Below are 60948 nucleotides of genomic sequence, written 5' to 3'. Positions count from 1 at the left end.
GAAGAGAAAATAGCACAGTAGTTCTTTATTGCTTATAATATTAGTATGCTATTCAACTTAGTTTGAAATTATAGTAATTAATCTTAACAAATTTTAACTTATAGGAAATTATTTCAACGCTAATTGAATATCTTTTTCTCCTGAAAAAGTTCAGTTAGACACACGACAATAGTCGCGTTCTTTTGGACTGAGAGTAACTGAACTGAAGTTGGAGAAACTTAATTGCAGAGAAGAGAGTAATTGAACTAAAACTAAACATAAAATAAGTCCAAAAGAATAGGGCCAATAGTATTAACATTAGAGCTTAATAGAAGTAGATGAAACAATCACAATTTGTTAGTACATGGAAATATGCGCATCTAAAAATTTGTAACCTAAACATTCTTGTCCGCATTTGATTCCACGAAACAAACATGAATTAAAAATTTATACCAAAAATTCAAATGTTAAGTTTATAACGTGTAATTTATCCCTAAAAAATACAATCCGTAGAAGGTGCACATTCACAAGGTATGAAATTTCTCATGAAAAATCGCAACAAAAGATCGTTTAAACAAGTAGATTCATCTAAAGGGAAAAAAAACCTGAAGCGAGCTTCAATTCGTGCACTGCCTCAGAATTACATACGAGTGAGGGAAGCTGAGAGGTTTATAAAGTTAATGTTTGGACAGTATATACTTGGATTTTTCGCCAATTACAGCCTTTTATAATAGGGAGTTTGTTAATTGCAGCCTATTCATTTCAAACTCTCTAATTGCAGCCTTATAAAATCAAGGTACCTTTAAGTTGCAGCCCAATTTCATTTTCAGGCCAAATTAGCTTGATTACGTATATATATATATATATATATATATATATATATACACATATATATATATATACACATATATATATATATACACATATATATAATATACACATATATATATATATAAACACATATATATATATATCACATATATTATATATACACATATATATATATAATACACATATATATATATATATAACATATATATATATATATTTAATTACACATATATATATATATATATATATATATATATATATATATATATATATATATATATATTATATATTATATATATATATACACATATATATATATATATACACATATATATATATATGTGTGTATATATATATATATATATATATATATATATATATATATATATATATATATATATATATATATATATATATGTGTATATATATATATATATACACACATATATATATATATGTGTATATATATAATATATATATATATATATATATATATATATAATATATATATATATATAATATATATATATATATACACATATATATATACACATATATATACATATATATATACATATATATATACATATATATATATATATACATATACATATATATATACATATACATATATATATACATTATATATATACATATATATATATATACATATATATATATATACATATATATATATATACATATATATATATATACATATATATATATATATATATATATATATATATACATACACACATACATACACAAGGATGAAGAGCTAGCTCATGTGGTAGAGCACTCCCCTCTGATCCTTGAGGTCAGGGGTTCGATCCTACAAGGCTAGTAGCCTTGATAGGGGTTAGCCCTTGGGCTGACTTAATTTCCTAATCAAAAAAAAAATCTATATATATATATATATATATATCGGGTCAGACCGTCTGACCATAAGTTATGATCAGACGAGCCCAACCCAATACTAAAATTCTGCAGTAGTGTCGTTCATTCACACGGATGTTTGTGGGTTCATCTTGCTGCATTAACAGATTCATCATTTTACACCATTCTCAACTTTTCTTCAACCAACCCATCATCATCACCCCTCTAACAAAGTTGAGAATGGTCGTATGATGATGATGATGTTTCAACCTGAAAGTGCCATTCTACTAGTAGAAGATCAAGATGAAACACATCAATTTGAAAATAAAAAAAATCCAAATTAGGATAAATAATCATAGGGATTTAACAACAACAAAAAAGAATCACTTGCAGATCGAATTTCAAATTACAAAAAAAAAAATAACCAGATGAAGATGAAGAGGATAGAGAAAAGGACCTTGCGGTGCCTGGCGTTGAGATCCTTAGTAACGTTATCCTTCTCGTTCATCATTGGGAGAAGATTTCAAAATGCAGAATTGTTTTTAAACTTTGAATTTGAATAAATTGAGGGGTTTTTTTTAGATGATTTATGTGAAAGCCTTTTTTCAGAAATATTTAGAGGTAAGTTACTTTCATTTAGAGGTAAGTTACTTTCATTTAGAAGTAAGTTGCTTCCATTTAGAACTTATTTTATTTCACTTAGAATTTTATTTCATTTAGAATTTTTTTTTTCAGTTAGTCGAATTATTCTTTCAGTTCGTTGGTCTATTCTTTCAGTTGGTTGGTTTATTCTTTCGGTTGGTTGGTTTATTCTTTCAGTTGGTTACCTTATTCTTTCAGTTAGTTATTTTATTCTTTCAGTTGGTTCCTTTATTCTTTCAGTTGGTTCCTTTATTCCATTGTGTCAGACCAACTAAACAAAAATTGAAACCAACTGAACAAAAATTGAAACCAACTGAACAAAAATTGAAACCAACTGAACAAAATTGATACCAACTGAAAAAAATTGAATTTAACTGAAACAAAATTGAAACCAACTGAAAAAAATTTGAGCCCCATTAACTAAAACTCTAATGCTATTAACTAAAACTAATAGTCTATTAACTGAAACCCCAATCCTATTAGATGAAACACTAATGTTATTAACTGAAAGAGTATTTTAATTACCTCAAGTACAAACTAAAAGCTGAAACACTTACCATGTTGCCACACTAACCTAATATCTTTTTCATTCAATTATATGCATTAGTATTTTACTTGCAAAACCATTAACTAGTATGAAGCAGCATCTAAGATGTTGGAAGTCAGCCAAGAACGAGGAGCCAAACTCAGGAGATCACACTTTGCAAGCTGTACAAAAGCAATTCAGTTCCATCTCCTTCATAAATCATAATAGACAAGAATGATGTGCTCAAGCTCATTTTGCAGAGAAAGATTTCTTTCTTGCACGGCAGCATCATTTACATCGACAACATACACACAGTCCTCACGATAGGAAGAGAAGAATAGAAAATCAACCAAACAATGTCATTCTGCCTTCAAATTGTCCAAGTAGTTGTGTGGCTTTGCTTCAAGACTCCAGGAAAGAATAATATCATTACTGATGACAGGAAGGTCAGTAAGCTTAGTATATGATCTATATGAATCAGAAGAATTTGAAGTAGAAACATCTCGTTGAACACTACTATTCAACTCATTGTTAACAGATCCCTGCTCGTCCATCTTCTTCTTCTTCTTCTTCTCTTTCCTCTCAAGAACTAATTTGTTGATCATGTTGATTACTTCTTCTATCTTTTGCTTTTCATGCAATACGAATGCGAGTATATACCCATCATCTTCTCTCTCGGAATTTGCATCCCTGGGAAGAAAAAGGGGTTCCGTATGTTCCATCACCATACTCTAACTGAAAAAAAATGAAGACTAACTGAAAAAAATTAGAAACTAACTGGAAAAAAATAAAGACCAACTGAAACCCAAGTGCTTCTAACTGAAGTGGTCCGACCAATTGTATTGTGTCAGACGAGTCTGACACAATACCTTCTCATATATATATATATATATATATATATATATATATATATATATAATATATATATATATATATATATATATCACCTCCACTAATAGGAATTTGCAGGAAGTAACAAAGGCAGAATATAAAACACCTCAAAACTAAGGTTAGCAATGTTAATGCTTTCTTTGATTTTGTCATTTGAAATAGTGTGGGTGATGTGCTTCTTGCTGGTGGTAAAACTCTAGACTCTCATGTGTTTATAATTCAAGTCGAGGCTTGGGCCCTTAGGGAAGGGGTTAAGGCAACCCTCTCCTTGGATATCTCTTATCTCATCATAATCATTGAAAGAGATAATCTAGGAGTCATTAATTCTATGAAAAAGTCTTGGCAAACTCTGTGGGAAATTTCTAACATTGTTTCAGATGCTGGTGCTAATGTGTCTCGTTTTCTTGAGTGCAGGTTCATTCATTGTTTTCGTGAAGCTAATCGTGCAGCGGACTTTATGGTGAGGAAGGCGCACGACTCCCTCCCTATTGTATTGATTTCTCTCTTATCATCCGTAAAGATGTTTTAGGTTGGTCTTCGGATTAGGGGTCAAGTCTAAGTTTCTTATCCTTATAAAAAAAAATTAAAAAATAAAAAAATAAAACACGTCAAAACGTAACAGATGAAGTAACAACTCTTATGTCATAAAGCAACATATTAACACTAACAGCCACTTCTATATAATTACTTAAAGATAGCAAGACAAACAATAAAGGAAAAAGAAAACGACGTAAGTCTCAACTCTTACTATACAAATAACAAATGTACATTACTCATGGAATCCTTCACCTCATCACCTCAACACCTTGCAAATGCTGTGCAACACGTACACGTGAAGGGACCTCTCCAATCTCCAACCCCCTCTTCTATATAGTATACATATGCATGCATATCCTTATTATTATTACATACATATATATGATTGTATAACTTATATATTAGTCTCTTTGATTGAATTTGTCTCAAAAACTATAGAAGACAAGAAGATGAACGGCAGAGATGAATGGAAATACATGATCATACGGCCAGAAAAAGCTGGAGTTGGGGATTTATGGAGGTTTTGGAGAAAAGGAGATATAGAAAGTGGTTCCAAATTTATTAAGAGTAATTATGAAGAAGATTATTATGGGATATTAGATATAGAAAAGTGGAGTTTAATGTTTGAAGGGAAGGATAATAGATGGGTAATTGTGGTTTCAGTCATTGCAAGAAAGTTGATTAAAGGTGTTGCAAAACCTATGGAATTCATTGGTTATTTTGTGGATTTTTTGCTTAATCTTCTTGCGCTTAATGGCAACCTCTTTGGCCTTTTCATCAACTTTCTACGAGGTATATATTATACTCTTTTTTTTTCTCCTGATTTTTAAGGTATTTATACTAGGATTTTTTAACAAGTACAAATTTTTGTCCGTTCTCTTGCAATAATACAAACTTTAGATTATTATTTAATAATACAAACAGTTGATCAAAATTCCTCCAATAGGATAATACTGGTTGTTAATTTGTTATATGAGGTAACAAGATGAGGTGGTTCAGGTGGGTGGGGGTTGGGGAAAGAGGAGGGAGAAAGAAGAAACATCATTTTGTAATTTTTTTGACTTGTTTTACTGGTTACAAGTCAATTTGACCTGTTAGAGAAATATTAAGGTAAAGTTTATATTAGTAAAAAATAATCAAATTTTGTATTATTACGAGAGAACGGACAAAAAAATTTATATTATTGTAGTTAAAAAATCCTTCATACTATATAAATGGTGGGAAAAACTAAAATGTGGGTTATTTTAAACAGTTTATCAAGTACTAGCTCTTACAGGTTAATTAAATTATAATGCATGTACATTGGATTGATGAAATCTCTATATTCTTTGCTTTGTTTTTTTTATCACATATTCAAATGTTTAATTTAGTATAATGCATGTACATTGGATTGATGAAATCTCTCTATTCTTTGCTTTGTTTTTTTATCACATATTTAAATATTTAATCGAGAATAATGCATGTACATTGGATTGATGAAATCTCTCTATTCTTTGCTTTGTTTTTTTATCACATATTTAAAATTTTAATTTAGTATAATGCATGTACATTGCATTGATGAAATCTCTCTATTCTTTGCTTTGTTTTTTTTATCACATATTCAAATATTTAATTTAGTATAATGCATGTACATTGGATTGATGAAATCTCTTTATTCTTTGTTTTGCTTTTTTTTTATCACATTTAAATATTTAATTTAGATCTTTGAACCAATACTTTTTGTGATTCTTTTTAGCTGATAAAAATTGATCAAAGTTGGCCTGACCTTACTAACTTTCTTTTGGCCAAGTCTGTCATTTTTTTGGTCTTTTAGCTTACAACCTCCCCAATGTCAAGTCATTTGCGAACAGTTTTTAAAAGAGAACTTAAGATAGTGTTCGACGTTTTCTGTATTCTTTTATAAGTATAGATTTACATGTTTTTTAATTTTAAATCGTGGTTTTTTTATAAATATAGATTTACATGTTTTTAAATTTTAAATCGTGGGTTTTTAAAGAAGAAAAGTTAGTTGAAAAAAGTTTGTGTTCTTTTATATAAATGGTATGTTTTTTTTTGGTGCACAATGAACATTGTGCACCCTAGAGCTGTCAATTCATTTACTCGAGTCAGGTTCTGGTTGGGTCATCTTAGGTTTCATCGGTAAGGTCGTGTCAGGTCATTAAATCAAACAAGTCGGGTGCAGGTCGGGAACGATCGTAATTCGGTCAAGTTTGCCTCGATTCATTTCTTCTTTCAGGTTCGGTCGGGTTCAACGCGGTCGGATACTTATCAGGTCAGGACAATAGCGGTTTGGATCAGGTTCGAGTCGAGTTCATGTTGGTAGTTATCGAGTGTCACTTTCGGGCCGCTTCGAGCATGGAACATGATATGAATTTTGGGTGGCGCTGCTTCAAATTTGTATCATTATTTAAGATTTCATTCAAAATCAATGCTTGAATAGTTCATCTAGTTACATGTCTTTTTATAGTACTAGTGTTAGTTTATGATTTGTGTTACTATGTGGTGAAATCAATGACAAGTCGAGTTATTAACAAATCAACAAATCGGGTAAGATCGGGTAACATATATCAACAAGTCGGGCAAAAAAATGTGACGGCTCGCAACATGTCTAGTAAAATTAGATAATGGGTCGCAATATGTCGGGTTAATGATAAATAACGTCAAGTTATGATCGATTTCAGGTCCTAATTAGGACAGATGTCGAATCGGGTTCAAATCATTGTTAGGTAAGATCATTTCAGTGATCGGTCTTTTTTGGGCGGGTATTGGTTCAGGTCATATAGTATCGGGTCAAGAGCAGTTATCAGTTATTATCAGGTCGGGTACAGGCTAGGTTACAGGTGATTTGTTTTGCCAAAATTTCAAGTGCAAGTCCGTTACAAGTCATTACACGTTCAGGTCAAGTCATTTTTTGACGGCTCTATGCATAAACCACGCTTTGCCTTTATGAGGTTATGTCTTGTCAACTTATTTTTTTTGAACTTATTTCTACCGGAAATGAGCGTATATTTGCAAATAAGCTGAACATTATTCATTTTATAATGGTTTATAATTACTTACATCCCTAATCACATACTTTCTGAAACTTTACGGATCTTATGATTGTATTACTGATTACATGGGTGCGAGTTCTATCATCATAATTAATAATTGTTAGTTGCTGAATTGAAATTGATAGTACACTAAAACGAAATTGACTTATTGGAGGATCATTATTCAGGAAAGGTGGTGATACCACAAAGAGACACAATAACGTTCATAAGCTCAATCGGACATTTGGACGGCCGTATCGACTTGTCTAAGACTGATAATCTTGGAGTAGGATCAATTGATTCCGGCATAGAGATCGAAAACAACAGGTCTCTTATGGATCTTTGCATAATGGCTTCCAAATTAGCATATGAAAATGCTAGAGTGGTCGAAGAGATTGTGGTTAATCATTGGAAGGCAAGTATACTACTGTTATTCTTCTCTCCTAAAGAATAAAGATAGATAGATAGATTCTCACCCTACCAAAATCAAAGTTCATATTAGATGTTGCTTAAAGTGGCTTCTATGTATATGCTAAAACAATAATATTACATGAGGCATTGCAGAGTAAGGCATAAGGTTGTAGATGTTAGGATTCAGAATTCGGATCAACTTACCTTGTTAGCTGCTAGGATTCAGATAAACAAGTGTAAAGTGGTTACTAAAATCAATAATTTGGTAACTAATGAACATTTGATAGTTCCCTGTCCTAGTCCACACTTAAAAATATGGTTGAAAGGATCATCATTCATGAATTGCTTTACTGTTCCCTATAGACGGAAAAACTACTCCATCTTAATTAGTTCACCTTATATTAAGACTTTGCTGATTTCATATCATCGAGCTAAGACTAGATTAGACCAAACTTAACTAGAGCTAATTAGATCAGATCAGATTACCGAAAAAAAATTATAACAAACCAAAGTAGAAAAACTTGTAATGAATCAACTAAAAGTTCATGTATGAAAACAACACTAGTAGAGAACTTTTGTAATATGTTGCTTGCTAATCTATGCCTTTAAACTAATGCAGATGCATTTTGTCGGATTCTACAATGGTTGGAATGGTAAGCATAGATTCACAGTTTCACACCAAAATTTATAACTTTCTGTTCAGTATTTTGAATTTGGGTTTCAATAGTGTCACACCAAGTGAGTAAACTAAAGCGTAGAATGTTGATCATCAGCCTATGGACTCTTCTTACCCCAATGTTTGTCTCTATAAACAGATTACCAGCAGGAGATGTCCACCCAAGTGTTCATCCTCTGTGACAAACCTGTAAATGCTGATTGTATACTAATCAGCTTCAGAGGTACTGAACCTTACGATGCAGATGATTGGAGTACAGATTTCGACTACTCATGGTACGAGATCCCGGAACTAGGAAAACTTCACATGGGATTCTTAGAAGCCTTAGGTTTAGGAAACCGAGCTGATACCCAAACTTTTCGGCATAATCTCCAACAGAAGAACATCAGAGTTGCTTCTGCCCCAGAAATGGCAGAACTAACAGCCTACATTGAGGTGAAAACCAAGCTTAAGGACTTGTTGGAAGAGCATAAGAATGCCAAATTTGTTGTTACAGGACATAGCCTGGGTGGGGCACTTGCAATCTTGTTCCCGACTGTGTTGATCTTGCACGAGGAGAGTGAAATGATCAAGAGATTGCTGGGTGTGTACACTTTTGGACAGCCAAGAATCGGAGATGCGAAACTAGGGAGGTTCATTGAAGAGCAACTTAATAAGCCTGAGCTTAGGTACTTTAGGGTTGTTTATTGCAATGATGTTGTGCCCAGGCTACCTTATGATGATAAAACTTTCTTGTATAAGCATTTTGGGATTTGCCTTTACTACAACAGCTTTTACACTCAGCAGGTACTTTATCTAAATTTCCCTTCCATTTTTGAGTTCATTTTTAAGATTGTTTGGTTTGTGTAATGGTATCTGATATAAGAATTTGCCATCTAGTATAGATATTAATGTGATTTAAGGTAGAATTATCATTTGTATGCAAAAGTCTTTGAATATCTGTTGTTTTCTCTTCTTGTACACATGAATCTGAAGAAAGTGGAAGAAGAGCCGAACAAAAACTTTTACGGGATTAGATACTTGATTCCAGCACACGTAAACGCTGCATGGGAGTTGATCAGGGCGTTAATGATGGGTTATCTGTATGGTGTGGATTATCAAGAGGACTGGTATTCCATTTTTGTGAGGGTAGTAGGACTAGTGCTCCCAGGTATATCTGCTCATAGCCCGCGGGATTATGTCAATTCAGTGAGGCTAGGAAGAGAATACGCGGTTCAGATGTCCTCTTTTGATTGAGCCTCTAGCAATAGCTCAAATGATCAGTAAATGGATATTGTACATTTACCTTATCTAAGTTAAGTTGTGCTTGAACTTTTTCTTTGTATATTGATCTTTAAGTGCAGAGAAAATAGAGCATCAAATGTGCTTCTGTGAAGTATCTGTTTTACAGGATCAGAGCTAACGGGAGAATGAGAAATGTCGGTCTCAGAGCTTGCATTCTTATAAATCTATTAAGATCCGACCGCGGAATTAGCCAATCAGAACAGGAAAATTTCAGTCATATGTCCAGAAAAATTTCAGACCATATTTGGCAGTTTACTGGCTTGTACAACAATAAATACTAGTGTAAAGGATATCTGCAGAACAAGAGTTTGTGGATTAAGTGAGGCTAAATCGAAATCTGTTCGTTGGTGAACATGTGATGGGAAAAATGGCAAACTTTGGATGTTGTCCTAACTCTTACATGGCTTCAGTCTACCACCTTTCACAAACAAATTTGATTCAAGTTGGTTAATCTCAACTTGCTAATTTTATTTTTGGTGTATAACAAGCCACATAGAGCACTAATGTAGACATAATTTCAACCCATTTGCAACACCACAACTATAAAATTTTACCAACTAAGTTAATTAGATGCTATTCATTTCATCTAATTCAGTAATTCACTAATGTACTATGGTACAAAGTCCGTCATATTAGGAGGAAGCCATGCAATTTCTTTTAACAAAAATTATTAAAAAAGACTGTCTAATTTTAATATAAAATTAGACCTAGTCACTAAATGAATTAAGCTAGTCACCGAAAGAAATTAACTTAGTTATTATTAGGCTAATTCTCTTTTTAATATTGAGCTTACTATTGCCTAATTTTAATTTAAAAGTAAGCGAATCTTCTTCCAGAATATAAAAAGAGAAGGATACTAATCCCTGGTTTTTTAAATCATAATTTCAAAAATTCGAGTAACTCTGTTTTTTAATCCATAGTACAAAGAAGAAGAGGGAACTTCGAATATATGACCAAATGTTCACAGAACTTCGAATATATGACCAAATGTTCACATCCTTGGTTATTCAAGTATCTCTTTTGATAGTAAAACAGCTACTTGCAAAAAACACCACCAAATTTACTCCTCTTTTCTCTTATCTCCTTCGTCGTCGCCGGCGCCGAAAAAGCAAAGCTGCGACCACCTATTCGTCGCCGGAAAAGCGAACCTAGGTCAGTTTTTTTATTTTGTTTTAATTTTTTCATAATTATCAACCCTAAATGAAGTTTAATTGTTAAAAATAATTGAAGAATGTTGGTATTCTATTGCTAGTTGGAATTTGTGAATTATGTAGAATTTTAGAGCTGAATTAGTAGTATGTTTTGTATTAGTAACAAGTTTCCACTCTTCTTCTCAACTTTCTTTTTTCTTTTAAAGCTTCAATTTTTAGTTGCTTTGTTGTAAATTTCAATTCTTATTCCCATATAAGAGACATGAAACATAACTACCTAGTTGGGTTTTTCGTAAAATGAACAGAAAAAGTAGTTGAGATGATTTTTTTGTTGTTGTTCATGGTTCGGATAAGTGGGAAAAGATTGCGGGATGTTATTTTTTTAGAGAGAAAGTTAGAAAGAGAGTGTGATGATCTTTGTTTAAGATCATGAATAATGGTGCTCTTAAGGGGTAATCTTAAAAGAACCTCATCTATCTTTGCTGCAGTTTCTTGAAATGCTGGACACCTGAGCAATCGACTATCCGAAACAGTATAGAAGAAGCTTAAATATGAATCTTTCAACAAAGTTTACTGAGAGGTTACCCTTTCTTGAAGTTCTATGCAATCCTGCTGCATTCACTTGTAGAGGTACGCATTTAACATTAGTGTTCCTTACAGCATAAGCAAGTATGTATGATTGTGTCTTATAGTTTGGAAGCTGATACGGAACCAGGTCTTTTGACTTCCAGGAGTGTCTAGAGTAGGATACATACATTTGAAGCAGCGTTATCGGAGCTTTGCTGGGGTTTGTGCGAAAGTAGCTCCAAGTTCAAATGGCTGTGATGGCAGTTTGAGGAATGGGGCAGGGGTGGTTCTCCCTGCAACGAAAGAGTTCGCAGAGGAGGCTATTCAGTCACTAAAATTGGGGAAAGTTATTGCCGTGCCTACTGATACATTGTATGGGTTTGCTTGTGATGCTTGGTATGCTCTCTTGAACACCTTTATTGCAATATGCTGTCTTGTAATTTCTTGAACTCTTGCTAGGATTTGTTCGCAGTATTCCTTTTTGGTTTGAGGTTCTGTGTAATAAGGTATGTGCCTTTTGATGCAACTTAAGGATGTCATTACTAATTGAACCTTTTTAAGTACGCATGTGATAAAGATTTCTATGAGCAGAGGATATATATGGTCAAATGACCTTGATGTTCTAAGTCAAGTTGAAATGATCAGTGGGAAATCTATGGTGGGATAAATCCCACTGTGCTCCATCTATTTTCCCTTTGTGTATGGATAAGAGGATAGAAGGAAGATCTCCTAAATTGGACTGTGCAGTTATATGCCCTTGGAAATTAGTTTAGTTTATAGAGGTTGTGTCTTGTAAATTTGTAAGGTTGGCAGGAAAACTTCAATTGTTAAATTTCATCCTTAATATTTGAGTCAGGTTTCAAACTCTTTCTTCGATGGCGAAAAGGCCATCTTTAGTTGATCAAATCCCTTCCGTTGCTATCTTATGCATTCTCTCATTTATGGTAGATAGCAGGACTCTTTGATTGCATTTGGAAGATGAATTTTCTTAATGTCAAGAACACAAACATGTGAATGACCATTGTCCTATCCTTTCTAGTTGCTGCAAAGCCATGTATATCTACATGTTTTACCATGTCTAATGGTATTAGAAGGTTTAGAAAATATAAATGTGAGGACTTCGATAGAATTTGGAGAGGGCAGTTCTGGTTGTGAAAAATGGAAGGTTCAAGGCGAGGTGAGGCATTCCGCATTAGATATAGCTGTTGAAGATCTCATATGCTTATAAGCATATTGACTTTGCTATTGGTAGAAAAGATTGAATTTTACACTAAGATGACTGAATTGTTTCGTCTGATGACCAAGATGCTTAATATAAAATGATTGGAGTTCTGCTAAAGAGGGGAGTCAGAAATGTTGTTCCCTTTGGAAGATTAATTTAGCAATTGTGAAATAAGAGTCCCACTGACTATTGAGAGGTTTGTGCTGGAATTTAAAAATATATTGCGATCTTGGACAATGTTTAAAGAACAGTTTGGAACCTTTTTAGACAATTTTGAACATCCAAAATAGCATATGTAGCAGGTATCTTGTACATAAACAATAAATACTGAGGTGCTTAGTTATTGGTTTTGTCTAGGTTCATAGGTTGAACATGACAAACTTCAGCAATATCTATTACTTCATTTTTAATTAAATTGAGCCGGCTTTGTCTGGTCTTTTTTTTTTGGACCAGTTGGTCTGGTCTTTACATGAGGTGAGTTTCACAATTTGGAATAATAAAAGCGGGTTACATTGAATATATTTTTGTTATGGGAGTATTGAATAAACTTGATCTACTTGTATTCTATTATTTCATAATGTTAAAACTTAAGACACCTTCACTTCAACTAAAACTTCTCGTTTCTATGATAGCCACCCTGAAGTTCTCGTCTTCGTAATCTATCATCTCTCTCTCTCTCTCCTCTTCTTAGGGTTCCTTACTTTGGGTAACCCACCCCCTTTTTCGTATTAACGTTAAGGTCAAGACACTCACGCTCATTTGGTTAGTGGTCATAAATGGTGGTACTGGTAACGTTATTTAGTGTAAATTTGTGAAGAAATTCTAATATCAATACCCATGGTAATGAAATTTCGTCACAGAACAAGAGTTTTCCTTTATACATTTCCATTACCAGCTAATACCACCTTTACAAGTGATAAAATGGATGGTAATGAAATTTTAGGAAGAAGATGGATAATTGTGGATAAGATAGCATTACCATGGGTAATGACGTGGAATTTTCTTTACAAATTTATACTACAACGCTTTACCATAACTACCATTTAGGACCTTCTCCGTCAGTGTGACTTAGTTGAAGGTGAATACTTTCATCGAGCCTTGAATACAAAGGATATCACTTAATTAATTGCTCTCATGTTATGTTGAGGATAATTCAATAGAAATTTGTTGTGTAGAAAACTGCGGTTAGCTTTTCTTCTTGGAATTGTAGATAAAAAGGCCTTGCATTGAAATCTCATCTATAAGCTTTTAGTCTCAAATGTTAATATGTCATTCCTAAAACTGCCGTTTATGATATTCTTTATTCCACAGTTCTAGAGAAGCTGTCCATCGAATATATGAGATCAAAGGACGCAAACTTACAAGTCCTCTTGCAATTTGTGTTGGGGATGTTGCAGACATAAAGCGCTTTGCATTTACAGATCATTTACCAGAAACTCTGCTTGACAGTCTCCTTCCTGGTCCTGTAACTTTAGTATTGAGGCGAGGTTTGTGGTTCATTTTTTTGATTTTGTATAAGCAAAACAAGAAAATGTGAAAGTTGGAGGTCTGATTCTTATGGTTATAGAACAAGTAATATTTTATATTCAATATTGTTATAAAAGATGTTTGTGTGTATCATGCTTTTTACTATCAAAGAAAACCTGATTAATCAATAACAACTTATTTCAGGGGAGTCAAGTATTCTTGAGAAGTCCCTTAATCCAGGATTAGATAGTATTGGTGTTCGAGTGCCTGATAGCGACTTTATAAGGCTGATTGCTCGAGGTTCTGGAAGTGCACTGGCCCTTACTAGTGCAAATTTGACTGGGCATCGTAGCAGTGTCTGCATTAAAGATTTCGAGAATTTGTGGGGGCACTGTGCATATGTATATGATGGTGGTGACCTTCCCATGGGTCGTGCAGGATCTACTATTGTGGATTTGACGAGTCCTGGAAAATATACGATACTAAGACCTGGCAGGTTAGAAATCAATTTGGAATTTACATGTTGCTTTTTATGATTTCTGTGCGGACTTGTGTTGAAAAACTTTGCCTTATATTGAATATGTGCAGTGCGAGGGAGAACACTATTGAAAGTTTAGAGAGGCATTTTCTTGTAGAAGACAAGACTGAGAATTCATGAATGTTCATCTGAATTATATGAAGCAGCATGAGATACAAGTTCACTTGTTGGGAAGTGAATGGTCTTGCAATGCTCTGAATTAAGAGTAACCTTTGAATGCTTCTAGGCTCTAGCCTTGTATTTTACTACAATTTTGTTCACTTTCGTGTTACTAGAATCCGTTTTAATATTAACTGATGTGTTCACTTCAGACTAGAAGTAGCGAAAAGTGGATAGCAGTTAAAATGAAAAATTTGAGATCTTCTCATCTTTTGACTTGGAAGGCTATAAGACAAGATATTGGCGAAACGAGTTTTTGGGCCCTAGAGGCCATGATAATGAGTCAAATTTAAACAATGACAACAATAGCATGTAATACACTGGAATTTATTGTTATTAAGAATGGTAGCATACATTTCTTGAATTTGGACTACTAACCTTCAAAATCTAAAGAATGGTAAACGTTGTACATGGAAACAATAATCAGGCATTTCATAGGAAAGTGTTTGTGATCATCATGCAAGTGAATATAGCAAGCATAACCTTTCAACCAAAATTTGTATGCATTCGTTTTTCATGTCACTTGTGTCAGATTGTGTGCGCTGATGAGATCGCATCAAGATCCAAGTTCTTCAATCGCTTAACTGATTCCCCATGACCTTGCAATGTGTAAATCTCCTGTAACCTGCAAATTTCAGCACGTCGTTTGGCCTGCTCGGCAATCAGAGAATAACTCCGTCTTCGAGTTATTGGTTGCTCGTTACCTTCATATTCCCTATCTTCCGTTCCATAATCTTTCTTAGAACTGAAGGCAGTCTAACGAAAAAAACACAAAAATGCATGATCAAGAATCAGTTATAAAAGGGGGGGGGGGTGTTGGGGGAAGATTCAGAAAGTCAAGCTATTAGAAATTTTGATCCTGACCTTTTTGTCAAATAGAAGATTCCAAGCTTCTCCGCTCAGAGCATAATGAACCATGAACTTGATAATATCAAGAGGGAAGTAGAAAACCAGACAATATAACCAGATAACACCAGCCCAACCCCATCCAATGCCATGGATTGAAGCAAAATCAATATTTGCATAAACTGCTATCAGGGAGGCAACCTGCAACCATGAAGACATATTAGAGCAAAATCAATATTAATGCTTGGAGTCTTTAGTTGTATAAATTTAGGTCATATATTGTTAGGAAATCGGTGTTGTAGTTTGATTAATGCGGAACAAAAAATCAATGAAATAATGAAGGTGAGAAAACTATAAAGATGAACAAACAAATAACACAAGGATTTACGTGGTTCAGTCAAATTTGACCTACATCCACAGGTGGGGGTTTAGAGCTTCTTCACTATAATGGAGAAAATCATATAATGGAGAAAATCAGAGAGAATAATACAAGGAGTCCTAAATCTAGAGGCTAAAAGTGTTTCATAAGTTGTGTTAATAATAATGAACACTAAGAGCCCTTTTATAATCATAAGGAACCCGTACAAACCCTAAAAGATAACCTAAAAACGAAAAAGTCGGAAAAACGCGTTCAGCGCCCAAAATCACGCACCGCCCGATTGGGTCGGGCCAAAACCGCCCGATCGGGCCCGGGACAAAACTGCTTCGTCAGTTTTTCGTAAAACAGCCATAACTTTCTCGTTTCTTATCGAAATTGGGCATATGACCTATCGTTGGAAAGCTCTTTGAACAAGCTATCACCTCCAATTTGAATCACATCAAAATCATTTATAGTTTGAGAGATATGTGCATTCAAAGTTAGCCTTATGCCATTCACAAGATTTCAAGTCATATTTAACATATATGATGATACATATTAGAGCTTTTACTTATAAGCTATTTTATACAGGTTCTTCTATTCGAGAAGACACATGTCCAAGTATCGACTCGCCTATTTATTAAGGAATTTTCCATGATGTTGGCCCAAAATGAAGCGTCGAAGTGTTCATATCTATGTCGATGTCTCGGGGACACAACATGGGTGTTGGAGTAAAACTGAAGAGTCTGAGTAATATAGCCTGGACGAGTTCTATGAAGCAACAACCTCCTCTCTCGGGCTCCAGATTTTATCTTTCAGAGATAGCTTAGCTGATCTCATGGAAGTAATGGCATTCTTTCTTGGGTATCTTTATACAATGAAAATTTAATCTAAAGTATGGTATTGCATTGAGCAGAAATATAAAACAAGAAGATGATGATCTTTGATTGATAATAATGGAAATAATAGAAAATAAAGATAGATTATCAAGTTTTCGAGTGACTTGACACACTCCCAAAGCTAACAACTAAAATGAACTGTCCAATATTTTCTTGATGATCTTCCTAACACTAATCCCCTATATTTATAGAGCTATTTACTTACTTACTTACTCCCCCAAGCCAACCAAATTATATTGCACTACCCATATTACCCCTTCCCCTGAACTAATCTATTACATAAATTTTCATTGGGTCGAAAAGGGTATGTCTAACATCAGTTATAAGATGCAAGCAATAGAAGGAAAACTGATGAATTTGGATAAGCGTCCCATAGTGAAATTTTTGACATATCGCGCAAAAAGACAAAAAAATGGCCATGAACTTTGGTACCAACTTATACCAAAGTTCAGTAAAATTGGTACCAATACCAAAATAACTCTTACTTTATTACCCAAGTGTAAGTGAACTTTGGTATCAACTTTGAGTTTTGTACCAATTATACTTACTTTGGTACCAACTCTGAGCTTTGGTACCAGTAATACCAAAGTAACTCTTACTTTGGTACCTCCAAATAACAAAATTTTGGCCTCACGAGCTTTGGTATCAGAGGTACCAGAGGTACCAAGAAACTTCTACTTTGGTACCTCCTGTGAGAGGCCTTTTTGGCCTCTCACAATGAGACGCCAACACTTCCTCAAAACTGATATTGGTAAAATGGAAGATTTGGAGTTTCCCTTACCAGTTGGGCCACCACGAATGCAGACATGAGAAGAACTCCTGGCCTCTCCAGATAAGACCAGCTCTGACTGCGAGTAACAAAGATGAGGGCTTGACTGATGATGCTAACTTGGAGATATATAGCAGATGAAATTTTCTCAGTGCTTCCAGATAGAGAGCTCACACCAAAATGCTTCTGTTATGGTTGTTACATGAATCTAAATATAAATGAGGAACAAAAGGTAACCAGAAATTTAAAACTTGTAATAACTGTGTTACTTGATTTCCCTTTTTACTACCTCGAAGAAATCTGTGTCATTAGCGATCCAGTAAAATAACACAGTGACTAGAGCGAGATAGGTCCCAATGACAATGCCAGTTACAAAAATCTCACTCAGTTTCCAGCTGTCAGGAATCGGAGATGGTCTGACACGATCTTTAGAGATGGTCATGATGGTTCCTGCATTGAAGTTTAGTGCACAAGAATCATGCAGCTGCTTCACTAATGGAAGAACCTTCTCCTATAAAAGCATGGAGAAGTCTCTTTCTATTTTTGCCAAAAAGGTAATTATGGTGCTAAACAGATTGAAGTAATTGAACAAATTGAAACAAAATATTCTACGAACTAAACAGTGAACCGATAACTAGAGAATACATTATAAAACAAAGGAAGACACTGTATAATTTCAGAAGGCATTACCATCATTTAATATTGCTATAACGAGAACCATGAAGGGTGGAAAGTCATACTCCCATATTAGGGCCAAGAGCATGAATCCGAGCTGAGATAGGAAGAACATTGAAAGTTAGCTATGTCTGGTTGGACGATATATTTTCAATACAATTGTAGATTAGTTTTCCTTTGTTTGGATCCTTGCAAGTAAAGTTAGAGAGAAAAGAAAGATGGAATTTAGGGGGAGAGCATGGATTTGAGGGAAGAAAGAGGAAGGCACAGAAAAGGGATGAAAATGTGGCATTGCTTCCTTTGTAAAGGTAAAATGGTTTTCATCCTTGAAAGAAGTATTTTCCATTCTTAGGAACACCATTTTCCACCTGTTCCAATCCAAACAAAGAAAATTCGGAAAACCAGTTTTATTGGAAATAATATCTTCCCAACCAAACACTCTCTCAAGCTCTTTAAAATGTAGTGGGGAAATCTAACATACCACAATACGGATGGTTATAGAGACCGCATATATCTGAAATGAAGATTGAATTATTAGTGAGATATAAACAGAAAAAACATGGAAAAATACAAGAGGAGTTTGACATAGTAATAACTGTATAGTTTTTCATCCTCTGGAATATAGCCCGGCTAGTCAGGACAGCACTGATAATAACACTTAAGCCAGGCTCTGTTAGTACAATATCAGCTGCACTCCTTGCTGCATCAGTAGCATCTGCCACAGCTATTCCAATATCTGCTTTCTTCAAAGCCGGTGCATCATTAACACCATCCCCTGTCATTCCCACAATATGCTTCTTTTCTTGCAGGATTTTCACTATCTCGTACTTGTGTTCTGTGAGCCATTCAGCAAACACAACATTAGCCACAAAGCCAGAGATGAGCAAACATATACTCATATCATCATAGGGGGCCTAGGGGTTATTATTGGTAGATGAGGCTTCATCTATGATATGATTTAGAGAAATCAGTTGGACTCAGGTACAGAACTACAAATACAGGAAAAACATGATCACTGTTTGTTTAACAGTGCAATTGTTAAGAAATTATTCTGAACAGATTTTGCTCTTTACATGCTTTGGTTTTGTTACTTAGACTTGTGATTCCTTGAGTAAATTATCTCTAGTAAGAGAGGAGATAAATATGCTATGCTGGAGAAAATTTTACGGTGTCCCTTCTCATACTTCCCAGTTCCCACATATTTAATGCCAGAAAGAAACACTTTAATCTTGTTCAAGGTTTATATTACATAAAAATACCAACTCCAGCTTGATAATTTCATTGATATATTGCTTGTAGCTGCTAATTAGATTCAGAGAGCAGTCACAAAACAGAGATAAAGATCCACCTGATAATCGCTTTATTGAACTCGAACTTAAGTATGAATAAATTCACTGAAGAACATCTTGAAGAGCTTAAGTGCTTTCATTATTGAAAAATTATGACAAGTTTGCCCAAAAAATATAAACAAGACTAACCTGGGAAAACACCAGCAAAGCCGTCAGCTTTTTCGATGAGCTCATCTACTGGAAGGGCTACATGTTCATCCTTTTCATGCCCAAATAGTGATGATGATGGATACATATTGGTACCCATACCAAGTCGTCGACCAGTCTCCTTCGCGATTGCCAGTTGGTCACCTGTTGCCAGAATAAAGTGATAAAAATAAGCTCTTGGATACTAACCCCGAACAAATGCAGTTCCACAGACAAAATTATGATATTGGTTGACTTCAGAAGCTAATTTCATTCAGCGACTAAAATTGAGAATTTATCCAAGAGAAACATTAGTGGGTTGACGGAATACAAAAGATACCTGTAATCATCTTTACAAAAACTCCAAGGTTAAGGGCCCTTTGAATGGTCTCAGCACTATCATGCCTTGGGGGATCAAATAGAGGTAGTAGTCCACAAAATGTCCAAGGGCCTCCTGTGCTTGACTTTGTTTCCTCTGGGATTTCCTATAAAAAAAAAACTTGCAATAAGCTACTCTAATCGTCCACATTTATGAGCCTATAACAACAGTTTAGACCAGAAGATGTCAATAAAATTTTTACGCAACAATAACGGAAGAAAATATCCGATATGGATTCTGCCATGGACATTTTCTTGGGAAGTCAAGATGTATGCAGCAAAATTCCTTACTAGTCTGAGGGTACTAGTATAATTACATCTTCTCCCTTCAAATTTGATATTTTTCTATAATCTCAACCATACTCCAACATTAACATCAACATCACTCCAAGCCTCTTAACGTGTAAAGACTCCTAGCCATGGTATATGCAACCTTTTTCTCCACTATAATTTCTAAATAGATAGCGCATCAATCATATTCACCTCTATCATTATGTGGTTATCTGCGGTTAGAAACTAGAATTATGACGTATTGATCAAACAACCTGGCACAGTGGTAATAACTCGTCAACTAACCAATCAGCACTGAAAAATAATTCTAAAAACAATGCAGAAAGAATGATCAGAGACTTTTATGTCAGAAACAGAAAAAACGAAAGGATACCAGGGATTTTTTGTACCTGCAAAGCAACTGCAAGAGACCTCAGCCCCCTTTCAGCAAATTTGTCAATCATGTCATGTACTTTTCCAGCAATCTCATATTTCTCTTGGCAGAGATCTAAAATCTGGAAAGAAAAAGGACGGGCAGCAGGTCATATAGTAACAAAGATCATTATCGCACAATAGATCACCATTACAAAATAAACATTCGCTATTCGTTGACAAGCATAAAAGTAATATTTTAAATTAAATATCAGTAGGATTACAAGAAATTCAGGCTTCTTCATTAAGAAAGTGATTTGATCAACAAATGTATGCAAATCTTTTCTCTGACTGAGCTGTGCATGAACATATAACAGAAAAAATAAAAGATAAAAAATAGCAATATTATCCATTTATGTGAAGGTGAGAATAAATGATGGTAGTCACTTTGGAAATACTCGCATCGAACCACTAACCACACATTTATCAACTCTGACTTATCCTTATGGGATCTAAACATCATAAGTTTGAACAGATCCTTTTTGTTTTATGGGAAAATTAGGGACTGTAATCCATGTTTTTAGCTATATAGAACACCTACAACGGAATTACAGGGATATAGAACTTATTTCAATTACATACCTGTTCAGGGGCACCTTTGCTGGCCCTGTACCATTTACCATCACTATTGATGTAAGTTATAGCTGTGCGTTTATCAACAGGATTGAAAGGTAAGAAGTGAACTTCTTGAATGTTTGCCCGCGCCTAAAAGAATATGTAAACATGCTTAGCTATGTTATCCTTTTTCTGGCAGATTAACTGATTGAGATAAAGGCAGCACAATGGGTTACAAGGTCTCAGATTGCAGCATGTCATCTCTTACCTCCATAGGATCACTAAGCATGTTAATAATGGCAGTATCAATGGCATCTTGATTTTCCACTCTTGATGCTCTGGCTGCAAGTAAGACAACTGTATTTTTGTCCATGTCTTTATATAGAACCTAACAGGAATAGCAAAAACAATCTTTGAACTCAAAAAGTGAATGACTTTAGTTGTTCTATGCAACAGATATATATGGAGCATTCATGATAAGTTGTCCATGTCTTTATTTAGAAGCTAAAAGGAATAGCAAGAAAATTCTTGAACTCAAGAAGCAAATGACTTTAGTTCTTCTACGCAACAGATATATATGGAGAATTTCATGCTAAGTTTTACATGAAGTCCCGGTGTACAAAGAAGTATCCCCTCTGACATAGAACTCACTTACTGAAACTAACTATAGTGTACATGTGACTGAAAGTTGTCAACACATTTATGTTGCATTAATATAATCTAAATGTATTTAGAAGCCATGACATATAAAAAAGCCTAAAATAATTTAACTTCTGATCCCGTCAGGTTATGAATTCCTGGCTTGACATATAAAGATGCCAATGAAACCAATTTTTCATTCTTACTTTAAGCATCGGTATAAACAAGATTTACATATGCCAGTTAACTTTCTGATCTTTCTCATCAGGCAGTGTACTAGCACCATGAAGTCAACCAATGATCTACAGTTACACTGACTTTTAAATACAGAGAACAATATATGGAATTTATGATGTAATAGTGCTAGAACCTCAATGAGGCTCCGATCAACTGTGAGACGATTTAGTGTTAGAGTCCCTGTTTTGTCACTGCACAAAACATCCATTCCAGCCATTTCTTCAATTGCTGTCATCCTTTTTGTAATGGCACCCTGAAATATATTTTTTGTAACATAAGACCTGGGCACCTTAAGAAAGCAAATAGAAAAATCAAAACAACAAATAAGATATGCCCTCCTTTCTTGAATTAGCATCCTCTATCTTGCCATTACTGGTCTGTTGGTTATCATTTTGAGAGCGCACCTGTTGAGATAGACGATGTGAACCGATTGCAAGTGTAACAGATAGAACTGTTGGCATAGCTATGGGTATTCCTCCAATCAAGAGAACAAGAAGATTGTTTATCCCACTTCTGTATGCACGGTGTTGTATAGGGAACATGACAATGATTTCTATAATCATTCCAACTGCTATGGAGCATATACAAAAATTCCCAATAGAAGTAAGGACCTGCAGGCAGGACATGAGTAAGAATCACAAAGAGCATCACTGACAAAGTAGTTGGATACTAGTGCGATAACACATTATAACTGCAATGGACTTTTAGTGTGGTAAGCAGCCAATAACAGTAATTTGGACTCTCTTTTTTTCCCCGGGGGTGGGGGGTGGGGGGGATAAATCTTAAGTCTTGAAATTTGAAACTCCAAAGATATTAGTATAGAGACAGAGGGAGTAAGCATCATCAACTATGCAACTTTCTGTTGGAATTTTCAACAGAATATAGTTGAAGAGTGATCATCTACCTGCTGGAAGTGTCCAACCACTTCAGTGCTATCCACTAAGTATGCTGCTTTTCCAAGAAATGAGTGCACCCCAGTTGCTATTACTACCGCTTCAATTTCTCCATGCTTGCATATAGATCCTGAAAACACTTCATCGCCGCTTCTCTTTGTGACAGGCAAAGATTCCCCAGTTAGAGCAGACTGTGAAGGAGATGCAATTAGATTCACCATAACCAGAAAAGTTGAAGATAAATGATAGCCTCAGTAAATATTATGAATTATCAGATAAGTACGGAAAAGAGTCGTTGGCCATGTAACAAGAGCAAAGAATTTATCAGCAAAGGTACTTACCTGGTCAATTTTTAGTGGATCTCCTTCAAGCAAACGAGCATCTGCAGGGATGATGTCACCGAGCTTAATGCTAATAATATCTCCAGGAACTAGAATAGCTGCATCTTGCTCTTGCCATTGTCCATCTCTCAGGACCTGTGTAACTAAATAGTGAGAAAAAATTCATACTCCTGAGATGATTCAGCCACAGAAAGGAAGAGATTATGCAAAATGGGAAGGAAACGTAACATTCATTGACTGAAAAAGTCGCCACAAAAGTTGATTCCTTAATACAAGCTCAATTATGCAGAAAGATTAAAGAGGTTGCAGTTGAATTTCCCAAGTAATAGAAGCCTAACCTTAGGAGCCAAAACCTATACAAGTCCCACACTCCTTTTACAATTACTATCAGATGCACCTAAGACATCATAATGAATTAGGTTCTCCAACAAGAAGCATAGAATGATAGAACAGGTATATAGAAACCGTATTGACTTGTGTTCAAGGACACACTAGCAGCAAAAATGATATACCTTGTTACATCAAGCATCACACAAGCTTGGAGATGATACCTAAAGAGAGAATGACACATATAAAAACAACCCTAAAAAATCCCTTGGGAAACTAAGTTTGATCATGCATTAGTCCATCAAAAGCTTGTGTAGTGTCCCAAAGGTTACTAGATGAAGTATACGTCATTATCTGTAACTGCTTTGTCTAATCCTATAGTTGTAGGCTAGTTATGCAACAATAGTTGTTATCCAGGCAGTGATTTCTACAAAAAGAAGTGCTTAGATTAACCGCTGTTTTTTTGTTTAGTATTCCACTTCACCTTTGTTACACAAGGGAAATTCAAAACTATACATGGTCTGAGGTTCAAAAGACAGGAACATTAGGCACCTTCATTTTTGGAGCTAAACGTGCCATAAGTGCCGCTGCAGCGTTCCCTGCATTATTTTCCTCTATAAAGCTGATTGCTGAGTTTATGAGCAGTAGACATGTAATGCCGACAAAGTCCTGCCAATCTGTTCCTTGGCTCTGAAGTACATACACATCAGACTGATGGTTAAATTGATGGAACAATTGTAATTACTCAATATCTCAGATACAATCTGCAAAATAAGAAGCATTAGCGATTAGATTAACTTACTCCGCCGTTAGCAAGAATAAGTGCCATCAAAGCAGCAGCTTCCATAACCCAAGACAAAGGATTCCACATAAAACCAAGAAATTTCAAAAATTTATTTTCCTGGATCAAGGCAAAAAAAAACATTACAAATATAATAGAATAAAGACTTCTTTTCATCTGATACTGAAGTCTACAGTGTATCTAGAATTTAGAAGCACCATGCACTTTAAGATTGATCAAATGTTTAGCTGCTCATTTTCTGATGCACTTGTTCCCCCCTTCAATGCTTAATTTTCATAAGTATACACGGTTTAAGGCCAATGTAGAAGAAGACTAAAAATTGGATGTAGCACAAATACTCATGCCTAAAGGCTAAGCAGTTACATTCCAAGTCGGCATGTGAAAATTTCTGCTTTACTGGATTCAAATGGATCACTTAATTTTTCAAGCCACAACCATCACTACATTTCGTTATTTACTAGTTGTAGCTCTGAATTTCTTTCGTATCCGAAAGATCTTAGAATTGGTATTCCAAGAAGGATAACAAAGACTACTAGAGTGTAACCTGTACTAGCCATATGAACATACCGGCTTTTCTTCAAGCTTATTGGGTCCAAAAATCATCAAGCGAATTTCAGCATCCAAAGTTGAAAGTCCATTTTGAGAAGTTTTCAATAGTTCAAAGACTTCTTCCATAGGTAAACGTTCCTGCTCAATCAAAATATCTTAAGTTGACATGGGATCAGAATAAGAACACTAGAAACTTCTGCAACTATACCAGCCTTCACAAAAATATTACCAAATCAATTCCATCTCTCTTGAATTCCTGTGGATTTAGAAATGGCTCCTTTAGGTCTTCGGCCATGAGTCACAATACAGCCTGTGGACCAAAAATACCATTTACTCAACAAAATTAACTACAGAAGTGGAAGCTACACCATAACTAAGCCAATGTATATATTCTTGGAGGAGAAGTTTTGAATTTGTGTTTCGATATTTCTTCTAATCCACCTCTCTTTTGCACAATAGTCACTAGAATTTACTCATGTTGGAAATTGCATTAAGTAATGCCGGTAAAAGGGAGCATAACTGCAGTCAAATACTCAAATGATTATTTTGCTGATGTGATTACAATCACAATATCTTGCGATAAGCTAAATATGAAAACTTTAACCACTTGTTAACCAATAACAAGAATCCACTAATTGTGGTTGATAAGCTAGTTGCAGCAATCGAGTCGTATAAATCACATCTATGTTCAAGAATGCACTTAATTATCAAAATTTCATACTCCAAGAACATGATTACTTCTCAATAATTTGCCTACACATCTCAACTACCACACAATCGACTCGGTTTACGAGCATGCATTGACTTCAAACACCATAATTAACACTCATAAACACAATTAGAAACTAGCAGCAGCATAAATTGTTTCATAACCAACCCATTTACAAAACAAAACACACAAAGATTATGACCCACAATCTGAAACTTAAAACAATGATTAGAGAAACCCAAAATGGGGAATTCAAACTTACTTGCGTTTGCACTTGAATAACCCCCAAAATTTTGATCTTGGAGCAAAAAACCAAATTGAAGTGAGCTTGATTATTGTAGAGAAAAGTGGGATTTTGAGATGAAATTGGATTATGGCATAACTTTTAAAGGGTTTTGAAAGTGAGTAATGTTTGACTGATGGGTGGAAGATCATTATGAACTAAAAGTCGAATACTTGTAATTCCTGGTCTCTCTCTTACAGACAGATGCACAGCTTTTCCCAGGAAATAGGAGAGAAACAGAAAATGGTGGGAAAAGTTTGGTAAAGAGATAACTAACCTTCAAACTAGCAAAGCTCCCAACTTTCAAAACCTAACGGTCTATTATGTTGCAGGATTCCCCCCTATTATTAAGGTTTTAAGGAGAGGGTAGTTATGTTTATTTAATCAAGATTTGCTATCGTTTTTTTTTAGCTTTCATCAACCTGTTTAGTTACCTTGTTATGTTTTAGCTATCAACTCATCTATATTTTCAATATTATAGCGAAAAGATGTTGCTAGATATTCATCAATAATAATAGTTGTCCGAATAATTATAAGATATGTGATGTTTGACAGTTTTTGATGTACCTATCTATAAGAGGTGGGTAGCTATTAAACAAAAGAGTCTGACGTTGATTTTATGATATGAAAATCATGTAATGTTCTTCTAAACAGTACTTTTATAGAAGTATAGCATTGATAATATGCACTAAGTACATTTGGTCAAAAACATTGGTCATAGTTTTAACTTTCCTTTATCACAAAATGTCCAATAGTGCCTATTGCTTAGGAACAGAGAAAGTATCAGGAGGTCGAGATCATATGTCTCATTCAAAGTCTCATTTTGTGTCTTTGTCTCTTCTAAGTTTGTCACTTCATCAATCTAAAATTTAGTAGATCAAATTATTTACATAATGTGAGTAAAGTAGTAACACAAAAGTTAGTCGTGATACTACATGAGACACCATATGGGATTATAAAAGATCTCTAGTAGTAACAGAGTGTGCTATCTTCAACTAAATTCAATCTACATAAGATTATCTTTATTCATCTAAAATTATGCGAATTTATTGAAACTTATAGCTTATTAAAATTTATCAAAATTAATCAACTCTTTTTTTCTTAAATAAGTTGAAAGAGAATATTATAATTTTTGCAGACATGTCTTGAGAAACTTGGTGACTAGATTGTACTACTTCAATGTCAACCAAAAAATTAAGAATTTGGTGCAAATTAGGGTTTCCCTATTGCAATCCCACTCAAAATGTATAACACTGATGATTTGATGACTTCACATTACAATTTTGTATTGCTTATCCTTCAAAAAGAATTTGTATAGCCTACAGTTGAGCTTCGTTGAACTGATGCCGATTGCCGATTGCCGATAGCACTTAGCAGACACGGTAAATTTTATGATGAAACAAAATTCATCAATTACAAAAACTTGGCATTATTACATTTCCATTACATACATAGTGATTCAAGAACAACATGTTTAGCCAACAAGAAAACTAAAATTTGGGGAAAAGAACCAAAACTTGGGATGGGATAGCATGCTTGCTGCTGCTGATTCCTAAAAATGGCAATCGAAGACCTCATCTGGCAGACTTGCCTTCATCAGGCCGAGGGATTCTCTTGTAATCATAGCTATTTATGTCCACTTTCTCTTGCAACGCCTACGAAGAACGCATCCAATGATATAGTAAGCACTAAGCATTTATTGATATCTACAGAGTATGGTAAATTGAATAACATAAACAAGATTATATACCTTTAGCTCCTCTTCCAATGAGAGATTTTTTGGTTGATATGCATTAACAGGTCCTGTTCTGGAAAGAGCTTTTCTTTCCTCAATAATCTCCCACTCTTGATCATCTTTCACTTTGGCAATATCCTTACTGAACTCCCAATAGAAATACAAGTAAAAGATCAAATCAATATCAGATGACTAAAGAATCACAACATATTGCATGCACCCACCCCTCCCAAAACGAAACTAAACAAAAGAAGAAAAGATTGAAACTTTTTGTCCCAGTAAAATATATCTCACTTTTAAATGGGGGTGATATTCAGAAATTAGAATCAAGAAAAGTCATACATGAAGTGTCACTTGAGAGAGAGGGAAGTAAACAAGAAAGTCAATTATGGTCCAGATGGAGCATTATGAAGCACCCTTCTCCTACAAACCAGTATAGTGAAGTTTGACTCTACAAAATACTTTTTTTTTTTTGGGGGGGGGGGGGGGGGGGGGGGGGGGGGGGGCGGGGGGGGGGGGGGTCCAAGGGGGTAAACTGTTCAGCAAATAAATTCAAAAGAACAAACAATACTGCTTTTCGATGTAAGAACAGATACGATAGAGATGGAAGCAAATTATTCCAGTATCAAACAGAATCCCCACTAGCCTCCAGAAAAAAAAAAAAACAGATTCATATTGTACTCCCTTACAAGCCCCCTTCATTTTAAAGTATAGAGCAGCAAAAGCCTAACTGACTCAAATCAAGCATCAAAACATAGGTAGGTTGGGTTTTGGTATAGCAGCGGCTCCAAACTCCATTACAAAAGAGAAAGAACAAGGGAAAAGGAGGGGGATGGCGGATACCGAGCTTTTACATTAATGACACTACACAGTCCTTTTTATTGTGAATCGAAATTTTCTCGAACAGAAAACAAAGATAATGCTACTATTAAAAACCATTCCAAGCAAAGTGGCTTGGAATACCCTGCTTTCAAAAACCTATGAAAGCAAAAGTTGCTTATTTGAGTTGAGAGACAGTGATCAAACTTTACCTTCCTTGCAAGAGCTGAGCAAGGCCAACAGACCCAAACACAGTGAGGGAAATGAGAGGAAGCCCGTATCTTAGAAATGGGTTCCTCCTCCCCAATCTTTTCAAACCCGAGTATTGAAAGCTTGAAAAGGATGCAGATTTTTTAGGAGTTTCAGCTGTTGCTCTCTCAATGGCTGTCATTTTTGTCTCATGCGGTCATGCCCTGAATACAACAAATCTGAAATTTAAATTTTCAATCAGAAATTCAGAGATAGAAGTAATTTATTTGCCTAAACAATGAAACAAACTCAAAAAACCTAGAGCCTCCAAATTCAATGGATGAACAATCCCACATCAAGTTTGTAAAACAAAAGCTTCACAATAGACGGAAATTCCAAGAAAACAAGCCCAAATGATGTTTACAACCAAAAGAAGAAGAAAAGGCCCAGGACTCCAAGGCTCCTTCAAGTACCTGAACATTTTCTGTAGTCAGAGAATTGAACCCTCACTGGGAAACTTACCTAGATGTCAGAATACAATCAGTGAATACTGGCAAATGCTCCACCTTAGAAAATTTGGGAAAGGGGTTTATGCATTGTTCCTTTCCACCTTAGAAAAAATTACTTCTGCCTTTTATTAAGAAAAGATATGGTGGAAAATGATAGAATTACTTTTTTTTTCGGAGATGCTTTAAAACATATTATCGAAATCAAGGAAACAACCACGTTTAGTCTTTAGGAACACCTCCCCTCTAGTCAAGGCAATATCTTAGCTTGTCTAAGACTCTAAGTTTACAAGACAACTAACTAAATCTACATAAACTGTGCTTGATTCCAGTGGTGGAGCAAGGCTTTTGAATTTGGGGTATGGAAAATAATCAAATAATCACACATAATTTTACCCAATATTAGAACTTAGAAGTCACACAACCCCAAAATTGTACAGTATCTGATTTTACACAACCCAAAATATGGGAGGAAAAAAAATCTCTACTATCTTGATTTAGTTGATTTGTAGGACAAATATATATTCTATTACCCATATCTTGAGGAAGAAGCTCAACATCACAAACCAACTCTTCTTCCTCCAACGGTAGACTACTAGCAATTGAACCCCTAATCCCATATCATTTTGTTGATTTCCGGAGAAATCAATGACGAAGATGAGGAGGACACACTATCATTAGAGCAAGGACTCACATTATCTATCATTGAAGAGCATGAAGTCCCTTGAAATTTCACTTTTTTCAATGTACAATTAAATTATTATTTTCACTTAAGTGTATCATTAATCATTTGCTAATAAACAATAAGAATCAGTCACATAACCATCACAAGATTGGAAATTGCAATCAATACACAACTAATTGAACGAAAAATCAATCATTAAAAACCAATTATGACACAAACCCACCAATTCAATCATTTCATAACTAACAAACATATAAATTGGACAATTATACAAACCCTAGTTTCATACTTTTCATTTCCAATTTCCAATAAATTACCAACCCAAAAAAAATTACACAAGATCATGATTCGACCAAATTATAAACTTCTAAGTAAACAATATGACAACTAATTACTAACATATTGTATATCAATTTCGCGAAAAAAAAAATTTACCTGAGTTGATGCGACACGTGGTGATTGGTGGTGCAGCTGCAGCCGGCCTCTGATTCACGGTGCTGACTGGTGGTGTTGATTGGCTCCCCCGCCGACGCAACGTCGTGTCTGGTGGTGATAATGGCGGAAGCAGAGCAGTCCGGCTAGAGAGGTAGAGACGAGAGAGTCGAGACAAATAAAGACAGAAGAGAGTAAATTTTTAGTAATTACGAATAAAATAACATGGTAATATTAAATACTACCTCTGTTTTTATTTAGTTGCAACATTTTGACTTTCACGCTTGCCAATGTAGAATTTCAAATCGTTTTATCTCTAATTGTATGTAAGTAAAAATTATAAAAATTTGATATTATGAAAGCTTACATCGAAACGAATCAAACAAGACCCCACATGACTATATTTTGTTTAACATATAAATCAATAAATGTGGTCAAATAAGAGAACATGAATAGTGCAATTTGTCAAACGTTGCAACTAAAAAAGAACGGAGGTAGTATAATATCTATTTTTATTTTTTTGGCAACTTTAGAATAAACAATGGAAGAAGTTATAAAAAAAACTATAGGAATATAGGAATTTTATAAAGAGGATACAACATGCATTTTGTGATTTAAGCTCAGAATTTATAAGAATTCTTTTGAGGGGGGGGCGTTTGGTTCATATTATGGTATGGGTTTGGAATCAGGAATGAAACCAAGATGGTATGGGTTTGGAACTTGATATTTAATACCTTGTGTTTGGTTTCTTTTAGGAATGAAAAATCTTCTTTTATTTGATACCTAGAGGTAAGGTATGAGCCATACCCACCTCCCCCCATGAGTTTCTAAACCCCATACCTTATGGGTTTGAGGTCAGTGGCGGATCCAGGATTTAGAGATAGGGGTAGCGTAATATCATGATTATATCTAACACCCAAAAAAATCAACATTTTTACTAGCTGCCCCTCTAGAACAAAAAATGTGAAATATTACTATCTTGTGTCCTCTTCATAATTTTGAAATATCTTTACACAAAACAAAAATACACAAAATTCACAAATCATCAACTCATTTAGTATTTTCATACCTAATAGCAAGTCACAAATTCACAACATCACAAGTTATCTATTATTATACAAATGTTCACACTTCACATTAGAGATTCACTATAAAGTCAAAAATCTGTAATTATCAATTCCTTATTCATAAAAGAAATTATATATCCCTAACTACTGTGACCGGTTGAAGAACTATACGACAGTGGAGGTGGGTCGGGCTTTGCTAGGCAACCTTGGTATAAAACAATGGTGTATTGGTGTAAAAAAAACTTTAAATATTTGTTAGGTATTGTGAATTCCACCGATAAAAGAGAAGGGGCCGGGGAGTGGCACACAAACACTAGAAGAAAAAATAAGCAGTGGATTCATATTTCAAGATTGAACCGAAGAAAAATAAATAAAAGAAGACTGATGTGCCTATACTTATGGGAAGTTACTTGTGAAGTGAGGTCTAGAGAAATGAAGATAATAACAATAAAAAAAAAAGAATTCAACTTGGTTGAGTTTTTGGGGTGGTTGACGTAAAATTATTTTGTTTGATGGTGGATTATAATGATGGATCATCTTTAACATCCCAGGATTTAAGTTGCCATAAATGACATAGTTATAGTTTTCTGCAACAGGATTGTTATCAAGATTGAAAAAACAGTTTGCGACCAACAAATTGGTCGCTAAGACCGTTTGCGACCGGTTTTATTGGTCGCTAAGACCGTTTGCGACCGTTTTATTGGTCGCTAAGACCGTTTGCGACCACTTTAGCGGTAGCTAAACTGATTTTTTTTTCAAGATCTTTTAGGGGTAGCACTTGCTACCCCTTGTTACCAAGTGGCTCCGCCACTGTTTGAGGTATGGGTTTAAAATTTAGAAATAAGTTAAACAAACACTAGGTATGGGTTTTGTTCATTCCAAACCCATACCTCATACCTAAAACTAGTGAACCAAACACCCCCTGATAAACATATTAATGGTTAAATTTATGTATTAACAAACGTGCTAAATGAAAAATAACATAAGTAAAAAAATGAAGAAATATATCACATAGATATCAGGACTCTATTGGAAAGCAAAATTTTAAAGTCACATAAAAATATATCTATAGTACAATTCTAGTTTCTTCAAAGTTCGGATCCTGGAAGAGTGCCCCTTTTGCGGTTTTGCCAGCCCCCCAGGCCGAGCCTAGAAATCGCTACCTCTAATCGCGGTTTACAAGGGCCATGGGTGTATGGGTTTCCTTATGCGTTAGCCGTTAAGTGCCTTTGTTGTGGTTGGAGGGTTGACTATAAAGCGCTACTAAGAGTAGCAGTTATATTGAATAAACAGTTATTTTGCGTAGCGGTTTTCTATTCCCTTACTCATTGTGCTTAATTGTTAAATCTGAGTAGCATTTTACTTAAGTATAATAAAAAAAAACCAAATTTCTAGCGTGTTGTACTATGTGGACCCTGATATAAAAGTGACTCTTTTAATATAAAAGTTACTTATCATACAAAATGTGTTACTTTAACTCATATAGAAGTAACTCATGTCCGATAAAAAAAAAAAGTAACTCATCTAAGGTAGAAACTTACATTTTATTTTGAAGTGGCCACTATTGACTTAAAAAGTGACCCATTTTGGCTTAAAATGAACTAGTCTAACAATTAATATACAGTTTTTTCAACATATACCCCTTACAAATTTTTGTGCACCATATACCTTCACTTTTAAAAAAATACATCAACTTACCCTTATGACTAATGGAAAGCTAACGTCGTTAGTTATTAACCCCTAATCCCCCCTCTAACCGTAATTAATAACTAACATAAACCTAAGCCAAACCCTAACCCTAACCCTAATCCCCAATCTAATACCCTATGTAACATCCTGGCCCATACAGAGTTGAGTATATCATTACTAATGTGCATCCATAGCCAACAATTATTCTCAATAGCCAACACGAGTTCTTCTGGCACATTTTATCCTCACTCATGCGCACCTAGAGAAACTTCTCAAGAGGTAACCCATCCCTGAACTACTCCAAGCCAAGCACACTTAACTGTGGAATAACTAAGGAAATGAGCTCTCTAAAAGAAACATGCATCTTATTAGAATGAGTAGCCTACTAAATTTCTTGAAAGCAATCATAATGGGTGTTACATACACCCACACTTGAGAACAATAACACCCTCGTTGCGCCTGAAGAATCCACATATTCGGCCACAACGACGTGTGGGTTGTCCCAGCCTGGAAACTAATCACATATTCGACATGCAACCGGTGATATAGCCGTAGAATCTTCCCCCAGTAGGCGACTAACCTTGGATTAATTATCCACACGATCAGCACGCAGTCGTGGAGTTGCTCTGATACCATTTGTAGCACCCTTTACCCATGAGGAGTCGAGTATATCGTCACCAATGTGCATCCAGGGCTAACAACTGTCCTCAAATAACCAACATAAGATCTTATGGCGCATTTTATCGTTACTCATGTGCACCCCGATAAAATTTCCAGAAGGTCACCCATACCTGCACTTCTCTCAGTCAAGCACACTTAATTGTAGAGTAACTAAGAAAATGAGCTCTTAAAAATAAAGATGCATCTTGTTAGAATGAGTAACCTGCTAAATTCATTTAAAGCAACCATGAGGGATATTACACCCTAACCCTAACCCTAACCCTAACCACCACTTACCCCAGCAGCCCCCCAATCCCTCACCCTTTACCTCACCACCCCCAAAGCCCACCCCCTCCCCACTCCCCCGCAGCCCCATCCCCTTTCCCTACTGAATCATGCGCAGCGCCGTACATTTCATCGTCGTCTTCGGGTTCTTCTCCGTACATATCTGAAAGAGCCTCCTTTAACTCCACCTCCACCGCCGCCACAGTCGTCGTCATCTTCTTCATCTTCGTATAGATCTGAAAGGGAAGGGGGTTGCAGGTCTGAAGGGAGGGGGAGGAGGTTGCGAGTTTAAGGGAGGGGGAGGGGTTTGCGGGTCTGAAGGAGAAGGGGTTTGGGGGGGTTGTGGGCTAGGGTAAGGGGTGGTGGGACAGTGGGGAACTGGGGTGGTTAGGGTATTAGATTAAGGGTTATAGTTATGTTTGGCTTAGATTTAAGTTAGTTAATTAGGATCAGGGGCGGATTAAGGCTTAATGACTATCGAATGTTAACACCATTAGTCATTAAGGGTAAGTGGATGTATATTATCAAAAGTGGAGGGTATATAGTGAATTCGAAAACATGCAAGAGTATATGGTGCAATTTTTTTATCAAGGGTATATGGTGAAAAAATATATATATTATACAAACAGTGCACATAATACTAATTGTTTAATTGAAATTTGATAGTAAAAAGTATATAAATATTTTAAGCTGCTCAGATGAGTAACTTTGTTTAATAAACAGGTTTGCACAAATTGTAAAGTATACTTCTTAGATATTTTTTCAAAATAAAAAGTTATCTCTATTATATAAGAGAAGAGGAGGAGACCAAAAAACACCAACAAACTAAACTTTATATATATATATATATATATATATATATATATATATATATATATATATATATATATATATTTAAAAAGCACGACAAAACTGAATACTTTATGTGGAAGTCACTAACTTTTGAAATCAACATATAGTTTTTTTTTGTAAAAGTACTAATTTAATAGCACAACTCCCATGAATAATTGTTACACACATTTTACAGTTTTTTCAACGAGTTCCTCTTCTTCCTTCCCTAATCTCATTCCTCTTATCCCTTGTGTTACCTAAATACATAGTATATTTTAATGTATAACTTTATATATTATCGCATGCATCGCCTACATATAAGACTAGTATTAAAGATTTACTTAGACAATAAGCTCTTCAATAAGGTCTTTTACTTACAATCAATGAAGGTATTCAATGTCTACAAATGGAAGGCGATAACTTTTTAATTATCAATGCGATCGAAGGTATTCATGTGGGATCTTGTTAGATTCGTTTCAATGTGTAGTTTCATGATACCCACTTTTTATATTTTTTATTAATACGAAATTGAAGATATTAAAAGTCAAAATTACGTCTTGAAGACCGTGTAAAAAAGAAACAAACACTATATTATGCGACGGAGGAAGTATAAATTAAGGATTTTTCGAGGACATCCTAATTACTTTTTTTTTTCTCAACTTATTTAAAAAAATCGTCTAACACTAACCGCTAACCGTACACAATCGTCCAAGAAAAAGCCTTGGAAAGTGAATTAGCTCTCAAACTCCTTCAATCAACCCAAAAAAATATGCGTAGGTGATGAATACACGCACACACGGCACACGCCGTCACATAAGTAATATTTTTACTGCTCGCAACTTTCTGTGGATAGCTAGAAACTGACACCACTGCCCTTTTTTTACTCCCTTTAGCTCAACTTGGCTCTTCAAAACCTCCCACACCCAACAGAAAAAATGGCCATGATAAGCATTGAAACTACTACTACACATCAAATCTAGCTTAAATTCCCTTGTTTCTTTAGTTTCACACACCCTTTTTATCAAATTTCTAAACCCCAACATAAACTTTTGATTAAGGAAAAACAAATAAACTTTTGCGGCACAAAATGAGTAATTTTGGATATGCTTGTGCTACACAATCTACTTCAAGATATGTTCTTTTGCGAAATTCAAGTAACCCCACTTCAGTATCATCTGGGGGAAGTGAATTTATGGGTCATTCTGTAAGAAATTTCAGTGTTAGCAAAGTATTTGGCAGAAAGCAAAGAATTGGGCACTGCCCATTAAAGGTTTTATGCATTCTTTTTAGTTATTCTTATGGTTTGTTTTCTGGGATTTGATGTGAAAATAGAATTTTATGTGGGATTGATTTATATATGTGTATTGCAGGTTGTTTGTGTAGATTACCCAAGGCCTGAGCTTGATAATACAGTCAATTTCTTGGAAGCTGCTTATATGTCTGCAACTTTTCGAAATTCGCCTCGTCCTCAGAAGCCATTAGAAGTTGTAATTGCTGGTGCAGGTGAGTGCAATTGGTCCCCTGTACTTATCTTGTGCATTAGGTTCTTGTAATTTTGTTTATTGGTTTACAAATTGGGTTTTGGTTTCATTTGTTTTTGTTGGAGGCATATTTAATGTGATGTTTGTGGAACCTGTTTATGAATTTTTGGGTGTAAGATAGAGGCTTTGAGATAGCTAGTGGCTAATAGCTGATATGGGCTTTGGTTGTAAGCATTTTGTGAGTTTGAGATGAAAGGGTCATGATTATGATCAAATGGCTCCTCATTGGTGGAGTTTTAGGACGTGTTAATGATTCTTTATCGGTTGTTCGAGACTCTAGGTGCTGAGTAGCTTAATAGGAATAATGAACAGGCTGTTGACCTGTTTTGGATTATCAGTTTATTCTTAATGCGGAATACCTAGGTCTCAAGAAGGTTATATTGCTTGTACTCTATCAGCTGGCGAGGGTGGGTGAGTGCTTTGAGTAGCACACAGAGCTAGCACTCATCCACCTCGCCAACTTATGCTAAGTTGTGTACATTTAACACTGTTAGAATATATACCTCCATATATTCTCTTATGTGCATATCTTTGTATAAATAGCAAGTATATATTGTATGCTTAATTATAGGACTTGTAGTCCATGTTTGTAGGTTACCATTATGGTAGTGCAGTTTGTATATAACTCATCTAAGGCAATGATAATGATCACGGAAACCATTATCTTTCATGGTATCAAGAGCCTTATGGCATCTTTCCTTCATCTTCTTGCTTCCGCTATTTTTTTCCATTTTTTTCTTCTCTCTCAACCTCCATGGCTGCCGGTAAACACGAGTTTCATCTGGCTCTTGCCGTCTCCAACATCAAGAACCATGTTTTCGTTGTTCTTGAGATGGAAAACGTCCAATATGGAACTTTGGGCTGAAGTTTGAAGATTTACGCTCGGTCATATAGGGTCCTTCATCACATCATTCCACCGGAAACTGGCAAAGGTCCAACAATACCTTCGACTGATGCCGAGAAAGAATTGTGGGCCACCCTTGACGCCACCGTTCTTCAATGAAATCCAATGACCTGTTGACCACCATTCTCGAACCAGATTCCTCGGCCATGGAAGCGTGGAATTGTCTCCGAGATATCTTTTCATAGGACAATGAAAACTCACGTGTGTGGTCCTCGAGCAAGAGTTTTCTTGTACAACTATGGTTGATTTTCCAAATGTGTCTGCGTACTCCAACGTTTTAAATCCCTCGCTGACGAGTTAAAGAATGTTGGGGCTCCTCTCACGAATCAAAGGTTAGTTCTTCAATTGGTTTTGGGGTTCTGTCGTGCTTACAAAGAAGTGGGCACCTTGATTCGTCAAAGCAAGCCACTTCCGCCCTTTTACCAGGCTCGATCGATGCCCACTTTAGAACAGTCGGGCTTGACTATAATGGCTGAGTCCGGCTCGGCGCTTGTTGTCACTGCTCCCAAGGATATTGATGAGGGTGAGTCCTATTCTCCTGTTTCTCACTCTAAACATAAGAACAAGGGCCATAAAAATCACTCCTCGGGTGGCCGGAAAAAAATAATTCCGGCGGCTATCGGAATGGTGGCAAGGGTGGCGACAAAGGTGGTGGCGGACCACCGGTGGACAACAGCCACATGCAGCCTTTCTACGGGGACTGGGTGCAGCTAAATGCATGGGCATGGCCTCCTCCTTGGCCATGCCTCCATGCCCTTATCCCACTTAACAATGGACTCGGCCTCTAGGCCTATTTCCAGTTCGCCAGCAGGCCAGTCCAGCGTGTTAGGGCCACGCCCTCACGACCCAAAATGCTTTGATTTTCAGTGATATCGAAGCCACAATGCACACTATGACGTTGAGCCCTCCGAATGCAATTTCTCACATGACATCCAACAATGGTAATCTCTCGTCTTATTTTAATTTGAGCAATTCAAATAACTCTGGTATTATTGTTGGTAGTGTTGGGTCTATTTCAATTCGCAGTTATGGTCATACTCATTTGCCATCCCCCAACCCGCCACTATTAATAAACAATGTTATTCATGCTTCTAAACTCATAAAAAATTCTTGTTTCAGTTCGCAAATTCACTACTCATAACTCTGTCACTGTTTCTATGAAGGACTTTCAGATGGGGATGCCTCTAATGAGATGTGAGAGCCGGGGTGATCGTTATCCTCTCACTCCTACCATTTCCACTATTTCTCCTGCATCAAGATTTGCTGCATTATCTTCTTCTCTTTGGCATGATCGTTTAGGCCATCCAGGAGCTGCTATTTTTAATTCTCTTATGCGTAATAAAGCGTTGAATGTAGTCATTATTGTGATCCTAGTGTTTGTCGGTCTTGCATTTTTGGAAAAAGTTAAGTTGTCGTTTGTTTCATCTACTACTACCACTTGTATGCCTTTTGATATTATTCATAGTGACTTGTGGACCCTTTTTTTAGTTCTATGGGGCATCAATATTACATGTTATTGTTGGATGATTATTCTAACTATTTATGGATTTTTCCGTTAGCTCACAAATTTGATGTGTATGACGAATTCTTAATTTTTCATGCTCATATTCGCACCCAATTTGCGTGTCATATCAAAAATGTTCAATGTGATAATGGGCGTGAGTTTGATAATTCTTCATTTCCAAAGTTTTGTGAGTAACTGGCATATACCTCACCACAAAATGGTAAAGTTGAACGCAAAATTCGTTTTATAAATAATATCATTTGGACTCTTCTTGCTCATGCATCTTTGCCCCCTTCATTGTGGCATCAAATGGCAACATATCTCCATAATTTACTTCCGAGTAAACTCTTGGATCACAAGTCTCCTTTGGAAATTCTCTATCAAAAACACCCTTCATACTCCCATCTCTGCGTGTTTGGTTGTTTGTGTTATCCCCTCCTCACTTCCACTACTATTAATAAGTTGCAAGCTCCGTCTACACCGTGCGTGTTTTTGGGGTATCCTTCTAACCATCGGGGTATCAGTGTTATGATTTATCTTCACATAAAATCTTCATTTCCCAACATGTCATTTTTGATGAGAATATTTTTCTATTTGCTACAATGCATCCCCGTACTGCTGTTCGTATGATTTTTTGGATGATGGGCTGTCCCCTTACATTCAATTTCACTCACAAAATCAAGGCCCAATCCCTCTCCCTTCCCTCACAAATCGCTTGGCCCAACCTTCTCCTTAGCCAGATGCTCCCCTTCCCAGCTCGCGTTCTCCCTGGCCAAAACTTCACCTTCCCTTCCTTTGGCCTAGCGTCCCGTTCATTTCCCCTCCCCTGATGCCTCTCCGCATCATGAGGTAGTGGGCCTTCGGCTCAGTCCTCTCGTCCTTCTCGTGAGGCCTCTCCCCCTCCTTCGGCCAATGAGGATTCGGTCCAGCCCCCTCCTTCTCCTCCTCGCATGGTCACACGCAGCCAACATGGCATAATTAAGCCCAATCCCAAATACAACCTCCATACGTCGGTTTCGAAATCTCCTCTTCCTCGAAACCCCTTAGCTGCTCTTCGTGACCCGAATTAGAATCTGGTTATGGCTGATGAATTTGATGCTCTTATTAAAAATAAGACGTGGGAGTTGTTGTCCCGTCCTCCTCATGATAATATTATTTAATCTATGTGGATTTTTTCTCATAAAGAAAAAGCTAATGGTGTTTTTGAGAGGCATAAGGCCCGTCTTGTAGGTGATGGTAAACTCAGCAGGTTGGCATTGATTGTGGGAAGACTTTCAGTCCGATTATCACTCCTACCATTCGCATGGTTCTCAGGCTTTCTTTGTCTAAGGATCGGCCTATTCACCAGCTGGATGTAAAAAATGCTTTTCTTCATGGAGATTTAAAAGAATGGTGTATATGAATCAACCTATGGGTTTTCGGGATCCCCTTCATCCTGATTATGTGTGTCTGCTCAAGAAGTCGTTGTATGGCGTGCTTGGTATTAGTGCTTTGTTGATTATGTTACTTCAATTGGTTTCTCTGACTCTAAAAGTGACACATCTTTGTTTATTTATCAAAAGGGGGCTCATATGGCATATCTTCTATTATACGTTGATGACATCATTTTAACGACTTCTTCTCATGCTCTTCGGCTGTCTATTATGGCTAGTCTTGGCTGCGAGTTTGCTATGAAGGATTTGCTCCTTTGAACTATTTCCTTGCCATTGCTGTTTATCGAACCAAGGATGGATTGTTTTTGTCTCAGTCACATAATCAAGCGTGCAGGGTGCAAACCCAACTCTACCCCAATTGGTACTAAACCGAAGCTTAGTGCTACCATGGGTGAGCCATTTGCTGATCCTACTCTATATCGGAGTCTTGTAGGGGCTCTCCAATATCTTACATTCACTCGTCCGAACATTTCCTATGCGGTTCAACAGGTTTGCTTGCATATGCATGCTCCATATGATAGTCACATGCATGCGCTTAAGCGCATTATTCGCTATGTCAAAAGTACTCTTGAGCATGGTCTCCACCTCGATCGCTCCTCCATCTCTTCTCTAGTGTCTTATACTGATGCTGCCATGCTGGGTTTTTCGGGCACCCGCCGCTTCACTTCTGGTTATTGTGTGTTTTTGGGAGAAAATTTGATTTCTTGGGCGTCTAAGCGCCAACCTGCTTTATCTCGTTCGAGTGCCACTAGTGGTTGCCAATGTTGTATGTGAGTCATTTTGGCTTCGAAGTTTATTGCTTGAGCTTCATTGTCCCTTTACCGAAGCAACTCTTGTTTATTGTGACAATGTGAGTGCCATGTATCTCTCAAGGAAATCCAGTACAACACCAGCGCACCAAACATATTGAACTAGACATTCATTTTGTTTGAAAGAAAGTGGCCCGTGGCCTAGTTCGGGTCCATCATGTGCCCTCCCGTTATCAGATTGCAGATATTTTCACTAAGGGTCTTCCCTTAGTTCTTTTTGAAGATTTTCGGGACAGTCTAAGCGTGCGCCGTCCTCCCGCTTCAACTGCGGGGGAGTGTTAGAATATACCTCCATATATTCTCTTATGTGCATATCTTTGTATAAATAGCAAGGATGTATGCTTAATTATAGGACTTATAGTCCATGTTTGTAGGCTATCGTTATGGTAGTGCAGTTTGTATATAACTCATCTAAGGCAATGATAATGATCATGGAAACCATTATCTTTCTAACACTGAGCTTTCTGCTGCATGAATGTGGCATAATTATTTCTGGGGTCTCCAATCTATTAAGCAATGTCGTGCTTAAGTTTTCACTAGCTTCACTTATTAATTTAGATTTTGGAGAGAAATGAACAAAAGATTTGATGTTACTATCTCTAATGTGGTGGAGGAACTCAACAGTTTGTTTCACAAAGCTGTAGAAGAGTCAATCTTGTTACCTATCTTTTTTTATTTTTTGTTGTAGAAATTTATAGGAGACTTCTTTACACATACTTTCATGTCATTTCCAATAAAATAACACAATTACTTCGGATGTGGGACAGCAGGATTTTCACTGCTGGTGGGGATTTGATATTGTGTCTGTATGCTTGCCTTCTGAGGCATCTTGTTAATAAGGAGCTCATAATTATCTGTAGAAACAGCATCAAATTGTGGGCTTGGCATAAGCAGAAAGGAGAGGGACTGAGCAGACTGTTTATTATATGGAGATATAATTTTAAATAATTTTGTCATGCTGATATGCAAGTTGAGTTCTAATACTTGATTGGATTCCAGGTTTGGCTGGTCTATCCACGGCAAAGTATATAGCAGATGCAGGTCACAAACCCATATTGCTGGAAGCACGAGATGTTTTGGGTGGGAAGGTGAGTGCTATTCTGTGCTTGTACTCTATAGCTCCAGAAAATATCTATTGTGCTTCCCCTCTCCCCAATGCATGTTAGGTAACAGCTGGAACAGTTTTTCCTTTGTTATTGCATTGACATGTTATACTTAAAGGTATTGTCCTGCAGAGACCATAATGCTGATGACTAAGTGTGCTGCATTATCCTGGTTGTACATTCGATTTGCTCTTCTTTGCTTGAGGTTGTAACTATAAAAGTTACATATATTGCATCAATCTAAGTCTAAAATAGTATGCAAGAATTTTAAAAGGCTTTCTTCTCTGAGTGATCAATGTTCTTGTCCTTGTCACAATTAAAATGTTCACAAACTAGTCTATAGGCTACACATAGTTGCGCTATGATGACCCTCTGTAGCTAAATGCTAGCTTATGTGGCTGCATAGTATTCAATGACATTAGGCTTTCTAGTATTGCTTTCTCTTTCCAGCTGGAGTACAAGGTTTTTTTGGTAGTAATTCTACTTACGCTTGTCATTCATATCTTGCTTGATAGATAGCAGCATGGAAAGACGAGGATGGGGACTGGTATGAGACTGGGCTACATATATTCTGTGAGTGGATTACTGTGCTACAGTCTACTGCAATTTTCAATATATGGAAGTTTTTGTAGCTTGGCCCTTTCATCTGACTTCAAGGATGTGTCTCCTTTCAACCTTCCTCATGACTTTCTTTAAACTTAAAGAAGACTTGACAATGTTAATCTGGTGTCATTGTCAGATAATTTTACTGTTACTGTCAATTCTATGTACTGAATAGCTTCGTATATTCTTGAAGTTGGGGCTTATCCAAACGTCCAGAATCTTTTTGGAGAGCTTGGTATTAATGACCGGTTGCAATGGAAGGAACACTCGATGATTTTTGCAATGCCTAGCAAGCCTGGTGAATTCAGCCGCTTTGATTTTCCCGAAGTCCTGCCTGCACCGTTGAATGGTTAGTATGCTGATCATGATTCTTAAGCCAACTATCGAAGTATTAACCCAAATTAAGATGAAGCTAATGCCTTTCACAAAGCTCCTACCAAATTTCTTCCTTTTTTCAGGTCTTTCTTCTTACTTAAATTTTTGGGGTGGGGGTGCAGGCTAGGGGATTGATTACATGTCGTTAGCTATATTTTCAAGTAGGCTGTTGGACATTAGATATGAAAAGCATCTACTTGCCTGCTATGCACAACAAATGAGGTGTATGAGGTGCAAGGTTAAGTGGGCTGTTTGATGCACATCATAATCTGAAACTGAAGAAAGCATATAGACCAATTAAACCTTGAAATTTATACTATTACTATGCACAACAATGTTGTGAGGCATTGTTGTTTATTAAGGTGAAAAAAAATATTCCTTATGCTTTTTATGTAAATAAGGGATCGCATGATATACCACCATTCAACTAGATACTGGATAATAAACGATATTTTCATTCTAATCCATCATATCTTGCTCTAGGGGTATGCCAGCCCCTGTAACCAATTGTCTTTGTGAGATTTGTAGCTATATGATAAAATATCTATGTAATCTCAATGCTTATCTTCTAGTGAGTCAGGTTAATTGTATTTGATGCTATCCAATATGTTTGGCAGGCATATGGGCAATCTTAAGGAATAATGAAATGCTAACCTGGCCAGAGAAAATCAAATTTGCTATTGGCCTCTTGCCTGCTATGGTTGGTGGACAGTCATATGTTGAGGCACAAGATGGTTTGAGTGTCCAAGAGTGGATGAGGAAGCAAGTAGGAAAATTCATTCATTTCAAACCGTCAATTGATAATTGTTTTCTGATTCTGTTGATTATTGTAAGCCTAGCTCTAAAAACTTTGACTTTGCAGGGACTTCGAGTGTTGAAAATATTTTTGCGAATTTTGTAGGGTGTACCTGATCGTGTAACTGATGAAGTATTCATTGCCATGTCAAAGGCACTAAACTTCATAAATCCCGATGAACTTTCAATGCAGTGCATCTTGATTGCTCTGAACCGATTTCTGCAGGTATGAGCACATGTCAATCTTAATTGTTCGTCACTTTTACGTTCTGTGAGAAACTTTTGCTTCTTGACTGCTTCTTTTTGGGACTTTTAGCTAGTTTAGAAATGTATAATCCTCGTATTGTGCTCAACAAACTGATGTGATAGTAATGTAACACCAACAGGAGAAGCATGGTTCTAAGATGGCTTTCCTAGATGGCAATCCTCCAGAGAGGCTGTGCATGCCTATTGTTGAGCATATTAAGTCATTAGGAGGTGAAGTGCGACTTAATTCTCGAATAAAAAAGATCGAGTTAAATCAGGATGGAAGTGTGAAGTGTTTTTTGCTAAATAATGGGAGCGAAATAAGAGGAGATGCTTATGTCTCTGCGGCTCCAGGTCTTCTTCTCTTTCTTGTGTTGTAGCATTATGTCCTTTATCAGTCTCTGAAAAAGCATCAGGGTAAAGAGATTGCAGAGGCCTTTGTTAAGACAAGCGCTTATAAAACTAAAATAGCCTCTTTTTGTAACTAGTTTCTGATATAACTCCTAAATTTCTTTGTCAGTTGACATTTTGAAGCTGCTCCTACCTGATGATTGGAAAGAAATGTCTTACTTCAAAAAGTTGGAGAAATTAGTTGGAGTTCCGGTGATTAACGTTCACATATGGTTAGTTAATAAGCCTGCTCTTTTCTGATAATGTAGTGTTTCACTAATGCTGCTTGTGAAATTATGTTTGGTTTTTTGTTCCGTGTAATTATTACTTCATATAATTATTGACTGTATCTAGTATCTACTTCTGTTATGTTTTCTGTCTGTGAGCATAATAACTGTTTGTCTCTTGTATTTTCAATTTTTCCTTGGCTTTTTTTTAAAGCAATTAAGCTCTTTTAAAACGGCCTATCATTGCCAGTTTGCCACTTTCATGTCCTTCTCTTCAGGCCGGTTTCTTCTGCTCCGAGTGAGAATTTGAATGGATTTATTGGCAATCTTTCTATGTCTCCCCCATTGGGACTTTTTAATCGAGCTTCTCCTTATTATATGTTTTTGTCTTGTAACAGCTTATTTAAGAAAACAATATTTTTACGGAAATTCTTTGCTCTAATTTCTCTCAATTACTCACCCATTCCTTGTGAACTGGTCCAAGATAATTTTCTTTTTTTACGGGGACTGACTGTCTGACATTAAAGTATTGCTTCTTGCAGGTTTGACAGGAAATTGAGGAATACGTATGACCATCTACTCTTCAGCAGGTTGTGCTTGATCTTAGCATCAAATTTAGTTTCTCGTTCGTAGCTCTCAAATTTATTTTTTCCCCTTCACAGTCACTCTAATCCTGGCCTTGTTTCAACTCCTCCTTTTCCTTTTGGGCTGAAGAATTACATTTTGATAAGCATATACCAAGAGCGTCATAACTTATGTTAAGATAAAAAGTGGAGCCACAATCATTCTTGATAAGATAAAACTCCTCTATGAAATTGGTAAAAGTATTTTGGTGAAAATTTTCTTTCCCTTGTGAACTATGCCTGTTGCTTTTGTCTCGAATGTATAGAAGGATACAGGTTCTTGGAAAGAGGAAGAACTTTTTATGTTGGTGAGGTCTTCTTGTTGTTTAGTTGATGGGTAATTGTAGCTCGTTGAAAGCAAATATTTGTGTAAGAATAGCTTTATTATTATACGTGCATATGACTTCAATAGTTTGATGGGAAAGGAGGATTTGGAGAGTAAGGGAGAGAAGGGAAAGTGAGAAGTTCATTTTCCCTTGTTTTGATACAACACTGGGAAAGGGAAGTGAAGGGAATTGATGGGATCCATTTTTCTTTGCTTTTATAAACCAATCTTTCCGATGTTGGAAAGATTTGGAAGAGAAAAGCAAGTTCACTCTTCCCCTTCATTCCCTCTCCTTCCCTCAACTTTCCCTTCATCAATACTATCTAAACTAAGTGTTAAAAGTTGTACGAGGTTTCTCACCTACAAGGCTACAACTAAGCCTTGCCTCTAAGCGTGAACCATCAAAACTAAGGCTTACCACTATCATGACCAATTCAGAGTGAGATTCAAATAATCCAACTTGTAAACACAATGTCTTAACTTCGATGGAACTTGAGTATGTCTTTAAGAAACTTAAGTAGGAGCAACACAACCACTAGTTGACTCTTAAACTGGATAAGAATAGACTCCTGAATATGTTCCAACACCAAAAAAGTTCTTGGCTCCTAGTTGTTATATTGACATAGCTTACCGGAGGCAGTTATGATCGATCATCGTTTCCAACAACTTGATTCATGTTTTTGACTTGTCGCATGAAATTTTATCTTTGTTACTGCAGGAGTTCGCTTTTGAGTGTCTACGCTGATATGTCAGTAGCTTGCAAGGTGAACACTACATTGCCAATTTCTGATCTCTGCCTTGAATTTTCTTGTTCTCTATTATATTTTCCTTCTATAATCCTGACCTTTGACTTTTTATCAATCTTTCTCAAATATCATACCACTTGCTATCTCATTTACAAATTTCTTTACTAATTTGCTATCTAATGAGAAAAAATATATTTTCTAACTTCAAACTTGTCAACATCCTTCTTTTCGTCCGTTTTATAAAAAATCAATGTTTTTTTAGGGCCTTCCATTCATCTTTTACCCGAGACTGTTTGCATTGGTTATTATAGAACTCGGATTTTAACCAGGCAAGAAAGCTCTGTGGAAAGTACTAACTGTTTCAGCCGATGGACTATCCAATTTATTCTCATCAATTGATGAGTAGGCAATTTTTTATTGTATTCAGGAATATTATGATCCAAATCGATCCATGCTGGAATTGGTTTTTGCACCTGCAGAGGAATGGATTTCTCGCAGTGATGCTGATATTATCGAGGCAACAATGAAGGAACTTGCCAAACTTTTCCCTGATGAAATTGCAGCAGATGGGAGCAAGGCTAAGATCCTCAAATATCATGTCGTCAAAACTCCAAGGTGAGATATTTTGTGAAAGTTGATGAAGAAATTGGTAGTTGTTCATCAAACAATACAGAAATAGTACTAACCCTTGATTATTCTGGTAGGTCTGTATACAAGACAGTTCCAGACTGTGAACCTTGTCGGCCACTGCAAAGATCACCAGTAGAGGGTTTCTATTTATCCGGCGATTACACAAAGCAGAAGTATTTGGCTTCTATGGAGGGTGCTGTTCTATCGGGAAAGCTTTGTGCACAGGCTATTGTACAGGTACTTACACAGTCGAGGCCGTCTCTTAGTTGCAAGAAAAAAAGAACATTTAAAATTGAGCAACATATGTAAAAAGTTACCAAGTATGAAGAGGAAGGGTAACTCTTATGTATTTTGCTTTACTTTTGACATCTTTGTGCAGCTAATACCGGGTCTGAGCAAATGCTTATGGACAATTGGTGATTATGTAATCTACCTCTTATTAGTTCTCATCTTATGATTATATGCAGGATTATGATTTGCTTGTTGCTCGAGCGCAAAGAGAACTAGCCGGGGCAGGCAATGTCTAACACCTGCAATATTTCGGCATTCACCATTAAATCGTCTTGTCATTGGAGATTTGGATTGTTGTTGGTCTGATTATTCATATTAGTTGACATTTCAACAGATGAAATCAAACTTCTGGGCTCTGTGACACTGGTGCCACTTCATGTTCTTGATAGAAAATTCTTCTTAAAGGAGTCGATCTTACGAATATTAATTAAAGTCCCGTTCTATTAGATATTTGTATAGCTTACTTTGAGGGAATCATGTACATGCCCAATATGTAACTTGGTTAAATTGTAATTTGTAAGTAGCAACTCAACATCAATGTGGAAATTATTTTTTGAAATATGGAAGAGAATGCTGATGATTATACTGTACTTGTCTGGTTTGTTGCTGGAACTACTGGCACCAAGAGCTAGATGTCATAGATGTAAACAGAATCAAAGTTAATATTATTTCCCAACGTCAGGGACCTCCAAATAAGATTGGAATAGCTTATACTTGAACTAACGAGTCATACTATATATTTAAATTAGTATTTGAGTCCTGGTGATTCCTCGAGTTTTCTCTATGTTATAATTTAGTAGTAGTTAAATAAGTTATCTCATACTCATTTAAAAAAGTCATTTCATTCATTATATAGATTTCAAAAGTTTTTCATTCATATATGATCGTTAATTTCGATTGAAAAAGCAATAATGGTATGGTGGAGTAATGGTTAGTGTAGATGTTTGTTTTATGTCTTTTACTTCTTACACTTTAAGTAGGTTGGATCATTCAAATTGTCTTTCTTCATAATAACTTTACTTTAAACCTGGAAAAATATGACTTAAATGACAAACTAGACCGTGATCCGAACTGAATAAACTTATTTTGGTAGTAATTGGACAACTTAATTCTGTTTTGAATTGAGATTGAATTCACCTGAACTAATTTATAAGCATAATTGAAGATGGTATTATTTTCATAATAACTAAGCAGACCCAAATATCGTTAGATGTGTGTATTGCAGTGAGTGAACTGGATGAATCTTTCGAGCGCATATAGGATACCATTCCCTATTAGTAATTTGACCCACTATGATCAACGAGTCACTACTTCACTGTAGTAGCTATGAGATACAAAGAAGAAAATAATGGGACTTGGTTGATTTCAAGTTCTATTCCTATAAGTGTTTGTATGTTAATTGTCTCAGGAACACATGAAGAATTCTAAGAATATCTTCTAAGCAAGTATGAGTATAATTTGATATAATTCTCTACATATGATACACCCCTCTTAATAATATAGGGAAATTCTGAGGAAAAATGCTAGTGTTGTTTCACACCAAAATTCATCAGAAACGCGTTTTTTTGACAAAGTTGCGGGAACATTGTTATAAGTGACGTGGATGCAAAAGGAGTGCTGCATATATAGTAAACGATGAGAGAGAGAGAGAGAGAAAGAGAGAGAGAGTGAGAGAAACCCCCCCTGGACTACAGTTCGTCGCCGGAATATTCACCACCGGGATTCAAAGCCAAACAACCAGCCAGCCACCAAAACCTGCTTCGTAGACTTTCTACCTATCAACATCTGCTCTTACGACATTGCCCGAACCTTTGAACCCTATGGACCCATAGCTAATATCTCCATCCCTGAAAAAATCAGACCACAATGCAAACATAGATTTGCTTTTGTTCAGTTCTTTTCTACTTCCTCCCAGAAAATGGCAATTAAAAAGGAAAATGGAAGGAAGATAGCTGATGGCAGAATTCGAGTTTTTGCAGCCAAAAAGGATTCAATGCAGTCCTCCTCTCAACCCAGAAACCGAACCAATAACCAACCCCCCTCCAAACCCCCACCCACATCAAAACCCCTTCATGCACCCCCAAAAGTCACTGCATTCCGAGACCATAGATCCTACTTGGAAGCTTCTTTAAACTCTCAACCTAACCCAAAACCAACCCCAAACGCAAAATTTCAGACTCAACCTGGCCAAAGCCCTTCCCCACTCCAAGTCATGCCCAACAATGACCCTGAACCCATTCCTGACTGTTTCCAATTTGTCCCAACCCATGCTAGGAGGATGAGCTCTAGAACCCTGGGTGAAGAGGTGGAACAAAAAAGAGATGAGATCACAGTAGAAGAATTTGAAGGGGAGCAAATGATCACAATGAAAGGAGTTAAGTCTCTTGAAAATGATGAACTCTTTGATAGAAGCATTATTGCTACTGCAACATCATCCCTATCATCCTCACAAATACACCAAATCATACTAGCAGAAGGTGTAACTGATTTAAAAATCAAGCCTTTAGGAGGACAACTTCATCTGATCACATTTTCCTCAATTGAAGACAAAGAGGCCATGCTTGAGAGCAAATGGCTTGAAAACTGGTTCGAGGAACTAAAGGAGGTCAATAGTAGCTGCGGTACACTGTGGAAGGAGACTTGGATCAAGGTGTATGGCGTGCCCCTTAAATGTTGGTCCTATGAAAAATTTTTCAACATAGGGTGTATATTTGGGAGAGTTCTCTCTGTGGAATATTCAAACTTCGAATATGCAAAAATCCTCCTTTTCACAGACTGTTTATTCAACATCATTTGCAAGATGATATTTGACGTTGATGGTGAAAAATCAAAAATTTTCATATCTGAGGATCATAAAAACCTTGCTGAAAAAAGCTTTCAAAACCCAAAAAACAAACCACCACCACTATCAGATGAAGATACAGATGACGGCGGTAGGGACGACGGCATGCCACAGTTTTTTTCCACCAACAATAATAATGACAACGGTTCATCTCCCAACAATGAATTGAATGATGAGGTAAGTCCCGAAAAATCTCTTCAGTTCTCCAATGAATCAATAAAGACTGCTGGTTTTAATGTAACCAACAAAAGCTGCCAGCTAATCATTCACTCACCAAAAGATCCCTCTGTAAGCCCCAATCAAAAAACCTCAAAAAACAAAAAAACCAAAAACTCAACTTCACCAATCATTTTCCAAAAAGCTGCCACTCCATGTGGGCCCTCCCCATTAATGCTTTCTCCCACTTCCTTGGAATCCCCGACAACTATTAAAAATGGACCTCTCAACATTCCCACTTCACCCACGTCACCAAAACAGCCCAGCCCCCCTTCAATTCCAATTTCGAAAAATCCAGCGACATCATCTTCCCTCTCTACTGGTCCAATGTTCCCGCCAAGATTTGAATCTCTTATCCCAACTGAAGCAAAAATCAACCATGCCCAAAGAAGAATAAGAAAACTCCAAAAAAGGAAAACAAAAAAAAATCCCAAAAACCCCCTCCACACTCCAAACCTCAGCTCTCCTCCTCCCGAAATTACCTCAGCAGATGTCCTCAACCTGGCAGCGAAATTAGGGCTAAAAATTGATGGCCCCATCTCATGCATAGAAAATCTTATAACTGCCATCATCCAACGACAACACTCAGACTGGGTCTCAGCTAATGTCTGACACTCCCAATCTCTCACCTCAGATTGTTCAATTATGTCCACATTATCTTGGAACTGTAGAGGACTTGGGGCAAGAGTTAAACGAGAACCCAGGTCAAAAAATTAATCCACTTCCACAAACCAACCTTCACTTTTATTCAGGAAACCAAAATCGAAAACTTCACTCCAAAAACTATAAGATCATTGTGGCAGGATGACGATATAGGATGGTGTGCAAGCCCATCAATTGGAAACTCGGGGGGACTTTTATCTCTTTGGAAGAACTCCCTCTTCAATCTGTCCTCTTCGAGAATTGGAAGAAACTGGATAGCTCTATGTGGCAGCTTCCCCATTCTTAATTTCCAGTGTGTAATAGTAAACATCTATAACCCATGCTCCATTGAAGAAAGGGCAATAGTGTGGGAAGAACTAGCATCCTATTGGAAGGAATCCAAGCTACCCTCGATGTTCATAGGAGACTTTAATGAAACACTCTCGCCATCTGATAGAGGAAGTCAATTCTTCTCCACGGAGGGATCCAATGACTTCCAGAACTTCCTTCAAGAAGTAGAGGTAATAGAAATCTCACCTTCCAATGGATCTTTCACATGGTTCCACAACAACCGAAAAAGCAAATTGGACCGATGTTTTGTAAACCCAGAATGGATAACAACATTCCCACAACTTTGCACCTCCCTCCTAAACCGAACCATCTCTGATCACTGTCCCATTCTAGCCCAAACTTCTCTCCCTAGCAATGGCCCAACACCTTTCCGCTTCTTAAACCGCTGGATCAACCACCCAACCTACCTTCCCACTATCCGAAAAGTATGGCTTGACAACTCCCATCTCCTGGTCCCTGATAAGCTCAAAATGGTGAAAGAAAAACTCAAAAGCTGGAATAAAAATGAATTCGGTTCAATTGACGACAATATCCGGCGACTTGAAAATCAAATCCAACGGTTTGATTCCTTAGCCAGTGCTCGAAACCTTGATGAGAACGAGCTCCATGACCGGAAATTGGCTCAATTACAGCTCTGGACATGGTTGAAACGAAAGGAATCATATTGGGCACAAAATTCCAGATCCAAGTGGATCAAAGAAGGCGATAGAAACACCAAATACTTCCACACTTTAGCTTCCATCCGGAAGCGAAAAAACAGCATCTCCTCCTTAATGCTTAATTCTACTAACCCTGTTCATTTTGCAGATCTAAGCAAAGAGGCTTCGAACTATTTTCGGAATTTGTTCAAAGAGGAACTCAATATCAGACCTCGCTTTGAAAATCTAAAATTCAAACGCCTGCTACCATCCCAGGTATCCATGCTCACAGAGCCAGTCTCTGATTAAGAAATTGATTCAGCTCTAGCAGCGTGTGATGGCAACAAGGCCCCTGGGCCTGATGGATTTAATTTCAATTTTATTAAATCCGCATGGGACGTGATAAAGCCTGATATTTATGAAACAGTTCGAAAATTCTGGGACACCTCTCAATTGCCCAAGGGGTGTAACACAACCTTCATTGCACTAATCCCCAAAACCGAATCTCCCAAAGGCTTCCAAGATTTCAGGCCCATTAGCATGGTGGGCTGTGTTTATAAGATTATCTCCAAGATTCTTGCTCGGAGGCTACAACAAGTAATGGATTTTTTAATCGGCCCGCTACAATCCTCATTCATAAAGGGCCGTCAAATTCTAGACGGTGCCCTAATAGCTAGCGAGATTATTGATACCTGCAAGAGGAGAAAGATCCAAGCGACCCTATTAAAACTCGACTTCCATAAGGCTTTCGACAACCTTTCATGGAGCTTTCTGGAATGGGTACAAGAGCAGTTGGGATTTCCACCCAAATGGTGCTCTTGGATTAGAGCTTGTGTTATGATAGCATCCGCATCAATTCTGATTAACAGGTCCCCAACTCAGCCCATTAAACTCAATAAGGGGCTTCGTCAGGGGGACCCCCTCTCCCCATTCCTCTTTAATCTGGCAGTGGAAACTTTGAATCTAATCCTGCAAAAAGGATCCGAATTGCATCTTTGGGAGGGCATACCTACACGACCGAATGGTATTTCGGTCTCGCATCTCCAGTACGCGGACGATACAATCATATTTTGTCCACCTGATATTGATTATTTATGCAACTTAAAAAAATCCCTCATTGCTTTTCATATTGTATCAGGACTTGGCGTCAACTTTCATAAAAGTGCTTTATATGGTATAAACGTGGACAACTCTTGGCTATCTCAGGCTGCTAGATGTTTACTATGTCGAACTGGCTCATTGCCTTTTACATACCTTGGGCTACCAATTGGTGGCAACTTATCAAGAATGGCAACTTGGGACCCAATTATCAGAAAAATGCAGAATAACTTACCTCATGGAAGGGTAAATTACTATCTATTGGAGGCCGCCTCACACTATTGAAATCATCATTATCTAGCCTTCCTCTCTACTTCATGTCAATTTACCCTATTCCAAAGGGTGTCATGGATAAGATGATTAGAATTCAGCGTAACTTTCTTTGGAGTGGTACAGAAGATAAACAAGCAATCCCATTAGTGGCCTGGGCTCGGCTGGAACTTCCAAAATTGCTTGGCGGACTCGGCATAGGAAGCCTCTTACACAGGAATTTGGCTCTACTTTACAAGTGGCTTTGGCGTTTCTTCAATGAACCCAAGGCCCTATGGAGGAATATAATTGTGGACAAATATGGCTATGGGCCGAATTTTACACCTACAGACTTGACAATTCCAAGGTTGGGAGGGCCTTGGAAACAGATTTGTAAATCTGTGCTCAGTCATCCGGTTACGAAACAATTTGCACCTACAAAAATGAGAAAGGCGGTGGGTCGAGGAAACAACACTTTATTTTGGCAAGATCTATGGGTTGGAGATAAAACCTTGAAAACTCTCTTCCCTAGACCTTACTCAATCACCACCAATCCTTCCGCCACTATTGAGTCCCTGGGCATTTGGGATGGTCATGAATGGCACTGGCTTTTTGCGTGGCGTAGATCACTTCGCCCAAGAGATATAGAAGAAAAAAATTCGCTCCTTTCACTGCTCAGCAATGTAACTCTTGATCTTTCATCGGATGACTCCTTGGTTTGGACTCCACAAAAATCTGGAATCTTTTCTGTTAAATCTGCCACTTTTGAAATCGCAAAATGTTCGGTTCTCTCACATCATGACATCATCAAAGGTATCTGGAGGGGATTGGTTCCTCATAGGGTAGAAATTTTTGCTTGGCTTGCAATATTAGGAAAAATCAATACTAGATCCAAATTGGTTAGTATTGGTGTAATTTCGGCAGACCTCGCGCTTTGTGGGCTTTGTCAAAATCACACCGAAAGCTCGGACCATCTCCTTCTTCACTGCCCCTTCTCATGGACGCTGTGGTCGTGGTGGTTAGAGTTATGGAACTTGGCATGGGTCTTTCCTTCCTCCCTCAAGGATGCTTTCAACCAATGGCGCATCACTAGTGGGAGTACTTTTTTCAAAAAAATATGGTATGCCTCCTTCTTTATCATCATATGGACTTTGTGGAAGGAACGTAACGCAAGAATCTTTAATGGCATCTGCTCTTCGCCTCGAGAATTGCGCGACATCATGATTCTAAGGCTTTGTTGGTGGTTAAAAGCCTGGGAAGATAAATTCCCATATTCTGCCTCGGAAGTTATCCAAAATCCCCTATGTCTGAAATGGTCGAGCTGCTCATCAACAACCCTCAATCATGGCCAATCTCTGAATCAGATTTGGTCTCCCCCACCTGTAGACCAATTGAAGTGGAATGTTGATGCCTCCTTCGATCCACATTTAAATCAAGCTGCAGTAGGGGGAGTGTTGCGAAACGATGGTGGACATTTTATATGCCTATTTTCCTCTCCCATTCCTCCCATGGAAATAAACTCGGCAGAAGTTTTTGCCATCTTTAGAGCAGTACAAATCACTTTAAAGACGGAAAGAATCAAATCTCAAACCATCACTATTATCTCGGACTCCACAAACGCGGTAAAATGGTGCAATCAAGATAGTGGAGGTCCATGGAATCTGAATTTCATGCTCAATTTTGTCCGTAACGCTCGCAAATCCTGGCTGCCATTGTCCATAGTCCACAAAGGTAGAGCTTCGAACGCTGTGGCTGACTCCCTAGCTAAACAAGGGTTGAGGAGGACCGATGAATTTGTGGCTTGGTGTTAATCTTCACCCCACAGCAAGCATGTAGTTGTAACTGGGCAAAAAGTTTAGTTCATTTTTATTGTAGTGGAGGATCTCTATTTTGTTTACAGACTTGTAATTGATCCTGCCTTTGAGCTTTAATAAAAATACCACAAATTATCAAAAAAAAAGTGACGTGGATGCACCAAAGCATATGTAGGGGAGTCAGGGGTGTGGGAACACCAAATGTTTTGCCTCCAAGTTTTTTCACCTGAAAAACTTTATATCATTCTCTTAACTCTTATTCCATGTTACACTCCAACGCTACAACTCTCTAGTGTAGCAACATCATATGAATATTTACAAACACATTTAACAATAATTATTTCAATAAATATAACACGACGTAACACGAATCACCCAATCTTAAGTTGGAGCCCAAATATGTCCAAGTAATGGAGTAACATAGCTGTTGCTTTCTTTTGTAATTGACTCTTAAAGCGTACTACAAAACATCCAAAATACATTGCATACAGACCACTCACAAAATCCAAGAAAGATAGTAACTCATTTCTCAAATTCATGTTGATCCACAGATTTTGGTTCTTAAAACTTGCAATTTCAACAAAATCTATCAACCTCTGCTAATCAAAGTTTAAAAAAACACATGAAATCAACATTCTTTGGTGTTGTAACTTGGGGAAATGGTATTACTTTTAACAAGGCACACTTATCATTCTAACATACATCTTAGCAATCTCAATCTCACTAGAACAACTTCAAGCTTAATACACTGAATCTTGGGATTTTGATTTTAAGATCATAAAAAGATGGAAATCTTGATTCGTTTTTTAACCTTATATTGCAATTAAAGTCAGAAAATTAATATGTGGTGTTGGTTAAAACGAAACCTACCATAATTAATTTATGGTTTAGGTGAGAGCAGGAAAATTGTGCATTTGTAAATGAGATCATTACAAGATCAATGTGCATCCATACCAGTAGACAGTTAGCAGGCACATAAATATATATACTAACAAATTAAATAATCTTCATTTTGTCGATCATATTATATACACCTTATTGGTCTATGATATGATATGATGTTAGTTGCGTGATCAAATCATTAGCAAATCAGAGCAACCATACCGATGATGATATGAACTTTATCATTTAGCAACTGAGTAAAATTTAATCAATCTTTGGGACATTGAATCAATTAGATGACTAAAGTACCTTTTTTCCTTCTTATATTATAAAATTATTATTTTAGTATGTGAACAAATTATCAACATCAATCTGATGTAAAGAAGAAGAAAGTATAGAGAGAGAAAGAAGAAGAAATTATTATTGCTCAAATGTTCAAATGAATACAGAAGCTCAGAGAGCTATTTATAGCTCAGAAAGCTAACTACTAACAGAAAGTAGTTATAACAGAATTAGTTACAACCAATTCAGTTATGTAATAACTTAACATCCCCCCTTCAAGATGGACTTGGTGTTGCAACAAGACCAATCTTGGAACTGAGGAAATGGTGTTGCTCAGCACCTAAAGCCTTGGTCATAATGTCAGCTAATTGAAGAGCTGATCTGACATAAAGAAGCTGAATGAATCCTGATTGCACATTTTCTCTGACATAACAAACATCCAACTTGAGATGCTTTGTCCTTTCATTCACACATTTGTTCTCAGCAATGTGTTTAACAGCTTTATTGTCACAAAAAACAGAAATAGGCTGTGGAGTTTTGATGCACAAATCTTGTAGAATGCCATCTAACCAAGCAATTTCACTGGTTGTTTGACTAAGGCTTCGATATTCTGATTCTGCTGAACTTTTGGAAACAACTTTCTGTTTCTTTGTTTTCCATGAAACAAGAGAACTGCCTACAAATATACACCAACCAGTTAAGGACCTCCCTGTGAATGCACATGAGCCCCAGTCTGCATCACTATAACCAGTAACATTGAGGTCTGTTTTAGAAGAATAGAATAATCCATAATGTAAGGATCCTTTGAGATATCTCAACACATGTAATGCAGCCTTGTAATGTGGTTGTCTAGGAGCATGTAGAAACTGATCGACTAAGTTGCTGTACAGAATAAGAGATATCTGGCCTTGTCATGTTCAAATACAACAGCTTGCCTATAATTCTTCTGTATGCCTCTGCATCTTCAAGTAACTCACCTTCTTCAAGAGAAAGTCTCAAACCTCTAGGAAGTGGAAAAGCTGAAACAAGAGCATCTTCCATCTGTGTATCCTTGAGCAAATCTAGAATATACTTCCTTTGATTCAACATAATTCCAGAATCATTTCTTGTGATTTCAATACCAAGAAAATACTTCAATTCACCTAAATCTTTGATAGTGAAAGCTGAATGTAAGTCAGTTTTTAATTGAGAAATAAGAACAAGATCATTTCCAGTGATCAGTAAATCATCCACATAGGCTACCACTGCTATGAATGAAGTATCAACTGTTTTTGTAAACAAAGAAGTATCACTGGCTAATTGTGTATATCCTTGTTGCAACAAAAACTTGCTAAGTTCTATGTTCCATTGTCTGCTTGCTTGCCTCAGACCATATAAATATCTTTTAAGTTTGCAAACCAAACCTGTACATTCCTTTTTGTAACCTTTTGGTGGTAGCATGTATATTTCTTCATCAATAAAGCCATGAAGAAAGGCATTATTGATGTCTAATTGATGTAAAAACCACCCTTTTGCTGCAGCTAAAGTAATCAATACCCTGACTGTACTGAATTTTGCTACTGGACTATAGGTAGATTTAAAATCCTTGCCTGCAATTTGCTTATCACCCCTGGCAACTAGTCTGGCCTTACACCTTTCCACAGACCCATCAGCTCGATATTTAACCTTATAGACCCATTTGGAGTCAATCACATGTTTATCAGCAGGTAATGGAACTAAATCCCATGTTTCATTGCTTTCTAGAGCATCCAGTTCTAGTTGCATAGCTTGAATCCACTGTGGTTCAGTTTTAGCTTGTTCATAAGACACAGGCTCTTTAACACATAACATTGTTTGAAGATTATTTAAGGAAGTAGCATCAAGATGAGAAAGAGTAGGTTCAGTATGAACATTAAAAGATAAAGAGTTTGTGGTGTCAACAGTTTTCAAATATGTAGGAAGAACAAAGTCTTGAAGTTTAGAAGGCAATTTGTGAATTCTTGTAGATTGTCTAGGTTGTAATATAGGAATGGAAGAAGAATGTGAAATTGGTTCATGAGGTTCAGTAGAAGATGAAGGAGGAGAATTAGAAGAAATAGGAGATTCAATATGAGGTGGATTAGTAGAAAAAAGAGGTAAATTATGAACAGAATGATGAGAGTCTTGTGTATGAGAAGAAGTATCAGATACTTCATTAGGAATAGGAGAAGAATGTGAAGATAAAGCTGTATTAGGAAATGATGTAGGAGAAGAATCTGAACTGCCAAATGAAGGAAAAGGAGGAAAAGAGACAGAATTTGGTGAAATATCAGAATGAGGTGTTGTGTGAAAAGGAAATACACTTTCTTTGAATAAAACATCCCTACTAAGAATGATCTTATGTTGCTCAAGATCATAGAGTTTGTATCCCTTTTGACCAAAAGGATAACCAAGCAAGATACACCTCTTAGCCCTAGGTGCAAATTTATCAGAGGATTTTGAAATTGGATAACACAAACAACCTATGACTCTAAGTTGAGAATAGTCAGCTGGTTTTCCCATAAGTGTTTCATATGGTGTTTTCCAATGCAAAACAGAACTAGGCATAAGGTTGATAAGAAAAGTAGCAGTGAGTAAGCAATCTCCCCAAAATTTAATTGGTAAATTAGCATGGAATTGAATAGCTCTTGCAGTTTCTAACAAATGCTTGTGTTTTCTCTCAACCCTCCCATTTTGTTGTGGGTTACCAGGAATGGATTTATGATGAATGATGCCCTTTTCAGCAAACAAACTAAGACAACAATCTTTGACAATTTCAGTCCCATTATCTGTCCTGATTGTCTTGACAGTAGTATGAAAATGGTTTGTGACATAAGCCAAGAAAGCACTCACAACAGGAGCTACTTGCAATTTGTTAGAAACCAAATGAGTCCAAGTGGTTCTTGTGCAATCATCTAGGATAGTAAGAAAATAAGTGGCACCTGAAAGACAAGGTTGCCTATAGAGTCCCCATAAGTCTATATGCACTAGATCAAATGGTTTGAGTGCATGAGAAATAGAAATAGGATAGGGCAGTTTGTGATGTTTGGCTAAAACACAAGCTTCACAATCAATCACATCTTGACTATTAAGATCAAAAGGAATAACCAAATGCTTCATATTATTGATAGAAATGTGTCCCAATCTTGCATGTAAAATACACAGATTAGGTTGTACATTAGAGGCATTTACAGAAGAGAAATTTCCAGTAGAGATTACATTTGGTTTTGATTGATCAAAAGAAGGAACAACTTTAAATGTGTAGAGACCAAGATGTCTTGTGCCAAGAGCCTTGACTCTTTTAGTCAAAAGGTCCTGAAATAGGCAAACATTTTGTTTAAAACATGCCATAAGATGATTTTGATCAAGTAATTTGCCTACAGAAAGTAGATTATGATGAAAATCTGGCACAAACAACACATCATGAAGAACAATATTTGGTGTTAATTGAATTGAGCCTGTTTTATGAACCAAGATAACTGTTCCATTTGGTAAACCAATCTTAATTGGTTTGTTCAATGTCTTAATGTGTTTAAACATAGTAACAGAAGAAGCCATGTGATCAGCAGCCCCAGTATCAATTATCCAAGTATTATGAGAATAAGAAGGAGTAATATGAGCTGCAAATGATATACCTGCAAAATTGACTGAAGATTGTAACTCAGTAGGTGAAATATGAGAACCTCCAGCTATGTTTTGCTGTGCCAATTTGATATACTGTTGACAGAAGTTCATCATGTGTGGATCAAGCATAAGAGCTGAAGAAGATCCAGGAGCAGTAGAAATTTCCAGTGGAGAATTTCCAATAATACCAGAAGATGAATCACTTATATGAACATTTGCAGCCATTTTTCCTTTATTTTTCAAGTTTGTATACCACTCAGGGTAACCAACCAACTTGAAACAAGCATCAACAGTATGTCCTTTGACTTTACAGTGCTCACAAAACCTTTCAGATTTGTCAAATTTCATTTTCTTGAAATCCTTCTTACCAGAGAATGCATTATGAGAAGGTTTAAAAGTAGTCTTTCCAGCATAGAAAGCACTTGATTCAGAGGAAGGGAAAGAAGCAGGATTCCTAAGTTGTTGTTGTTTTTCAACTTGTTGCGAGGTATAATAAACCTTGTTTACAGGTGGTAAAGGATCAGCACTAAGGATATTAGTCTTCACCTGATCATATGAATTATTTAATCCAGCAAGAAATTGAATCAACTTAAGTCTTTGATCAGCATCAAAGATCTTTTTTAATATTCCACAAGAACATT

The 60948-nt window shown here is 36.5% G+C and overlaps 5 protein-coding genes across 13 annotated transcripts; 3 read left to right on the top strand and 2 right to left on the bottom strand.

Annotated features, from left to right (window-relative positions):
* Positions 1–4412: 4412 nt before the first annotated feature.
* Positions 4413–9779, top strand: LOC104899662 (hypothetical protein). Of its 2 annotated transcripts, XM_010686892.3 has the most exons (5): positions 4415–5077; positions 7506–7732; positions 8348–8381; positions 8544–9190; positions 9380–9779. In XM_010686892.3, exons 1-5 carry the CDS (start codon positions 4630–4632, stop codon positions 9638–9640), a joined length of 1617 nt encoding a protein of 538 aa, XP_010685194.2. In that variant the 5' UTR covers positions 4415–4629; the 3' UTR covers positions 9641–9779. The 2 variants fall into 2 exon arrangements, with proteins under 2 accessions (XP_057252141.1, XP_010685194.2); XM_057396158.1 differs by lacking the exons at positions 7506–7732; positions 8348–8381 and having other exon boundaries at positions 4413–5077.
* Positions 9780–10668: 889 nt separating this feature from the next.
* On the top strand, positions 10669–14943 carry LOC104899660 (uncharacterized). Its single transcript, XM_010686889.4, has 6 exons — positions 10669–10840; positions 11328–11469; positions 11571–11802; positions 13940–14115; positions 14300–14591; positions 14684–14943. The coding sequence occupies exons 2-6, from the start codon at positions 11391–11393 to the stop codon at positions 14751–14753; spliced, it is 849 nt and encodes a 282-aa protein (XP_010685191.2). The 5' UTR covers positions 10669–10840; positions 11328–11390; the 3' UTR covers positions 14754–14943.
* A 203-nt stretch (positions 14944–15146) lies between these two features.
* On the bottom strand, positions 15147–26693 carry LOC104899661 (ATPase 10, plasma membrane-type). 6 transcript variants are annotated; one of them, XM_010686890.4, is made up of 21 exons: positions 26209–26681; positions 25467–25547; positions 25256–25375; positions 24689–24787; positions 24439–24576; positions 23560–23694; positions 23230–23409; positions 22730–22936; positions 22459–22578; positions 21718–21837; positions 21477–21599; positions 20873–20977; positions 20155–20299; positions 19818–19979; positions 18936–19174; positions 18821–18853; positions 18355–18436; positions 17954–18114; positions 17677–17850; positions 15657–15839; positions 15147–15548 (listed from the first exon to the last, which is right to left on the bottom strand). In XM_010686890.4, exons 2-21 carry the CDS (start codon positions 25530–25532, stop codon positions 15321–15323), a joined length of 2820 nt encoding a protein of 939 aa, XP_010685192.2. In that variant the 5' UTR covers positions 25533–25547; positions 26209–26681; the 3' UTR covers positions 15147–15320. The 6 variants fall into 6 exon arrangements, with proteins under 6 accessions (XP_010685192.2, XP_048504089.1, XP_048504091.1 ...); XM_048648132.2 differs by having other exon boundaries at positions 26507–26681; XM_048648133.2 differs by having other exon boundaries at positions 15397–15537; positions 26209–26684.
* Positions 26694–27430: 737 nt separating this feature from the next.
* LOC104899659 (hypothetical protein) lies at positions 27431–30821 on the bottom strand. Of its 3 annotated transcripts, none has more exons than XM_048648546.2 (4): positions 30598–30821; positions 28996–29187; positions 27980–28106; positions 27431–27884 (listed from the first exon to the last, which is right to left on the bottom strand). In XM_048648546.2, the coding sequence occupies exons 2-4, from the start codon at positions 29172–29174 to the stop codon at positions 27804–27806; spliced, it is 387 nt and encodes a 128-aa protein (XP_048504503.1). In that variant the 5' UTR covers positions 29175–29187; positions 30598–30821; the 3' UTR covers positions 27431–27803. The 3 variants fall into 3 exon arrangements, with proteins under 3 accessions (XP_048504503.1, XP_010685189.2, XP_010685190.2); XM_010686887.4 differs by having other exon boundaries at positions 28996–29211; positions 30599–30820; XM_010686888.4 differs by having other exon boundaries at positions 28996–29196; positions 30599–30820.
* A 5140-nt stretch (positions 30822–35961) lies between these two features.
* Positions 35962–48262, top strand: LOC104899658 (15-cis-phytoene desaturase, chloroplastic/chromoplastic). The gene is made up of 14 exons (XM_010686886.4): positions 35962–36397; positions 36498–36630; positions 42318–42406; positions 42937–42994; positions 43218–43373; positions 44017–44165; positions 44301–44420; positions 44581–44794; positions 44961–45063; positions 45600–45647; positions 46724–46769; positions 47179–47366; positions 47456–47618; positions 47849–48262. Exons 1-14 carry the CDS (start codon positions 36215–36217, stop codon positions 47906–47908), a joined length of 1710 nt encoding a protein of 569 aa, XP_010685188.2. The 5' UTR covers positions 35962–36214; the 3' UTR covers positions 47909–48262.
* The last annotated feature ends 12686 nt before the right edge of the window (positions 48263–60948 follow it).

The sequence above is a fragment of the Beta vulgaris genome, chromosome 7 (assembly GCF_026745355.1).
Source record: "Beta vulgaris subsp. vulgaris cultivar EL10 chromosome 7, EL10.2, whole genome shotgun sequence".
Classification (NCBI taxonomy): domain Eukaryota; kingdom Viridiplantae; phylum Streptophyta; class Magnoliopsida; order Caryophyllales; family Amaranthaceae; genus Beta; species Beta vulgaris.
Note: the sequence above shows the minus strand (reverse complement) of the source record. Positions and strands in the feature narration are given on the sequence as shown.

Coding starts and splice junctions, on each gene's coding strand:
- LOC104899662 (XM_010686892.3), top strand. CDS start 4,630: ATGCATGCATATCCTTATTATTATTACATACATATATATGATTGTATA. Junction 7,733..8,347: donor TTGTGGTTAATCATTGGAAG/GCAAGTATACTA, acceptor AAACTAATGCAG/ATGCATTTTGTCGGATTCTA. Junction 8,382..8,543: donor ATTCTACAATGGTTGGAATG/GTAAGCATAGAT, acceptor CTCTATAAACAG/ATTACCAGCAGGAGATGTCC.
- LOC104899660 (XM_010686889.4), top strand. CDS start 11,391: ATGAATCTTTCAACAAAGTTTACTGAGAGGTTACCCTTTCTTGAAGTT. Junction 11,803..13,939: donor GGGTTTGCTTGTGATGCTTG/GTATGCTCTCTT, acceptor TTTATTCCACAG/TTCTAGAGAAGCTGTCCATC. Junction 14,116..14,299: donor AACTTTAGTATTGAGGCGAG/GTTTGTGGTTCA, acceptor AACTTATTTCAG/GGGAGTCAAGTATTCTTGAG.
- LOC104899661 (XM_010686890.4), bottom strand. CDS start 25,532: ATGGCCGAAGACCTAAAGGAGCCATTTCTAAATCCACAGGAATTCAAG. Junction 19,980..20,154: donor TTTTGTAAAGATGATTACAG/GTATCTTTTGTA, acceptor TTCTGGCAACAG/GTGACCAACTGGCAATCGCG. Junction 18,854..18,935: donor AGAGGATGAAAAACTATACA/GTTATTACTATG, acceptor TCTTCATTTCAG/ATATATGCGGTCTCTATAAC.
- LOC104899659 (XM_048648546.2), bottom strand. CDS start 29,174: ATGACAGCCATTGAGAGAGCAACAGCTGAAACTCCTAAAAAATCTGCA. Junction 28,107..28,995: donor GCTCAGCTCTTGCAAGGAAG/GTAAAGTTTGAT, acceptor TTGGGAGTTCAG/TAAGGATATTGCCAAAGTGA. Junction 27,885..27,979: donor CATTGGAAGAGGAGCTAAAG/GTATATAATCTT, acceptor CGTTCTTCGTAG/GCGTTGCAAGAGAAAGTGGA.
- LOC104899658 (XM_010686886.4), top strand. CDS start 36,215: ATGAGTAATTTTGGATATGCTTGTGCTACACAATCTACTTCAAGATAT. Junction 43,374..44,016: donor CCTGCCTGCACCGTTGAATG/GTTAGTATGCTG, acceptor TATGTTTGGCAG/GCATATGGGCAATCTTAAGG. Junction 44,795..44,960: donor TTATGTCTCTGCGGCTCCAG/GTCTTCTTCTCT, acceptor TTTCTTTGTCAG/TTGACATTTTGAAGCTGCTC.